The sequence below is a fragment of the Symphodus melops genome (genome assembly GCF_947650265.1).
Source record: "Symphodus melops genome assembly, chromosome: 7".
In the NCBI taxonomy this organism is placed as follows: Eukaryota; Metazoa; Chordata; class Actinopteri; order Labriformes; family Labridae; genus Symphodus; species Symphodus melops.
The window spans coordinates 7,239,829-7,311,917 of record NC_136697.1 but is presented as its reverse complement, the minus strand read 5'-3'; the positions used below and the strand labels follow the sequence as shown (position 1 = coordinate 7,311,917).

At 41.9% G+C, this 72,089-nt stretch overlaps 4 protein-coding genes across 4 annotated transcripts in view; 1 reads left to right on the top strand and 3 right to left on the bottom strand.

The window, feature by feature from the left end:
- Positions 1 to 2,005, bottom strand: part of tmem70 (transmembrane protein 70) — a 2,820-nt gene extending 815 nt beyond the window's left edge. The window contains exons 1-3 of the mRNA XM_079347827.1: positions 1,716 to 2,005; positions 1,463 to 1,562; positions 1 to 1,034 (exon numbers count right to left, since the gene is read on the bottom strand). The exon at positions 1 to 1,034 is cut by the window's left edge and continues 815 nt beyond it. Of these exons, the coding sequence (XP_079203953.1) occupies positions 589 to 1,034; positions 1,463 to 1,562; positions 1,716 to 1,889 (720 nt within the window). The 5' untranslated portion in view covers positions 1,890 to 2,005 and the 3' untranslated portion in view covers positions 1 to 588. The remainder of the gene's footprint in view (positions 1,035 to 1,462; positions 1,563 to 1,715) is intronic.
- An 11,913-nt stretch (positions 2,006 to 13,918) lies between these two features.
- Positions 13,919 to 19,811, bottom strand: cyp7a1 (cytochrome P450, family 7, subfamily A, polypeptide 1). The gene is made up of 8 exons (XM_079347817.1): positions 19,592 to 19,811; positions 18,284 to 18,524; positions 17,961 to 18,170; positions 17,600 to 17,794; positions 17,305 to 17,504; positions 15,707 to 15,837; positions 15,392 to 15,570; positions 13,919 to 15,141 (listed from the first exon to the last, which is right to left on the bottom strand). Exons 1-8 carry the CDS (start codon positions 19,672 to 19,674, stop codon positions 14,839 to 14,841), a joined length of 1,542 nt encoding a protein of 513 aa, XP_079203943.1. The 5' UTR covers positions 19,675 to 19,811; the 3' UTR covers positions 13,919 to 14,838.
- Positions 19,812 to 43,517: 23,706 nt separating this feature from the next.
- On the top strand, positions 43,518 to 57,868 carry cnpy1 (canopy FGF signaling regulator 1). Its single transcript, XM_079348667.1, has 6 exons — positions 43,518 to 43,678; positions 45,141 to 45,243; positions 46,119 to 46,234; positions 55,103 to 55,318; positions 56,947 to 57,043; positions 57,720 to 57,868. Exons 2-6 carry the CDS (start codon positions 45,150 to 45,152, stop codon positions 57,758 to 57,760), a joined length of 564 nt encoding a protein of 187 aa, XP_079204793.1. The 5' UTR covers positions 43,518 to 43,678; positions 45,141 to 45,149; the 3' UTR covers positions 57,761 to 57,868.
- Positions 57,869 to 64,493: 6,625 nt separating this feature from the next.
- LOC306826466 (homeobox protein engrailed-2a-like) lies at positions 64,494 to 69,696 on the bottom strand. Its single transcript, XM_079347826.1, has 2 exons — positions 68,993 to 69,696; positions 64,494 to 65,864 (listed from the first exon to the last, which is right to left on the bottom strand). Exons 1-2 carry the CDS (start codon positions 69,417 to 69,419, stop codon positions 65,545 to 65,547), a joined length of 747 nt encoding a protein of 248 aa, XP_079203952.1. The 5' UTR covers positions 69,420 to 69,696; the 3' UTR covers positions 64,494 to 65,544.
- Between the last annotated feature and the right edge of the window lie 2,393 nt (positions 69,697 to 72,089).

The following is a 72,089-nucleotide window of genomic DNA, read 5'->3' as shown; positions in this document are numbered from 1 at the left end:
AGACAGAGAGAGAGAGAGAGACAGAGAGAGAGAGACAGAGAGAGAGAGAGAGAGAGAGAGAGACAGAGAGAGAGAGAGAGACAGAGAGAGAGAGAGAGAGAGACAGAGAGAGAGAGACAGAGAGAATTGTTGTCCAATGAAAGGAAGTTACTTCGATGTCTCTCATACACAGCAGGAGATCAGAGGAGGCAACACTGACTTCATGACACAATAAACACTCTGTCACAGTGACGTGCTGTCGATGAAGGCAGCGTGTAGGAGGCTGCTCGTAATTTTTTCGGGAAGGAAAAAGAACTCAGAAATGACCCAGGACTGTTTTTGTGGGGTAGTTTAACGATTTAACAAGGAAATGGAAGAAAATGTTTGTTGATGGCAAAACTTCAGGTGGACACATGAAGGATGATGTCACAGCTTGTTTCACTCGTCTACTGGAGAGTTTTGGTACCGATCAGTCATTTCGACCCCGACGTGTTTTTAAAAATCGAGCCCAGGGTTAAGAAGTCGTCAGTCCGGTCTGGATGTCTCCCTTCAGCACACACAGTCCTGTAGATTTTACACACACACACACACACACAGACACAGAGTCTCTCAGCTGTCCTCAGGCCTGCTCATGTCCTCTGCCTTGAAGCTGAAGGGTTTGTCGTAGCCCATCAGGTGGTTGTAGTCCTGAGGGAGGCTGAACATGTCGGGGTTCACCAGCAGACCCATGTTTCCTGCGTAGAAGGTGGTGAACATCCCGCTGACGTCGGGGATCCGCACCTGCTTCTGCTGAAACACGCTCCTCTTCTCCGTCAGGAAGACGCTGTACGTGACAGCGGTGTAGCTGTCCGTGTCCGGGTGGTGGTACAGGCGGACCACATAGCCCTTGGTGACGACGTGGAGGATGATGGGGGTTAGGAAGGTGAAGAACCCGATGATTCCGCAGAACGCGGCCTGCAGGGCAAAGCTCTGGACCCCGAGGCCGGTCTTCATGAGGATCTGAGGCATGAGGAAGAGGCTGGCCCCGCTGGTGCTGTACGAGAACAACTTGACCCCTGAGAGAACGGACACAGAGCGCAGGTTACCACTGTATAGTGACCTCGCTTTCTTTACTCTCATGAAAGTAACATTATAAAGACGGGACTCAGGTGAGTCCAGGTGAACTGGTCCACATGGATGAGTTCCTCGGCCTCGTCACTCTCACAGTCTGATCGCAAAGTTTCAATCTGACTTTACGTACAGCTTCGGTTTTGTAAAGTCTTTGTCATGGTCTTTCTACATTATCATCCGCTCTCTATTCTCCCTCAGCAAACAGACTGACGTTAAACTAACTTGACGTCTCTCTGTGAATTTATATTATAATTCCTTCAGCTCCACAGTAAGTCTTCCCAACGAGGTCATCTGTCGAGGAATAACTACAGGACTGGACGAGGACTTCACTTCTCTGACTCACCCATCTAAATGACACAGGAGACAGACTCACCTCTGACAGCTGTACCCAGGTTACCCACGTAAATCAGCTGCCCGTCTGAGGAGGGCGTTTCCATGGAGACGCATCTGATGGAGGAGCAGAGGGAAGGAGCCTACACACACGCGCGCGCACACACACACGTTAAAACTTTATGTCAGAGTTATCTGATCTGAAACATTCATGTTGTCATCAATCGTGCAGAATAAACGCCTTCATACGTCATCTTGACGTCCTGTGTGCGACCTGTTTAAAGAGTTTAACTCACCTGGTTGTTGAGGAGGATCGACCTTCTAACCGCGTGCAGCTGCTTCACTCCTCGAACACAGCACGCGCTGAACGAGCGCGCTCCAAGCCGCGCGGGCCTGACGATGGCGTTTACATTCACCGACTGATAAAGTCCACAGGGTCTTAAAGCACGGAGGACATTTACAGACAACATGTTGGATCTACCAGCGGGCCGTCCTGGGTCACTGAATTCTGCAGAGCTGCAGATACTTCCGCTTTTTTCTTCTTCTTTCTCCCAATGATGGCTGTAAATGTGTGTGACGGTGAAATACCGCCACCTACTGTTTTAAAGCGTGACAGGTCGAGCCACATTTATGTGTTGGCACATTAAAAATAAGTGCTGATCAAAGAGCTATACAAAGAATCCATCTACAGGAGTTTACAAAAGTAGAGAAATAACAGTAAAGAAAGCAAATCAAAGATTACCTCATAGAAACGATTCAAAGGACCTAAAGAGCCTCAAAGTGTTGAGGTGGGACAGAGGGGGCCGAACTGATGGAAGAGGGATTCCACTGTTTATTCTGACTGTAAAGGCACTGTGACCTTTGACCTTGAGGCGTGCGCGGGACAGCCAGGAGGCCCATGTCAATTCCTCCGTTTGCAAGATGAATAAAGGATTATCTTGTCTTATGTTAGACCATGAGGGGCCAAAATGAATAATGATAATAATAATCATAGTAGATTTCAAAATCAAGTTACAAAGTGCTTTTCAAGGACAACAATAATAAAATAAATGTAAACACAGGTAGGAAAAAGAGGTCAGTAAACGCAAAGATTAAGAAATAAAAAAAAACATTTTAAGACATTAAATTCATAAATTAAAAGAACCACAAAAGAAAAAAAATATTTTAAAGACGTTCAAGTAAAAAGTCAAATTAAAGTAAAAGGTGGAAAGGCTCATCTGTAAAAGTTTGTCTTAAGAAGGGATTTAAAAGAGATTACTGACTTGGCTGAGCTGATTTCCTCGGGCAGGTCGTTCCACATGAACGAGGAGGACAAACTTAAACCTTATTAACCAAAGAGAAACTAGAATTTAACTCACAATTACATCTATTTTATAAAAGTGTTTGTTTTGACTTCTAATAATAATGATGAAAATAATTGAGTCATCTTTCACTGACCTTTACTTTTACTGCATCACCTAGGGTTAGGGTTAGGAAAGGGTTAAAAGAATGTTTAGAATATTGTCCAAATGGACATGTATTTTGCACAGACACGCACAACTCATTTTGATTTTCTTGTTTTAGGTTTTAAGCAGAGGCAGAAAGAAGCTGATAAAAGGCGAGGACTGATAAAAAAAAAAAGGTTTGTCATCTCCACCTTCATGATAAAAGGATCCAGTCGAGTTAAGTAACCTTATTTTTCTTTTAGGTCGCCGTCAGAGGCAGAAGAAGGTAAGTTTATTGTTTTTTGTTATTTTTCCTTTTTTCCAGGTTGGACAAGAGGGCCCGGAAGGTAAGTAGAAAGTATATAAATTGTTCTTCCTTATTTCCAGGTGGATGCCAGAACATGGAGGTAAGTATAGATAAAGCTTTTAATGATAGATTTCATTTAGACCGTTGGGAGTGATTGTTTTTAGGTGCTTTATCCAATATTGTTCTGCTCTGTTCCTTTGAGCCATTGTCCAACTCAGTCTGCTCTCCAATCCCGCTATGAGCAGGTTTTCTTTCCCGTGGTGAGTGAAGTGTGTGTATAATGAAGTGTTTTTGTTTCCGTGATCAATGTGGTACAGGTGTTGTTTAAGTCTTTGGGCCGTATCCAATGATCCATTTGATCCTGTTGGATTACTTCTGAACAACTAGGACATGATGACCAAGTGTTTCTCTCCAGAATCTGTGTGAATCATGTGTGAATCATAAATCATTAAACTAAGGGGTTTTATAGCTCAGGTTCAGTCAGCAGCACCCTGCAGAGAGACACGCCCACTGTTTAACTCAAGACTGTCCTGTACAATGTCATCCTGCCAGCAGGGGGCGTCGTTCAGCCACTTCAGAACATACACATGACACCTTCCACTCATCCAATGAGGTGTATCTGCCTGAAGGGACGGCTGTTTGAAAAGTGTTCATTAAAGTGTGAATTAAAGGGGGCGTGGCATCCAGATCATTTTATTTAATGTTTTTTTATTCATCTTGTCGCCGGTTTGCAGACGTCTTGTGAGCTTCGTGGAGGCCAACAGACAGGTACAGGTGTTCTGAGGACTCTTCAATAGACTTTTTAACACATGTTCCTGACAAACCTGACGCCAGCCATCAAGTCATGAAGCTCACCAGGAACAGATTCTGCTGCGTCCACGATAATCCAGAATGATCATGAGTCAGGGTAGAAAGTCAAGGATAAATCATACATAGTGAGAGCTTATATATAGGCAGTTTTTATTTGCAGATGAACTGGTGAGCAGGGAGCAGACGGGTGTGTAGGTCAAGCACCAAGAAACACAGGAAGGTGTGTATCAACACCACAAATATTCTATTGATCGATTTTAAAATAGAAAACAAGAAGTGCATCTTTGTGTTTAAGCGCATTAAAAGCACAGAAAAAGAAGAATAACTTTGGACAAAGACAGCCAGAGTTTACACAGAAAAGGAATAATTGTTAATGACAGTTAATGGATCTTTCTTCTTCTCAGGATCAGAAACTCTTCCAGCTCAAATCAAAAACAAATCCCTGTCCAACAGGTTTATGTTGGAGGAGTTGCAGAGAAGAATCTGCAAATAATAATCCCATAATTTAGAGCTAATCTCTCTTGGAAAACTTTCAGAGGGAGATTTTTGACTCACTAGATAAAATATTTCTCCTTTACTGGTCCAGAAGAGGAACGAAGGGAGGATGGGTCAAAGGTCTGAGACAAACAGGGTGGAGTGGGATAGCTCTGTATAAGTAGGCCTGTCAGGTGCTTGAAGGTGTGGTTTGGGCGAAGTCCTGCTCCCAAACTTCATTTAACTTCATTTAGTACATACATGTATGTATGTGTTGCATTAACAGCGAACCGCCTTCAAATAGATCCCAGAGCCAACGACACAATGAAATGAGATGTTCAAGGAAATCCCATCATTAATGAACATTAAATAAAAGCTGCATCAAAAGGTATCGAGCCAAGATGTGTCGTTGGATGTGCCAATTTAAATACAGGAATTAAACAAAAGAATATGAAAGGCAACATGACAAGTTAGCTTGTTGTTTATCGGCTGACATTTTTCATAAAAGCAGCACATGTTGTAATAGCCTGTTAATGAATCCAAGCCCATTCTGTTTTTTTTATATATATATATACACATACATACATATATATATATATATATATATATATATATATATATATGTATTCATTCTGTTATGTTATTTTAAAGTTGCTGAATTCTCTATTTGAAATAAAAGCAGTGATCTTGTGTGTATCCAAAACGCTAACCCAACGACTCTCGACCTGGGAAACTCTGGACAATGACAGTCATGTTGTTCCAGCATCAAGGACGTCCTCTGCACTGTAACCAGCCTCCTTACCTGCTTCCACAGACAGCCTCAAGCAGGCACTCGACGAGCTGCTGGAGGGTGACATTAAAACAGCGTCAGCTCGTTCACCTCATTATAACTTCGCCCCACCATTCCACCTCGAGGCGTAACAGGGGCCTAAGCATCTCATCTTCAAATAGCACACAGGAAATATTCAGGCGAATTCACAGGAGGGGTTGATGATGTGTGTTTCAAGCAGCCGATGAACAATCAGTTCCCAGTGGCAATTCAAGAGTCTGATGGGGCCCCTGGGCAAAAATCCATCAAGGGCCCTCCAAAGTTCATCACCATCATGTCTCCCCGTGTCTTGACGATTACTCCTCTTCTTCTTGATTTCCTGTTTATTGTTTTCTCTCCAATAGAATTTCTCCTCTTTTTTGTTGACTTTACATGACAAACTTTGGTCTTCACAGTGAAAATGTGTGAGTGCTGTCAGGCGGTGGCCCCTTAGGGAAGCACATTTTGGGTCACTGCTTTGGCTAAAGTTTTTGAGACGTCAGAGGCCCCCCATACTGGTCTAGGACCCCAGGCAGTTCCCTGCCTTGCCTGTAGACAAGCGGCGCCTCTGCCTCTCCCCACCGACAGCGGATGCCGTCCCATGTGAGGTGTTTATGTGAACAGGGCGATTTCAGGGAACTGTGTGGTAATTTCCCAACATGTTCAAGAGTGCATGTGCGCAAACAGACAGAGTCACAGGTACCGTTAAATTCCTCCACAGTGTTCAATGTCTGGCTACTAAAGGACGAGTAAGACCAGTGTAAACCATGGGGGGAATCAGTTTTTAAAGAGAGGTTATATAATTTAATATGAAGGGGTAAATGTAGTTTAACGTCAATGGCGAATGTTGTTTGATGTCAGGGGTAAATATTGAGTCTTTGGGTTCACGTTCTGCCTCTGACCAGTAGGAACCGGTCTTCTCCCGTTCATCTGTGTCACATTTGCTCTCCCGCTGTTTATAGAGCTGTGTGTGTGTGTTTGTGTGTGTGTGTGTGTGTGTGTGTGTGTGTGTGTGTGTGTTGGGGTGATTTACAGCTGTGTGTCCACTTGTTGTTCATACGTATCCACACACGCTGCCGCACATTCAAAGGTTACATTAAACGTGTCACTGTGTTGATATGCAGTACTGACTTGGTGACTGTCACATGACGAGTGCACCTTTACGACACAATAACGTGTTTTCATGCAGCCGCTTGTGTGTGAGGATGAACCTCCTGCACATGCTCTGTATGACCACTCTGTCATAAAATGTAGTCTCTATATTGAGCACTATGCATTTCAGTGTGTCGTGTTGTTGTATACAGTGTGTTTTTTTTTAATCAGCCTGGTCTGAATGAATGGTAAAGTTTATGATCTGAGTTTTATCAGCCTCTCATCAAATGTTTCATCGGCCACAGACTGATAATAACTCTGATCTGTCTGAATGGATAGTCATCGTCTCTCTGTCTTATATTACATTGGGATGTTTCACCTGCAGTAACCTGTGGTAGAGTCACTTCAGGTCAGGGCTGCATGTTATCAGTGTGCTCATGTTTGAAGGTGAACAGGCCTTTGTTTTCTGTCAGCAGCACAAAGTCTGGGCTGCATTAGAGCCATATCATGTTCATAACAGGTAACTCAAAGTATCTGATTATCACAAGGAAACACTGAACAAGGTCTTTATTCTTCTCTTTGTCTTGTCTTCGGTTATACTGCAGAAGGTAAACACACACACATGCACGAACACACACACACACACACACACACACACACACACACACACACACACACACACACACACACACACACACACACAGACAGACACACACACACACACACACACACAGACACACACACACACACACATGCACGAACACACACACACACACACACACACACACACACACACACACACACAGACACACACACACAGACAGACACACACACACACACACACACACACACACACACACACACACACACACACACACACAGACAGACACACACACACACACACAGACACACACACACACACACACACACATACACACACACACACACACACACACACACACATACCTCAGCAGTCATGTTACACCTGGTATCTTCCAGTCCTGTTATTTACACATCACTGATTTATCCCTGAGGTAGAATCGACTTGCCAAAAGAGATTTCTTGCACCTGTTAAACTTCCCGGCAAGAACAGTTATATCATAAAGAATCCCGGACTTTAACTTGTAAATTAAATTTGATAATACTGTATATTATGTATAGTCTTTTCCCCCCTGACACAGAAAATGCTGCAGTAACATCTGTCTGCATTCTGAGTTGTGACATACTGAAGAGAGAGAAGGGTCAGCGATTACGTATGTAGACAATAATAACACAAGATACAAATAATGCAAACAATCTATTAATGCAAACAATGCTATTAATTGAACAAACGTTACGATACAGGGTGTTTGTCAACAAGTGGTGTGCATGAGTGAGAAACACAAGGTACTACTGAATGTGGGTTGGTTTGGTTGGAGAATGAAGAGACAGATGAAGGAATCTAATCAGATATTTGAGCCTCAATCCGAATTGGTGAAGTTGATTGAAAATGTTAACCTCTGCCTTAAGTAGCTTGTGAGGGGTCAAACTAGAGGTTCTTTAGGATCCCTAATTTTTTGTTAGCATGTGTTTGAATAAAATCCACTCCTTGATGGAAACACTGCCACGCCCACTTTTTCATGTACATTTTAAATTAGCTTTTAAATTAGAGCTAAGATCAGATCCATAAAGCCTCCAGCCCAACCTGGCCTGAGCCATTGCAGGTTTATCTATGAGCCTGAACCGGCCCGCTCATCTAACTGTATTTATGGGCCTGAGCCAGACGGGTACCTAGTCCCAGAATTGTCTTCATTAAAAAAACAGATAGTAAGCCATCAAGAAATACACCACAGGCTGTAAACACGTTGATTTCTGGATGGTGTTACCTGAACTGCTGTGAGGGTTGTCAGGAATAATGTTGTCCAGCGTCATCAACGGTAACATGTGTTACATACAAACGTTGTTGTGTGTTTGGCCACTGTCCACTTGTTCTACATTTCCAAACTACTATTATACTACTACTACTACTGTCCTCGTCCAAGCACCAGGGGAGAATCTATTTATTGACGGAAGTGTTTCGAACCCTCAACAGAATGTGGGTGATGTGTCTCCTTTCAATGTAATAAACTGTTTGTATATTAAATGTTAAAAACAACACTGGGAGCTGATTCGATGCACATCTTCATTCATCATTCATTTATATTATTATAATGTCAACACGTCTTCTGCTCTGCTCTATATATCTATGTAGTTTGACTTTCTCAGCTTGTGTGCCACCTTAAATATTATGTGGTGTGAACTCGGTCTTAAATTAGAAATGATGTTCAAACTGAGCTATATGTTTGAACTTGAACAGAGCTGGTCCAAACCAGTGCAGCTCATTTATAGAAGAAGAAACCACTCTGCTGAATCAAAGCTTATACAGAGATACAGAGCGAGAGGCCTGAGGTGATAACTCGATGAAATACGGCTCATCAACCATCATCAGGTTCTAAATCAGCAGCTGAAGCTAAACTCTCAAGTAGAGCGAGCTCGCCCAACCTTCAGCGAGTTCTTCTGGCACAACTACCACCGGACGTCGCTGATGCCCAGCCGCCAATATCCGACCGTGTCGTGCCCACAACCACCGTCGTCCTTTTTCACACATGGCCTGCTCGACCTCCACCCCAGTACCAAGGAAGTGTTGTAACAGGAAGGCAAATACAAAGGAGAAATCCTTCCTGCACATTATCCCATATACTCCTTTAAAGTATATCAAGTAAAGTGGATATAATAATGATGGATGGATTGATTGACCCTGCATTGTGTAGATTCCCTCACATACTGTAGCTCAGTGCTGGCCTTCATCCACCTCAGCGCTAACGTGAGCTGCAGCTCAGTGCTCTCGAAGCATTATGTTGTTTAGCTCGATGTTTCAGAAGTTTTTCTTCCTGCACACGAACAGCAAATCATCTCTTTATTCTTGTTGTACAACTCGAGGGGTTCGGGGGAAAACACAGGAAAGTAATGTTGATATTTCAGAGACAGACAGATGACAGCTCAGTGAGCACAACGTTGATTGTCCCAGGATGCTACTGTGTAACCTCACCTGCTTGTTGTTGGCTGTTTCACATGAAGTGCTTTTAAAAGTCACTGACTGTAACAGCATTATTGAACCTGGGAAGTAGTGAAAATAGTAGTGGTGTTACAGTAACGCCAGGGGCCTCTCAATCAGAAAAACAACATGACATTGAGGCTGGAGGTCAGGAGGGACCAGGAGGCCGATGAGGCTCAGGAGGGACCAGGAGACCGATGAGGCTCCGGAGGGACCAGGAGACCAATGAGGCTCAGGAGGGACCAGGGGACCGATGAGGCTCAGGAGGGACCAGGAGACCGATGAGGCTCAGGAGGGACCAGGGGACCGATGAGGCTCAGGAGGGACCAGGAGACCGATGAGGCTCAGGAGGGACCAGGAGACCGATGAGGCTCCGGAGGGACCAGGAGACCAATGAGGCTCAGGAGGGACCAGGAGACCGATGAGGCTCCGGAGGGACCAGGAGACCAATGAGGCTCAGGAGGGACCAGGAGACCGATGAGGCTCCGGAGGGACCAGGAGACCAATGAGGCTCAGGAGGGACCAGGAGACCGATGAGGCTCCGGAGGGACCAGGAGACCAATGAGGCTCAGGAGGGACCGGGGGGAGGGATTCCAGAAGCCAGATTCAAAACAAAGACCAGTGACCAGCGAACCAGTGGTACTCTGATGTGTCATTTAACACGTTTCTCTTGAATTATCTGTATGTGTTATAAGGACACATTACAATTTTCTATTTGTCTATCAAAGTTTTAAATTAATATCAGCTGCTTTTTTTATGTACATTTAAAACTTCATTCTTGCACAGCTCTTTTTAGTATTTACTTTTATGTTAGTCTTTTCTTTGTTTTAATGCTGCATTGGATTTCACACTCCAGCAATCTATATTTCCCATCCCAATAAACCAGTATGAACAGACAGACAGACAGACAGACAGACAGACAGACAGACAGACAGACAGACAGACAGACCGTTGCATCAGGACACAAGAGACACATACTTCGCACTCGTCACCAACACACAGAAACAAATCAACTCAATGGACAATCATCACAAAGATGAGCCTCGAGCAACTCCAAATCCCCATAAACAAAACATCACTGCAACATCATCTGCACTAATTTCATTTAAACACACATATCACAGAGCTGTACACACTTTCTCTTTAAATCTTTATATTTCTGTAAGTTCTCTGTAGTCCTCTGTAGATATTTTAAAAACTAAATTATCATTTTATTCTTGTCTATTAGTTTAATTTTTAGTATTTGTTATTCTTAAAATGTTTTATTTTGACTCTAGCTTTAGCAATGTAAACATGTATGTTTTACGTGCTAATAAAGCTTTTTTATTTGAATTGACACAGAGAGAGAGAGACAGATACCTCCCCTCTCCCTCTCTTCATGTTTAAACATAGCGAGAGGGAGAGGGGAGAAACACACGAAATGTGCAGAGTTTCTAGGAAGAGTTATTTTTTCTCTGTTGGTTTTGTTGAATATGTAGAAATCAGAACAGGACACTCAGAATGGTGTGCAAATGTATTGATTGATCAACTGTTTGTACAGCATGTGTACATCAACCCATAAAGTACACACACACACACACACACACACACACACACACACACACACACACACACGTGGGTCCCACGTTCAGTGGAAAACGTTCAGATAGTTTGGATGAAAAGATAAACAGTTGTCTATTTACAGTGTGGTGTACACACTATATAAGTGTGCAAGCAAAGGTGAGCTAATGTTTGGACTAGTGAGCAGCTGCACAAAGAAGAAGGATTTTTAAAGATTTGAATAAAAGACCAGACGACGCGCTGCAACAAATGCAATCAACGAGAGTTTATTGATCTAAAATGCCGATCGTGTAGGAGGAAAAAAAACAACAACCTGGGTGGCCCGTCCAGGTGGGGAACACTGCACATGTTTCCCAGACGCACACGCATGCTCGCCCCGCACTTTCAGAAATGACTGGTCAATAGTGAAACGCTACTTGAACAATGAGTGTAGCCTGTTTGAAGCCTGGTTCTCCTGATGTCTTTAACAATAACGTTAATTCATCTAATCCTCACAATGTAAGATGGGTTCAAGGAAACAAAAAACAGATAGTGAATAAACAGTTTGATAAAGGAGAGGAGATTAATGGAAGAGATAAATGAAGTAAAAGGCTGGATGTAATGTAGCAACCCTCCAAGTAAACCACATGTTACTTAAAACAGAAACAACTGGTACTGGAGAATTTATACTCTGAGCATGTACATGGTATAATCAATTGAGCTTTTGCCACTTGAGTTGAAAAAGGGGAGATGAGCGCAACTCATTTTTTTCAGATTAAATTGAGGCAACATTGCAAAGAAAACATAAATCTATGTGTTACAAATGGAGTTACACTTAAATCTCCACAGAAAATACAGCGTTGTCTGAAGAGGTGAATTAATTAGAAGCTTTATTTTCTTTAGAAAGGCCAGAGGCTCTTGTTGTCTCAGACATTGAAACCTTGTCTTTAGTAGGATCAGACCATTATACAGAACAGTGGTAACAAAGTTGTGAAGGTGACATTCTTTGTCACCTGGAAATTCACCTGGGATCGATGGCATTCCTGGTGAGGTATATCAAAACCTATGTTGGCATCTTTTAACAACTCCTAAGCAACATTATCAGAGACACAGAAAGAGGGCATCATCACATTACTCTTAAGATCCACAGGGGCATTACAAAGATCTCATGAGAAGCATTGGAGACCCCTCACATTACTCTGTTGTGACACCCGTATACTGTCCAAATGTATCGCAATAAGAATGAAAAGATAAAAGATGATGAAATAGGTTTCATAAAAGGGCGATTTATTACATCCACCTCGAACTGCAAACAAAAAAAATGCAAAGATATACAACATAATTTATAATTAGATTTTACACAACAAAGGCCCTATGCTTCATCGCATACAGTCTGTGACTCTGAGAAAGATGAAGTTAATAATGTAATACTTTAGAAGCGATTCTTTACTAGAACATATAAAACAACAATTGACTCGTACTGTAGAAAAGTTGGCTAAGGCTGCATCACGTCGGCTTAAAACTTGAACCCATAAACATCCTGTTTGGGGTTTTGGATTAAAATGGTCCTCAGATAATAAATACTATTATTCTGTTTGGCAATATCTTCATATTTAAAGTTCAATCAATGAACAGTTTGAGTTTATGTTTCTTTAGATATACAGTGTTAAAACAACATTGATTGAAGAAAAAAAACAAACTTAAATCAGTATAAAGTAGAGCATGATAATGTGAATTGAGACATTTTCTGCACTTATGAATGATGGCTGGTGGGAGAGTTGGGCATACTTGGATCCTGGCCGGTATCCTGGGACGGAGTCAGGTATTCCTGCGCGGGTCCTTCAGCTCGCTAAAGAGGGAGAGAGGGGGGTCCTGTGACTGAGGGCGTGGCGGTGGATTGACTATGGGGGCTGACGTGTCTTGTGTGGGCGGAGTTAGCTCAGCGGGTCATGTAGATATGTAAAGTGTACTGAGATTGAAAATGTCAGATTGTCAGATTGTTTTTCTTTGTTCTTTGTTGTTGTTGTTTGTCAAAAAAAACAAAAAACATTTCAGGCATGACCTGTGTGTGTGCACCTGCAGTCAGGACACCTTCAGACAGAACATGCAGCACACTGAGGGCCTGATTTACTAAAGGTTTGTGTGTATTAAAATGTGTGCAAACTTGATACCACCAGCAAAAAATGTGCTATCTGAGTTACTAACAGCGTGCAGTGAGGATTGCGTCTTTCACATGAGCAAAACAACACGTATTGTCCAAATAGTATGTTTGCCTTAATGAATATGCAAAACGAGGCGTTTCTGCCTCAGCGTGCAAAATACTGGGAGGAGAAAATGTAAAGAAGTTAAGTTAGTACACGCAGTGTGATTTATCAAGCCAGGCAAAAATTGCGGTGGTTGTGACGGTGTCTGAATTTAACACCTTTGAAAAGAACATGCTAATCCAAGAGCCCCAGTGTTACGCACTGCAGGCTGCAGTTAGGAGGAGACATAGGCACAATGAAAGACGTGTTAACATGTTTAAATGACAGAAAAATAAATGGTATGCATTTATTTTGTATCAGGCCCGAAGTGTGCAGAGCAGGATCTGTTCACTGCACGACACCTGAATACCAACATCTACACATCTGTATTTACTGTCCTGTGTCTGCACAGACAATACATGTTCTCTGTGCTCACTATGAACCCCATGTTATTACATCATGAAGCTCCTATAATGATGCTGAGAGGGCAGATATAAGGTCAGCACGAGCATTCACATCTGTTGACTGTGGGAGGTGTTAAACTCTGATTGATGCTCTTTTTTCTTCTGCCAGCTAAAGTCCAGAAAAGATGCTGCTGTCAGTCGAGCATCATAAATAATACTAATACTAATAATAATACTAATAATAATAATAATAATACTAATAATAATAATACCAAAAAAAGCTCACACGATGAACAAGCTGATATGAAAAAGAGCGATGCATGAGTTCATGTGTTTGCACAGATTCTTCTGTACTTGGGCACATTTATTTCAAACATGCATGTAATCAACACAGCAGAAAAACACTGAACATGTGAAGAAATGTTTTTGTATGTTCAGCCCATCGTGCTCACAAAGCATCACTGACAACGGTTTAGAAAGAGTGTTGTCAACATTTGTAACACTTTCTGAAACCTTAAGCTTTAAAACAATACCGTCTCATTTATTTTAATGATGAGTACACAGGATATAAAAAACAAAGATCTTCAGTCATATTTTTAACTAAAAGCTGCGATGAGCAAAGAGAGAGAGAGAGAGAGAGAGAGTGTATATTGTCAATGTTTCTGTTTGTGTGATCTTTTATAATAACTTCAAAATTCTGGTATGGCAACGGCCCTTTTTTAGAGTGAAGCTCTCGACTTGCATGATGGCACATACTGTGGGTCTTTATGATGAGGCTCGAGCTTCCAAAGTCTAAATGTATCTTTAAAAAGTACAACATCATTATACGTGTGAACAAATGCAAACATTCTCTTGATGTAAATCAATCCCGAAAAAACTAAAAAAGCACGTTTCAGTGTAAAATAAATATTTATAGAAATCTAATTCTGCAAGATAGAGATGTTTTACGTTCCATGCAGGGTTTCAATGTGGGGATTCGGATTGTCCCGATCTTGCAGGTTTACTGGAGGAGTCTGTACGCACGTTATAATACATTTAGATAGTTTGCATGACTGTAAATTTACAGAATGTGAAGTAAATGGGCTAAACATGCAAAAACACACTTCACAAAAAATGTACACATTTAGAAAACATGTTCTTCTGCAATAACAAATTATTACAACAAATATACATTATTTAGTCTATTTACATTATTTTCATTAAATATACACTTTGTACAGTATGTCCTTCAGTCTCTGACACAGTCTAGTGGTTGGCTTTCAGTTTGTACTTGAAGTCAACATCATACGTGGGCTGCAGGATCCCCAGACCGGCTCGGCTCTGGTCCAGAGGAGGGACTTTGATGGCTGGGTCCAACAGCTCCATGTCGAAATAACTTAGCACCAGAGTCAGGAACTGTTTGATCTCGTACACCGCGAAGAACCTGCCCGGACATTTGGTGACTCCTGAGCCGAACGGCATGTAGAAGTACCGCAGACGGCGCCCGTTGCGATAGAAGGTGGTCTTCTCCTGACCCTTCTCATCCAGGAAACGGTCAAACTTGTACTCCTGCATGAAGAGGAGGGAGGTGATTTTAAAGGAGGGCAGCTCACTAATAGAGTAAAGTTGTCCAAAGATTCTGTTCTTTTGGATACCACGTGTTCAAAAATGAGACAATCTGTGTTGTTGATATGGATCTATAGGATCTAAATGTGCTAAAGTTTTAAAACGTAAGAAAACAAACAAGGAGTTTAAACTTTGCTATGATGACGAGGCTACTATAAAGGATTTTAATCAATGATGTATTTAAGGCTCTTACATATGGATCCTCGTAGATCTCTGGGTCGAAGTGCAGCATGGGAGGATACAGGGCTATCACATCATCTTTCCTTATACGGTAAGCTTCCTGGTTGTCAAGGTGAAGCAGGAAGTCTTCCTTGGCAATGCGTACGTTCATGGAGGCGCTGGAGAGACGCATGGCCTCTTTAATGATGCTGTCTGTGGACGTGAAGAAGTAAAACATAAAATAACGCCTCAGACACAGTTCACAGTGTCGACTTTTAATCTCCACTCCGGACAATAATCGCTCCATGTACAGCTCCTTGTATTTCCTGGTGATTGCTGGAGATCTTACCCAGAACAGGCAAGTTGTCCAGCTGCTCTCTGCTCAGGTTCAGTTTGGGGTTATTGGGGTCGACCTTCTGACCTGAAGCCTCCAGAACTTTCTGCACTTCTTCACGAGCTGCTTTCATAGCATCGGGACTCCTGAGGACATAAATAAGAGACTGTTAATATTAGTTGTAGACACAGCAGTGACATCTTCCATTTGTTTCTAAAGAGGATTTTTTTGAAGCCCAACATTGGCTTTCATAATATTCATTAAGTAATGGTTTCACTTTATTCAACAAGTCACGAAATGTGACTTACAGGGCTACAAACCCAACATAAAGCAGAATAACCTTAAAATGCTGTTTTTATTTAAAGGATCTTTGGATGACTATTTTGAATATAGCATCAGGACATCAGGAGAATCTTAATGCTGAAAGACTTTTATGAATGGACCTGATTTTTGTCTGAATCTCTGTCAGAAATCTTCAACTGAAGTGTCTTGATGCCAGCCTTGAACCCATAAACACTATCCGTGTCAATTATCTCATCGATCTGAACTGTGTAGGTCTGTGTGCTATCAGCTCTTTGAAGCTGATAAACGTGCAGTAATATGATGTAACACTTCCAGCTCCACAGGACAGAGGGTAGTCTGAGAGCAGAAGACACAACGAGAGACTTCACAAAGTGTCCTGTGTAATTCAGTGGAACTTGTTCTAATGTCAGTCTGACAGGTTTGATAGCTAATGTTTTAGCTAGTTACATGTGCTATAAGTCCACAATTAAACTGTACGTCACACTTGTAGGCGTATTACCAATCTACACCAGCCAGTTAGACTGGTCACATAAATATATCATGTTGTGAAATACAGACTCATTTATGTCACTATCACTTTAACTAACCAGGCTCAGGCTATCATCTCTAATAATTATTGTCAATTATACAATGAAAGAGACTGTGGTATTATCAGCAGTTCTTGACCTGGGAGTTCAAACCCGCACTTTCTTATGTCTGATATGTCGGGGGGATAAAAGTACTGTTGAAAAAAAATTGCAGTTTTCAACTATTTTAACTGAGAGGGCTGTGATGAAGCACAGCTGAAACTGAGGGACTTTATCTCTTAGGATGCTGAGAGCGGAAAAGTGGAGAAACTCAGTGTGAAGCGTCTTGTCCAAGGACACGTCGGACATGTGGCTGCAGGGACTGGGGCTCGAACCACCGACCTTCTGAGACACTGCCACCCCGAGAAATCAAGGAACTACTTTAAAGACTATCTTCCTTTCTTTCCTTTTTTTTCCCGCCCCTGAACGATTATGAAGTCGTGTTTTTTCCACATTCACCTAAATGCTGCGTAATCTCTCTCTGAGTGAGTGGTGAAATATGCTGAGTAGAGGGAGATGTTACTCTGGCAGTAAGGTGACATTCAAAATCAAATTTGTGGCTATTCAAACGTGCCAGTGCCCCATAAAACTTAGTGACCTCTTATAACGCCTTGAGTTTTAATGTTTTATGCAAATCTCTACATTTCTGTTAAGACAGACCAGACCTCTCTGCCGCCTGCTGAGTTTTTATGTCAGCCTTCTGTGTCAGTGAGAGACCGTACAGTGTTTAGTAAGAAGACTCACCTGATCATGTAGAAGAGGCTCCAGAAGGTGGCAGGCAGGGTGTTGGCCTGTGAAGCCCACAGCAGAGCTACGTGTGTCCTGGCTTTGCTCACGTCATTGAAGGTGGATAAAGAATCATTGAGAATCATCCTCATCGAAATCAGGTCAGACACATTCTCCCTCTTTGACAATTTCTCAGCATGCATGGTCTTCGCCAGGTTCTTGAGATTCAAAAAAGGGGACATTCATGTTAGTTTATTTCATCATATAGACCTCACAGTTTTGTCTGTATCATGTGCATTGAACCCTTCCTGACCTCTCGGGCGCTGTAGGCGCTCTTGAAGACGTGGATGGGCAGACCGGCCACCAGCGCTGGGAAGATCTTATCAAACTCTTTGAAGTTCTCCAAAGCGTTGAGAACCAGAGCTTTCTGAGCCGCCTGCCGAGCCTGACACTTATCCTCACCAAACTCTTTTCCGAACAGGGTAATATATCCAGATTCGAACATCACCTGCACGACACAAGGACACCTGTCAGGACTGTTGAAACATGGCGCAAAAGGCGGAGAAGCTGCTGGAATCAGAACAAGATGTCAGCGCTAGAGTTCCTCTTTGTTTCTGTGTGTCATGCCTCTTCCTTATTCCTTGTACATTGCTGTTCTAAAGTGGTTTCCTGACCTTGTAGCAGAAGGCAAAGATGCCGTCCACCTCCCAGGTGTCCTTGCTGGGGCTGAGTGTGTCTGACTTCAGCATGACGTCCTGCAAGTGGCCCATCATAGTCTCTATGAGGGAGGGCAGAGCCTCCCCCTGCAGGGTCTTCAGAAAGGTCTGGTGAAGGTTCTCCGTGGTGTGACCGTGTCGTGGGTCGAAGCTGTCATGGCCGAACGCCTGCAGAGAGGAGAAAGAGAAAGCTTAGGATCATCACAGGACTCACCTGCAGCATGAAGTGTGAGCAGACACCCGCGCCAAAAAAAACCAACAAAAGATGAACTAAAACAGACCTTGACAGAGGTGGCAAAGTGGAACTTCCTCCAGTCCAGATGTCGGCCCTGTCTGATGACCGAGTGGTAGGAGAACGGGTCACACAGGAAGTGGATGTACTGGCCGGCAATCTTGCAGGTAAAGATGTGTCCATATTTGTTCTGACGGCTGCGGAGGAACTGGAGAGGGTTGGCCCCAAACTGCAGAGCACAGCCCAGGTACGGAATGAAACCGCTCTCTATGGCAGGCTCACCTGGCTGCCTGAGGGTGTAGACAATGAAGAGAAAGAAACGTGTTTAGAATGAAGTGGAAACTATCTCTACTGGATGTCAGAATGGGGCAATTAAACATCCACATGTTCTCAGTCAAACCCTCCATTGGTTTTTGAAGAGGTGTTAAAGTTCAACTATGGCGGTCACCACATTGGAAATGTTGACTCTGCCTCACTTCACTGAATGTGGTTCATTAACTGATATTGACTCTAAAACCAGACAGTAGATATGTACATGTGACTGCAAATGTTCTACCTGGACAGCTATGTAAAACTAAAAAGTGACATTCAGAGAGATGAGGGAAGAGAGGAGAGAAATGGGGGATGATCTGAAAGAAGGGACTCAACCTCAAAAAGCAGGGACGACAAAGTCCATGGTCATATATACTTCTTTCAGAGATAAATAGGGTGTTTTGCTTGCTGCACCTCTTTTCTTCTGTGGATGATTCATTCAAACATATTCAGAGCTCCCCTTTGACTGTCACAGTTTCCTAAATGTTGTTCGTCGTCTCTCTCTCTCCCAACACCCAACAGCCTTAAGTGAACAACACAAACCAGTTTCCAGTGTTGTTGTTGTTGTTGTTGTCTGTACCAGCCTGAATGTCATCATGAGGCTTTTCAACACGAGAATCATCTTTTAAATAATGTATGTCTTACAACAAAATGTGTCCAAGAATCCAAAGCTGATGAAGTGTCGTGAAAGAAATCCAGATATCATCTCCCTCACTGATTTACTTCTGAACATGACAGGAAAGTAAACTGAAGCTTCACACATGTCAGCACAGTGATGTGACTCAACAACATACCCAACTAGTTCCATCATCTTTACAAAGGCCTTTGTTTGACAAGCACACACTGCACACATACTTCTGTCACTCACAGTGACGGTTACATCAGAGGCCCCATATATCTCTGTTGAGGCTCGCCCGGAAAAACACAGGGACCAGAGTAAAACTGTGTGCAACCAACTGAAGGTGTACATCAGGAGATGTCTGCTCATGCACTCTTCACACTCTGTAAAGGGTGAAACTTTTGCACCGCACAGGTGAGGTCTTACCTTTTCCTTGTTCCCACAGCCAGCCACAGCAGGCAGCAGAAGCCCACCAGGACGGCCCAGATCAGAGCGATGCTGATAATCATGCTGATGATGATGATGAGAGGAAGATCCAACCAAGGAGAAAGCTCCACACAGATCACACACACTCTCAGACAGACACTAAATCCTGCAGAGAACAGTGTATGTAAATAGGCTGTAGATTATGTGTGTCACTGGTGTGTGTGTGTGTGTGTGTGTGTGTGTGTGTGTGTGTATGATCAACACAGGCAGTGTGTGGCAGGGCTTTATACCTGTTTTGAACTGTAGGCAGGGCTAGAGGGCGGATATACAGCACAGGTGTGATGTCATCACTGGGAACAGCAAAAGGTCAGTTTTTTTCTTTATTTGTTGTGTAAGATCTAATCTGTGATCAATCTGCATGTGTTTTAGGAACACAGGAGCTGAAGTTCACTTTATTCAAGGTTGTCCTGCTGATCAATATTTTTCAAGATACTGCATGTCATAAATCAGTTTTTATAATATTATTAAATACAATCAAATATATACAATATTTCTAAGTAGCTCTGATTATCCCACATCAACAAATCATTTTTAAATAGGAGTTACAGAAGAATGAATATTTCTCTCAGATCACACTCAATGCGCTGGATTTCAGCAGACATAGACTAAACGGATATCTAGCGGGTTACAGTTTGATTACTTCTGATGAGTTTTCTCATTAATGCCCCCTCCTCCCTCCCCCTGCCCCAGAGAGGAGAGAGATTCAATGTGTGAGTGCACCTCAGATTAAAAGTCAATGTCCCGATATATCTTTCTAAAGCAAACGTTAGATTCTTTCTGGAGACATTTTGAACACATGTCGCTCCCTTCCAGGCATGAGCTCAGACTGCACATGTAGCACAAGATAAGAGATATACAAACTCTCACCTTTTGTCGTAGCCACTGTGTACACTGTCACACTAGCCCTGCATGCAGCAGCCGTCTGATGTCTCCTCCAATACCCCCAATTATATTTTTGATCGAAAGCTCTGATAATTAGAGACGAGGAGAGTCTGTACTCAGTGCAGAGCTTTTAAACCATTATGTTCATCCTTTTAAGGACACTCAAACCAACTATGACATGAGACCATGTGCACTACATAAAGAGCCTGATCTGAACAATACTGCATATTAAGATCTGTGTGTGTGTGTGTGTGTGTGTGTGTGTGTGTGTGTGTGTGTGTGTGTGTGTGTGTGTGTGTGTGTGTGTGAGTAGGAATATCAGAACAGGATCTTATGACTCGACAGAATCTTAGGGCCGGACAAAAACTGGTTCATTGCTGCCAAAACTGAGTGTGTCTATTAAGTTTTCAAACTCCAGCGTTATCTCTGTGGGAATCCATGTGTCCTATGCGTTAGTATGTGTGTACTTGTGCGGGTGTGTGTATGTGATGGCCTTGACTGGAGTCCATGGACAGTGTTACCTGAAGGACTCCGCAGTGATAGTGCATCTAAAATGGTAAATATACTCAAGGCCACTGCTGGACTCCTGTTGAGTGTATGTGTGTGTGTGTGTGTGTGTGTGTGTGTGTGTGCGTGTGTGTCTGTGTGTGTGCGCGCGTGTGTATGTGTGTGTAGGTATGTGTGTGTGTTTTTTCTTTGCACGTGTGTGTATGTGTGTGTGTGTGTGTGTGTGTGTGTGTGTGTGTGTGTGTGTGTGTGTGTGGAACATTGATTCTTATTTGGAAATATGTGTGAGCTGTTGAGACGATGTCAGTTGATCTTGCAGAATCTTGCTGGTCGAGACAGACGACATTAAAGATAAACAAGCTGACATGAAGAACCTCAGGGGGAAATAAATCATAACATAACTGTCACTTACATACCATGAGCAGCTACTTCCTAATCCTAGCATAAAATATAAGCATAACAATAGCCTCTTTCACACATGCACAAAGGTCCCAGGAGTTAATGCACGAAGCAGAATTATTTTACTTCAACTTTACTCTTAAAGTTTCCTGCGAGGCACCGAAGTTCTTTTCAAGAAGTCAGGGTGCGCCAATGTGGGAATGCAGCAGGACTAATTCAGGAAAATTCATATTAATTAAATGGACCTGGTGCATGTAATTAAAAAAACAATACACATTGAGTTAGTAAATGTTTAATACTAATGTTTAAAACTGTCAGAAATACCACATAACATTAACAGCAAAAATGATGCGTGGTGCGTTGCTAACGGACTTAATCCCTAGCTTAGAGTCCTGGTTCATGTGTTTGGAGAATGTCGGAGACAATGGTTATACTCAAACTCTCACAATTATTATGGCATATCTAAAAAAAGGTTACCCTGAGTAACATTAGTCTACATCCATTGCGGTCGACCCTCTAGGTCTATATTCACAGGCTGCCCCTAAAGACTTGGACGTGCCTTTAAAGAGTCAAGTGATGTTTATTTGTATAGCACAATAAAAAAAGCCTCAGCTGATCAAAGTGCCTTAAAGGACGAGGCGTGAAAACAACAACAAAAAAGAAAGACTTTTTTCATACTGGATGTTTTAAATTCAAAGAGCAGGGAAAAGAGGGCTGTAAGTTTTGCTTTGAATGGATTTAAGAGATTTCATTAAAGAGTTGGTGCCTCTGAAGAGGGGAGGCAGTCTGCTCCTGTGTACCGGTTTAAAAATCTGCCAATCTTTTCTCCCATTAGGCTGTTTCCCTCGCAGGCATACGAATAAGACAGGATTCATGAGTGAAAGAGCATGTATTCATTTTCCAACATGTGGCCTGAATCAGGGGCCAACCAGTCACACTCACACCTGACTCTGCACTGTCATTATTTCCTCACCAACCTCAGGCTATGTACTCTATATATTTCCATGCTAAGAGACTCTCCTGTTCCTCAGACTGATTTAGTGATTTTTCAGGAAAGTGTGGGCACACCTGTGCTTAACAACTCAGTGACATGTTCACAAACATCTTTCAGGTATGTGCTCAGTGTGGCACCATCTGGAACACATTCACAATCATTCCTGTTTCTGAGGCAGCTAAACTGAAAGATTTAAATGACTTGATCCACTTCAGTTTTCCTGTCGAGCTCCAAGTGTTATGTTGGATGCGTACATTATCTTACTTTGCACACAGAAACTAAATTATTTCACAAAAAAAACAAAAACTACCAGGGTCAAAAGTATAAGTCCCCTGAAGAACTGACCGTTTTATTGAGCCATAGCACAAAGCAGTGTTGTGCAATGATGTGCTGTTTGTGACTGTTTGAAAAACCTGCGTTAAAAAGTCTTTGCTCTGTTTAATAGCACTTAGGACAGTGGTGTCCAAACTTTTTTTCTTGCGGGCCAAAATTGTCGTGTTAGAATCGCTCACGGGCCACAGGGTTTTTTTTTGTTTTTTTTTTAATATTGGAAGGAACTTTTTGTATTTTGACCTCTTCAAAAAATAATGTAAATACACAATAACTAATTGCAGTGGGAAACTGTTGTGTTCTAATTTTTTGGAAAGAATAGTCAGGCTTTTATAGGTCTCCCTCACTAACATGAAAAAGAAAAAAGAACGAAATATGCCATCTGATGAGGCCTGGGGCCAAAATCTTCTGATTCTTCGATTTGAAGTCAAGGGCCACAAAAAATCCACTCAAGGGCCACAAATGGCCCCCGGGCCGCACTTTGGACACCCCTGACTTAGGAAATACTTTTTAAAAAAACAAAATTTTCACAGGGGGGCTAATCGACCTCATGTGTAGGATTTTCAATAACTCGAATGGCTCTAATGGCTTTGCAGATTGTTAGCATCAACCTTTAATACAATTCTAGACGTTTATTTTGTCAGTAATTATTTCTGTGCCAGCTTTAAACTGTCAGTAACACAGGTTGTATGTATTCAGCAGGTTGATATTCAGACTGTCACATTAAAATGTGCAGATTAATCAGAGTCACATCACTTTAGGTCAGCAGTGGATTATCATTACAGCAGATTATCAATGAGGAACGGAGCTGCTGCGTTATAAATGCTGATAGAGGGTGATGATAATGATAGTTATCAGGGATAAATGCAGCTGTGTGAATATTTCAAGGTCAAGGTAAGCTGTGATTTCATTTTTCACTTTCTTATCTGATACAGGAGTCCACCTTTGAACCTGTATCACTAAAGAGCCTTGAAACATGCAGGCGTCATTTAATATTTTCTTCATCGTCATAGCTTTTACTTTTTACAACCTCCTTTTCCCACAAAGATGGGACACTGAGGAATGTAAATATAAACAGAATTGAATGATTTGCAGAACAATGATCAATAAATGATAATCAATAAATATGTTTAATTGAAAATAACACATTCAATTTTGGAAGTTATGTAAGCTAACATCCGAGATGGTGTTGGGGTGCAATACAACATGTGGCGTGGATCATCGTTACACAGCGCTGGGCATTTACATCACTAAAAACAGCAGCCTCAGTAGTTGAAGTACATTTTTTAGAAGCCTCATGTCACTGTTGTCTATATCTAATATCTTCTCAGTATAGCTCACTGTTTCATTTAGTAGTTTGGTAGCGTCCAGTAAGGATGAGAAGAAGAAGCCAGACGTATTGGCAGACATGTATTTATAGCTGACTGGATGGTGGTGACATAATTTTCCAATCCTTGATGCCCTCGTCCCTGCTGCTGGGCATAGTGCAGACGGGCGACCATGATTTCACCTACTGGTGACACTCATGCAGGTGGTTTCTGAACAAGCTTATATAACCAACCTCAAATGCTTAACCATCGCCTGAGCAGTCTGCCAACACCAGCTTGTAACCATGTGAGAACATGCAGGACGTGAGAGCAACACGAGAAAACAGAGATGTTGGATCTCAGATTGTTAGTCGGAAAGTCGGACAGACCAAATCATGACAATAAGTGTCCTGTATCAATGTCTTACCTTACATGTTGACAAGAGACTTCCCTCTTCACTAATACTTCCAAAGGTTGACATTGTCATGTGAATCTGATCTTGTTTGTTGTTATTTAAAACCCTTTTTCACTTTCACATCAAACTGCAACACTAAGAGTTTGTGAAACAGTATATTTGTATTTATTGACTTACTACTACTTACACATTTGGATCCACTGATGTTATTATTTCCTTTCATACTGCTGGACATATTAGCCATCATTTGGTTATAATGTTTTTCATCCACTCCGATGTTTTATTTTAGATGGTTTGTTTTTGTTGTTGTTGTTAACATTTTGTCTTTGTTTTGTTTGTTTGTTTGTGACTTTTTTCTTTTGTAATTGTCACTTTTTGTAATTTTGTGAACTTCTGTTGGGACCCCGTTGAAACCGAGATGTTACATCGCAAGGGGCGTATACTAACAAATACAATATCTATATATCTAATGTACCACTTACTATCGCTGCTGTGATCAACAGTGGTTTTAGTGCAGACATTGGTAAATATATATTACAGTGTCATCAGCACAGTTGAGTGTAATCACGTTGCTCCTTTAGGTGCTTGTTCTATTTAGTTTCAGGTGCTTGTAGTAATTAAAAGGCTGACTTCCTGAAGCCAGCTATCAGTGATTTTACTTAATTAATAAACGACCTTTCAAAATAGTTTTTCAACTGAATTATTGCCTCTGAGTCCAAAAATGTCCATCACAATTAGAGTCCTCCTGAGTGACCTCTGTCCACTTTATATCAGTTCACTACAGTAACCCGCAGCTGCTGAAACGCCTCAGGTCACTACTGGCTAAATGAAATCTATGACACACACACACACACACACACACACACACACACACACACAAACTCAGAGACACTCTGATCTGTCGAAACAAGTTTTTCTACGATGAAATAGCTGCGTGCTATCTGACACGTTTTATTCAGAACATGATGATGATGATGAAATGAGAAATGAACATAACTACACACTGAGGGCCTAAAGCCTCACTCTTTAACTTGGTGTTTAATTCTTTCAGTTCTTCTGTAAAACCCCTGATGAAGTCAGGAACCTGTGGCTCCTCCCTTTGGAAACCAACACCTTTTTATTCAAATTCAGACATGTTTGTTTCCGGTTTGTTAAATGATAATACTTTGTAAAAAGATATTTACGTCTTGTATGGATGCTTCAGTTTAAGTGATGTTTTTTTCTTCTTATCCAACACCTAGCTTATGTCAAATGTCCTGACTGTCTCGTACGGTTGAAACCGTACACTGAATAAAACATGGACATAGTGTGAGTGACATCTTTAATTTGTTTCTTAATAGATGTTTTTATATCAAATGATGGGGGTCTCCATACTGAACATTTCCACCTAACTTTCAACAAACAGACAGACCAAAGTAGAGGAGTTGAGGAGGGCCTTGAGCAACCTGGCAAATAGCTACAAGGCACCCACGCACAATGATCCTTTGCAAAGTGATGAATAACTCTTGAGGCCTGATTCATGGAGAATTGATTTCAGGTGCTGATAGCTCCAAAAAAAAAAAAAAAAAAAAAAAAAGGGCTCATCATTGTTAAGCTCTGTCTACTCCGCCTCAAGGTCTAATTCACACAGCAAATACCTCTGATGATGTTCAGGCACAAACATGCCCATTGAGTTGTCCTGCTGCTTGAAGTTTGCTCTTGTTTTGTGTCTAAATGAATGGAGTGAAATGATCCGCACCTTTACTCTGTGTGGAGCTGCACTCTCGTAATGACAGCGATGAAAAGCAACATAGCTCATAAAGCATCTTGTCTACACAGATGTGGAACACCTGCTGACAGTCCCTGACTGACTCGTCCCCTGGTTGTATTAAGAATAGTCATGACAAAGTAATGTTTACAAGCTATATTTGCATTTTTTTAAGTGATACAGAGGTGGAATTTTTGTCATGATCACTGGAAAGTTTGCGTGTGAAATGTTATGAATGATGTGGCACAGCGAACACCAACCCTCAGCAGAGTATTTTTTTTTAATGTATTTGATCGTTGGTGTTGCCTTTTGGGATTAGACTGGACTAATGGAGTGTCTGGAGTTTCTATCAGACAGGTCCAGACGATCACCATATTGATCAACAGCTGCACTTTATTTAACCCGGTTATAAAAGCTGATATGAAGTCTGGCCTGATGACAAGTGAGATGGCTGGCGCTGTGCGGGCATGTAACCTGGCTTGCAGCGTCGAGGTGTGGATGAAGGGCGGGCACACGCAGACAGACAGGGGAGATAACAAGGTCAGAGTGAATGATAATCACTAAGCTAAACCATACAAACATTTCTCTGTAATCGACTCGCTCGGCCTTGAAACTGCTGATAAACTGAAGTGACTCCTGAAGAGGATCAGAGCGCAGCAGGAAACATGATAACTCATCATTTTAACTTTCATCCCAAAAAAAGTTGATATCTCTTGACACTGGACTTTATCCACATCAGACAGTGAACAAATATCAAAGGAGTATTGATAAAGTGTGTTACATCATAGGATACTTAAACTATAAAGACTTTATCTTCACATTCAGAGGGCTCATTTAATTATTGTAAGGCAGATATATTCACAGATTGAAACACATAAAAGAACTAATGTTTATAAACGTTCATGTTCCTGACATAGATTTGATTCAGGAGATCGATCCCTTCATAGAATACCTCTTTGAGTTGACCTCTTTGTCTGAACATCTCCTTAAGGGCTAAATGTTTGACACATAAGTACAGCAGGAGTAGGTCCTCTGTGAATGTCTCTCAGAGTCATGACTGTCTAAACTGAGTGAGAAGCTCGAGCCCTTCAGACTATACTGTCGTCTGAGTCGTGTTTACATCATGTCTAAAGCTGTTTATTCAAGGACAAGAAGAGAAACAAGAAGAAAACCACATCCAAGTGTCTTTACAGACCAATCTGTGCAATATGACTGTACAAACTGTGTCTCAGTGTTTTGACATTTTTTATTTGATTTACTTTATTAATCTCCGAAAGGGGAGTTCACACTGTGTGTGTGAGAAACATGTCCCTACAATAACAGTGTGAACTCCCTGACTCTGTACGGTCTGCTGAACCCAATACGCACTCTCCTCAGATAGGTTAGAAAACATCTCTGTCACTCTTAAAGGTTTACTGGTAAGTAAGGTTTGTCGTCACACCCCTCTCTTTCCTGGACCGAAACCTGGTAAAAAAGAAGCTTGGATGGTCCGTGACCTCCGTCCAATCAATCGTGTGGTACGACCCCTAATCCTTACACCATGCTCTCATCTGTGTCCCCACACATGCATTGACTGAGCTAATGCTTTTTTCTGTTTTTCCTTCTGAAACATTGATCCCCTCTGACACTCCCACATGGTGTGGTTCTCCTCCTTTCACAAAAAGGCTACAAATTGTGTCGTTCTAAATTGCAATGTTGCCGTTCCTCTGTTGTTTTCCTCGGACGCCAGGTTGGAAACACGGGCCTGTCCATGACTGTTTCTCACACACATGCACAAGCAGGACCTGTGGACATGCATTCATGGAGAGTTGTCAGAGTGCGGCTGCTGCCCCCACTGGAAGCATCCCCTGAGCTGTTGGGGGTTTGGTGCCTTGCTCACAGGTACCTTTGCAGTGCTCGAGAAGTGGTCTGGCACCTCAAATAAAGACCAACTTCCAGGTTTTATTCCGCATCAGGACTTAAACTGGCGACCCTCCGGTCCTCAACCCAGGTCTGTACGGACTGAGCTACTGCCGCCCCCAAAGTTGTTCACAGTTTGATTTGAAGCAGTGAGAGAGTCGTCATCATATGACATACACTTTACTTTACATAAATATTTATAAAAATAAATATTAAATATACATTCATTTAAAAACAATGTAATATATTATTTATACAACTGAGGTTTCCCTTTTACATTTTTACATTTTAGGTGACCACGTTTTACCATGTTGACTGTTCTGTGCATATTAAAATAATAATAAGATAATAATAATCTTATTCCTACGTTTCCTGTCAGTGTGAGGCAGACATGTCCAGCAAGGAGAGGACACGCCAGTACAGAGAACGACTGAATAAGGATCCTGCAAGGAGAGAGGAAATGAGGAAAAAGTAAATAGATCAAACAAGTTCACACAAGTCAGATCCTAAAGGTTAACTTTACTATAGGAAAGGTTGATGGTCTAAGTCGCATTCTGCATAGTGAAACTTAAACACAGGAGAGGGTATTATCTAGGTGGTGAAACTGAAATGAAAAAATTTAAAATTTTAGTCTTTATATAATTTTTTTAACAGGTATGAAGAGAAGAAACAAAAGGACAAATGAAATCCTTCGCTTCCTCCATCTAAACAAGGCAAATTGAGAATGGAGAAATGCACCAAAAAAAAAAAAAAAACACAGAAAAAGAAAACAGGAAGTTGATGCTATTATGAACCTGACCCCTCCATCTCTTGAAGCTTCACTAAATGAATGTGATACCAACACACTGCAGCACACCACCACAGCCTTCTGTCCCTTCACAGCCTTCCACCAATTCTCCACCTGTGAGACGCTCTGAAAATATGGAGCTGTCCCTGCAAAACAAGTGTGCAAGGTTCAGAATGACAATCTAAGGAAAGAACTGAAGAAAATGAAAAAGCAGAATCTGGAACTTATGAATAAACTGAAAGACGAACATTTGAAATCAGAGAAACGCAAAATACAGCGGACAACACAGTGAAAGCCTGGTGGCTTTTCAGCCCAGAGCTCCCAAAAAAAAAAAAAAAGGCCACTGAGAGGGACAAAAAGGGTCGAATCTTTCCTGGTTTTAGACGAGAACAGCATTTTGCTTCCAGGTAAAAAGGACACAATTGGGTGAGGAGAGAAGAAACAGAAGGATCCTCACAAGTACACTTCAAGACCTTCACGAAGCCTACAATGAAAACAGTGATGAAATGCACAGAATGTCTAACAGGCAATTCACCAGATACAAACCGTTTTACATCACTGAACCTGTGCATGCCATCAACATGAAAACACAAGGCTCTCAAAAAGAGGACTAATCACAACAACAAGTCTTTCCACACTGTTGTCATCAAGAGGTTGTAGCACAAATAATGACTTGTGCATGAAGCGACAGTGCAGCGAATGCTGTTTTGAACTGGCCAAAGTCAGAGCACATGATCCTGCTGACTGGCAGAAAGAGGATGTTACAGTAGGAGAAAAAAACCCTACAAGAACTGGGTAAAAAGAACAAACAGGGGAACAGTTGGCAATCTTCTGGAAGTGTTCCAGAAATATGAGGCTGCTCATCATTAAAACTGGATTCACCAGGTTAGGCAGTTTCAACATCTCAAATAACTTGCACAGCAACAAGATGGTCCTTCACTTTGATCTCAGTGAAAACTATGCTTGCAAGCTTAATCCTGAAATTCAAGCCTTTCCCTTTGGAGGAAACCGGCATGCAAGCAACTCTGCATACTGGGATGGCCTATGGTACTGGTGGGTCCCTGCGCTATGCAACAGTATCACAGTCTCTGAGACATGATGAAAGGGATGTGTGGGCTCTCATCAAGCCAGTCCTCGAGGATTTCAAGGCCAAAAGTGACCATGATATTGACACGCTCCATATCTGAAGTGATGATCCAGCAACGCAGTACTGAAATCATACCATCTGTTTTCCACTCAGCACGGTTTCATGTACTTTGACTTTTACAAAGATAACCTGGAACTTTTCAGAGAGGTCCCCTGGGAAGGGGGCTCCCGACAGAGTTGGTGGAGGCCTGAAGCGCTGTGCTGACACATATGTTCATGGAGGTGGAGATCGACAGACACCCAACGATCTCTTTCATCACCTTCAAGATAACGCAGAAAACGTGAACGTCAGATGGGTGGAAGATGACGAGATCGTCGGAATAGATGGCTTGCTTCCTCCGACAGTGTGCCCTGTGGTTTGGAATCAGCAACACACATCAAGTGCTGTCCTTTTCCACCTGGGGAAATATTCTACAGACGCCCTGAGCTGCTTTTGCCAGTACCCAGAGATGTGCCCCTGCTTTCAGCCCCAGAAACTGCAGCTCACTGCTTCAGATGTGGAAAGTACCTCTCAAGATTTCACCTTGCAGCCAAATGAAACAACCCACCCAGAGTCTAACTCTGATTCTGATGATGACACCAGCTACACTGAGGGGAAGTTTGTCATTGAGACCTATGATGCCAGGCCATATGTGGGCCAAATCACGAGTATATGTGATAATGAGGCTGAAATGAATTGCATGAAACAGGTTGGTTGCAAAAACAGCTTCATCTGGCCTGTCACACCAGAACCTCTTAACAGGTCTGCCAAACTCTCTGACATGACTCTGACGAGTGTGCTGACCAGCTGGCTCGGGTTCTCGTAGGCATCTTCGACACCTCGCTGACCCCGGCTGTGGTACCTTCAGACAGCTACAATCACGCCACTGCCTAAAAAGTCCACATTCTCCTCACTCAGTGGTTACACATCGAACACATCGTCTCCACACTTCCCCCCCACATTCGACCTGTACCAGTTTTCTTACCGCCCTAACCGTCCCCCAGAGGACGCCATCTCCTCTGTCCTCCACCTGAGCGTACAACATCTGGAAGGGAAGGACACACATGTCCAGATGTTGTTTCTGGACTTCAGCTCGACGTTCAACACAATCATCCCGCAGCATCTCGCGAGCAAACTGGCCCCCCATCGGACTCAGCACCTCCAGTGTCATCTCCCTGAGCACCGGCTCCCCTCAGGGCTGCGTCCTGAGTCCGCTGCTGTTCACCACGATGACCCACGACTGCTGATAATACTGCTAATTTCAAACATTTCATTGAGTTTGTCTAAATTCACTAAAAAAAACCCAGTCTGAATTATGAATGAAAAACACTTCGGCCCCTCAGCATTTTTCATAAAATCCCTTCATTTAGTTTAACTAAACATCAACTACAATCTAAATCTAAATATCAGGCACGATAAAAAACATCGTCAACTAGAAAGTTTACCTGAATGTTTATGGATAGAGAGCTTTATGGACGAGTGAGAGTAAGTAAGAGGGCAAGAAACTAAGGAGTGTAGTCACAGACTGATGCAGTTCTAACAGCTCCAACGTACATTCAGAGCCCTTATATGTTTGCACATCCACTCATCACCCTCATGAGGATTCTGGCTAACAAGCAGGGCCGGGTCCAGACAGGGTCCATACCTCTGGACTTGTCCCTGTAACAAGAACCCTAAAACAAGCTGTACCATTTCAGAGGACAACCACGTAATAAACGAACTACAATAACCAGTGTGTCTGGTGATTCATTCATCTTTCTTTGATTAAAAAAACTTTTGCTCATCCTCACCAAACATCAGGATGATCAGTCCAGCCCTGTTGATGGTTCAGAAGTGAGGACTGATCAGGTCTGTCTGTGTCTGTGCCTTTACTGCCCTCTGATGGCCATTCATTGTAGCCCAAACAACTTTAAATATAAGGAAACTGAAGAAGGGTTTCACTGTGACAATGACAAACCTGAGAGCTGAAATGATGTGACTGTGGAACAAACAAGACCAAAGGACCTAAAAAAAAATGCAGCACACACTGGGAGAACACAGAGTCAGCAGCAGAGAGGCGGCCAAATATGTCCAATCCTGTCCCAGCCTGAGGACGACCATCACAACACCTGACAGGTGTACAGTCACCTAACAGCACACACTGCTTAATGTTTGACTCTTTGGTTTATCTGTACATATTAAGTTCATAACTGTTGCTCTATCTATCATTTTCTTTTCTGAACACACACACACTGTTTTTTCTGTTTATTTGTTGTTGTATATGTAATTATCATCTGCAAAGCATGCTGGGAGAAAAGACAGAATACAGTGTTTTAGACGGAGCAGTGAAAGGAACCAACCGTGAGGTTTCTTTGTGTGCGCGACACTGAAATAAATACAACCAATCAATTTACAATCACAAAAACTTTATTCATTCTTTTTACTTTTTACATCCTGCATCGCACCTTCCTCCTCCACCTTTAATGTCACATCTCCTCTCATGCTGAAAAACCTCTAACCAACCCTACATGATCGATTTCTCAATCCCTCCCTCCGGTTTGAACACTGAACTCTCTTATAAAGTCAAGTCAGTCTCCATCACGCTGTCAATGTCCAGTCCTCCTCCTAAAATGTCTCAATATGTCTCCACTTCTGTGAAAACCTGGAAGAAGACCCGCACCGCTCTCTAGTTTATCTGAGAGTTCATGAAAATCAGTTTCAACATGATTTTAAAAAGCTGACCATGGTCTCCTCAAAGTCCTCCTCTCTCAGTCTGTAAGTCCTCCAACAGGATGAGAGAAGGAGAAGCAGAGAGTTGAAGCTGCAGACACTCGTCCAACACCTCATCCAGCAGAATAAGACAGAGCAGGAGGAGAACAACACGTTCAACACCTCCTCCTGCAGCTGAGAGAGACTCCGTCCTCGGCTCTTATTTGCATGATGCAAAATCAAGCAATAAATAAAAACAAACAGTTTGAGTATTTATGTTTTTATTGTTGCTCCACATGTTTAACTGAAGCGACTCTGGATGCTTTAAGTGTCTAAACTTCATTGATTATTTCTACATATTTATTTCTCACATGAAGACAGAAACAGGTTCTCTTATTCTGCTCGGGGAAAACAAAGAAGAGTATATTTGTGGTATTGTTTAATGGTGTCATCTTCTCAGCAGTTCACATGGTAAATCTGCTCCTCAGGTCACTCGATGGTTGGGGGTTTGATTCCTGAGCGTAGTATTAAATCTCTTTTGTGATGAAAACACTCCTCTATCTTTTTTACATACTTTTCACATTTTGAGAAGAAATGTGTTTTAAGTTTAAAGTTATTGATCAGGTAATGTGATGGTTGTGGGTTCGGATCCTGAGAGGAGCTGCAACAGCTTAGCTCTTATTGTAGCTGAAGCCAGCTCTGCCAGCTCTCGCACACTGCAAGTACTTCAGACATTATGTCTCGTGTCAACATGTTCTTCAATAAAGCCTCCTTGAAGTCTAAAGAACTGGACTGTACCCTCTGATGGTCTCCGTCTGTCTCTCTGAGGACTCCATGGAGGACGTTCAAGGAGGACATCCTGGCCTGCTGACAGGTCTTCCTCCATCAGCAGGTTTGTCACCACAGGAGGCCGCAGCTGATGGAGGAAGACCTTCAACTGACACACGGACAGATCCGGATCTCCTCGCCCCTTCCATGGAGATTTCGGGACAGAGAGAGAGAGAGAGCTGTGTCAGGGAGATCAGAGCAGGGCCCTCTGTGTGTGTTCCTCTGAGCTTCAGCAGCACGTCATTATATTCACTTTGAGTTCAAACCAAGCTGCGAACCATTTGGTGTTTAAAGATGAATCCAAAGATTGGGTGCAAAAAAAAAAAACAACTGAGCATGATCGTTATTTAAATTCTTTATTAAACCCTTGGAGGCATCGATGTTTGTCTAAAAGCAGTTTGTGGTTTCTTCCGTGTGACACTGATCTGAACAGACACGTCAGCAGAGAACAACAAAGTGAGACGATAAACGTCCAATCTTTTGGTCTCCTATTATATCTGAATTTCTGTTGACAAATGTTCAACACTAGAGGGCAGCACCGCTCTGACACACTGATCGTTGTGTCTCAGAAGTCAAACTGTTGGAGTCAACACAGTCACTGTATCTGTCATCTGTACAAACTTTGAGATATCTTTCAGGTTTGAAAACATCGACATTCAATGACATCATCGTCTTTATACGAATGACGACATGTGAAATAACCTCTCCTAGCAGTTCAACATGTCAAACACACAGGTAATACTACACACCACACCTCTGACTTTAAATAAGCTCGCCTTCACAAAACATCCATTACATGAAGGACAACACAACAGTTGAACCTGACCCAGAACATTGAGATAATAAAGGACTACACAAGAAAACAAAAAGACAAAACTATGTGCAGCAGACATGTGTTTGGACCCTTCATGCCTCGGTAACACACAACAGGGACGCTGTTGATGTTAGATTTCAAACGGCTGCTTTTATACAGCGCCGGCATGTAAATACAGAATCTGTAGGCAAAGTGTTTCCCTTGTTAGAACATGTCAGCATGCAGGCTTTGGAGAGCTGAGAGACAGGATGCATCTGACCCCAGCAGAAACCTCCCGTGGTGACAAATGAAGCCAAAACACAAAGTGGAAAAACTGCAGCTCCTCCAGTGTCGACTTGAGGCGAAGGAATGTCTCTCATGTCTCTTATGAAAATGTCTTTTTGACAGCAGAAATAAACATGTTCAAGGCCTGGTTTAAAACCTTGTATTCTTCTGAATCTATCATGGTTAATATCTGTACTGGGGATGATTTTTTTCATAGCCGATGTTTTGATTTGCATAATTAGAGGCGGGCAGATTTGACTGACAGGTGGGCGTGTTATAGCTGTTAGCCAGGAGGCTCAAAGCCCCCCCTGCAGAGCGTCATAGCTCCGTCAACAGAGCGTCTTCAGTGAAGAGCAGAAGAACATATGAAGTGATCACAGAGACATAATCAACACCCGACTCTGTTTTATTCATACACCATGTATTGATTCATAAACAGTAAAACAGTCCTCCATAGAGCTGGACGTGGGACATGGTGTGTGTGTGTGTGTGTGTGTGTGTGTGTGTGTGTGTGTGTGTGTGTGTGTGTGTGTGTCTTTGTCTGCTGGTTGGCAGTCTCATTGAAGTGTCCTTCACATCTCGCCCCTCTAAGCAAACACACATGTACACAACAAACACACTGTGATGCACACACACACACACACACACACACACACACAATCAGAGACCTGCTGTGGTCCTCAGAGACACCCAGAGAGGAGCAGCTGCTGTCCACAAACACACACTCTCTCTCTCTCTCTCTCTCTCACACACACACACACACACACACACACACACACACACACACACACACACACACACACACACACTGAACCATGTGTAAACACTTACACACATGGTTCAGTGTGATATGAGCCTCGGGATTTAATTAAACAGTTTTATTTCAAACAGAGCGGGTGTTTAATTTTTGGACGTTTGTGTCGTGATGATGATGATGATGATGATGATGATGATGATGATAATGAGGTTGTTCACGGACATTTCACCTGCAGCTGTTGGTGAAAAAGTGTGGAGTATTTTTTTTTTTACTTATAAGCTAAGGGCCTGTTTCAAGAATGGATTCAGGCCACTAAGAGCTAATACACAGAGCATGCAGCTCTAATGTGCAGAGGTGCACTCTCAGTTCTGTCAGCATGATGAACACAGGGAAACTGTTTGAAGAACTATTTTGATGCCAGACTTGAAAAATGTCAAACAAGTTTCAGTGTTTAAAATGAAGTTTGTTCTATGAATGAAACAAGAAAGAGAAATGTGAAAAAAAAAAAAGAAAAAAAAAAAGGTATCCTCGAGCGTAACAGCTCCAAACCGCTCTGCATGAAGCATGAAGTAAACGTTTATCATCAATTATTTTAAAGTCATACTGAGGCACAACTGTTTTCCTGATCACTGGAAAGTTTGCACATGACATCTCTCACAAATACAACGCCACAGTTACCATCAACTCCAGCCAGAATGTGCTTTGCATCATGCACTTTGTTTTAGTTGTGTCATTCATCAGTCTCTGTCAACATTTTCACACTGTTGTTAATGTGACAGATCACCTCGTGTTGTCTACACTAATGCTTACAATCAAGATGTATTCTTCACCTCCAAATCTTCTCTCAGTTTCCACATGTATGTTTGCATCTTTTATTTTAATGACTGATGTCAAACGGGGTCAAAAGCAGAAAGTGCCTGCTGCTGGTTTAAACTATCAACATATGTTTTTGTCTCATCGACTTGAATTGTCTATTCAAGTCTATTTCTATTTCTATTTTTAGCTGTATTACATGGTGCTGTTACATCTTTTTATCATTCTTTATTCTGGTATCTGTCTCTCCTTCACACACACACACACACACACACACACACACACACACACACACACACACACACAGTTGTACAGTATAGTAGAGCAGTTATCATGGGAGGATTAGTAGCAGCGTTGAGCACCTGCAGGTCTGAAAGCAAACTGATGAGCGTGACAGGATACTGTCCTAAGGCCATAAACACACTCACACACGCACGCACGCACACAAACACACACACACACACACACACACACACACACACACACACACACACACACACACACACACACACACACACACACACACAGTCTCAGTGGAAGGTTCCGGTGTGGAGATGAAATGGTGTGTCGGATCAGTCAGACAGGCAGTGAATGAAGATGTTGGGCTGCTCAGCTATGGTACAGCTTCCCCTGCTGACAGCACATACACTCACTGCAGACTACAGGATGGTGTGTGTGTGTGTGTGTGTGTGTGCAGAATGTAGAGAATGTGTGATATGTTTTAATCATTACACAGCGGCAGAGTTCATCTGATTACAGAGTAACACTGGTGGAGATGACCATGACACTGGTCCCTGACAGGAAGTGATGTCACTGATTAATATTTATTTAGAGAGTGGCAATATTTATTTAATTTATTTAGGGGGGGGAGGGGGGGGGGGGTAAACTTGCTCTGTAAACATGTTTCTAGCACTTTTTGCTAAATGTCCACTTACAGCATGAAGTGATTATTCTAGCGGACTACATGTGGTCCTGATGTTGATGTAGCCTTCTGAACAAGCAAATGTGGCACTTCAAAGACTAACAAATATTCCCAAAACTTTTAGACTCAGTGCAAACTGCTTTGTACCTGTGCAAAAGGCAGTACACCTTTACTGTATTCTATTCTCATCTAATCACCATCAGTGATTGTTCACATAATAAAACATCCAAGACATTAACCCTACTTTACAGACATGGTGATGATTGTAAAACAAAAGTGAAGGACCAAACACTGAACCCTGAGGAACATCACGATTGACTGAATGTTTTACAGTCTTGGCTTACATCTTTATCTCTGGTAATTATTTACTTTGAGCTGAACGGAAGTGGAACTTACAGCAGATTTAATGTGCAAAAATCCATTCATAAAATGTATTCACCAAAATGAACGATTTTAAATCACTGTACAGGAACAAAATCAATTCCAGTGATATGAAGATGAATGTTCCCAATGACTAATCAAAGACTGTCACATCCTGAACCTGCTTTTTACTCACAACCTTTACATCTGTTCTCGACTCGAGAGTTCATGTATGCACCGCCCCCCAAAGTAAAGCAGGGAAACAGATGGGATTTACTTTCTGTTATTGTGCAGAGTGTTTGCATTATGTAAACAGCAGTTAAACATTAAATCTAACGTAGCATGCAAACACTCACATTCAAAGCAGTTTGTGCTCTAATCTGTCAGATTATGCTCCAGTCGGTAAAGTCACGTCCATCAACTCATCTCCGAGACTTTAAAGATGTCTAATGTGGAACTGAGTGAAATCCCTCTATGTGTAATCTAAAGTACCAACAGAGAGGAGGAGGAGAGCTAACAGAGCAGACGGGAAGAGGAGGAGGAGGTTAATTGGTATTCTGTTGAAAACAAACATCAGCCCATCACGAATGACAAACAATGAAGCAAATAACAATAGAGCAGCATCCCGGAGATAAAAGCAGGGGGAGAGAGACCATCCTGGAGGATTTGATTAACAACAGTCTAACTGGTTAGTGGACTTAACCAGAAGAAATGAATGCGTTTTTAAATCTCAGGTAATCAGGTGAGATCAGGTATTCCAGTTCTGGCGTTGGATAAAACCTGTGTTGTTTAAAGTGAGATTCTGATAACTTTGATCTCAACATCAGAATTATCCTGATCCCAGCGGAGCGCTGGATTCAGTCTGTATAAAACATGGACGCAGTCTAAGTGAGGTCACCGAGTGGGACTCGACATGTGATGGGGCCCATGAAGGTGGTCGCCATATTTAAAATGCCGTCTCAAACTAACTTTCAGAAACACACAAATGGCCGTATGTTCAGACTGTGTCGTTCCTACAACCACCAGCGCCCTCGTTCAAGCACGGCCTGCTCCGACCGCCACCTCAGCTGCAAAGAAGTATGGACAACAAGAACGTGAGGAAAACCAAGGAGAAGTCCTTCCTGCATCTTATCCCATGTGGTCTTTGTAAAGCGTCTCCAGAGAACGCTTGTTATGAATTGGAGCTATAAAAATAATGATTGATTGATATATGTTGCAACTTAGATTCTTCAAAATTTACATCAACATTCATATCATTCATATTTTTCATAGATATTCAAAGATTTAAAAAATGAAAATGAATGGGCTGAATGTTCAAAATTCACAGGGTCACATTTCCACAAAATGTCAACCTCATTCAAACCCTTAAAACTCATTCACACATTCTCACAGAAACTTCATTCAGCCTTTAAAATATCCAAGACCCGTCAAGGTTTTTAAGAAAGATTCAGCTTCTTCATATCGTTCAAACCTTTTTCACACTGACCTTTCAAAAGTCCATGAAGTTATTCAGCCCTTTAAACACTTAACATTAGTGTGTATTACAGACTCTTTCAGCACAAAGTGATTTGTGTTGTGTGTGCTCTATTGTGTGTGATTTAAGCAGCGCACCATCTGGGCCCAGACAAAGCGTGCAAAGAGGTTGGATCAGCTTGATTATTAAGGTGTCTTTTGGACGTACTCACACCAAAACGAGTACCTGCTCCCTTAAAAATTATGTTTTAAAATCCTTCTGCTCCTTAAAAAGCTCTTAATCGTCAGACATCATCTTATCTTAAAGATCTTAAAGTGCTGTATGACCCTGAGAGGACATTACTCTCCCAGAGTCTCTAAATGTACTATGAGAGGTCCTTCAGATATCACCCCCCCCCCCCCAGTCAGGGTCCAGGACCCCCCCTACAACTGTTACAAATATTAATATGAGGCTTACTGTACATCGTTTATTATAAATGTTCATTTAATTCTTCCAGCTGCTCAACAATCTCTGTAATTACCATAATCATTCCTCCCCATGTCATCATCATTGTAGCTTTATGTATTAGACTGAACAGTCTATAAACTAAACGTTTAAATCTAGCTCAGTCATTGTTGTTGCTCTGTTTGTCTTTCCTTTTTTCCTTTATCTCCCTCTATCCCACTCTCACTGTTCATCATGAGCTCGAGGTTTCTGCCTCTTAAAGGACGTTTTTATTCACCACTGTAACTTTGCTAAATGTTGCTTCATGCACTTTTAGGGTTTTTCATTGTTTTTTTTTATTTGTTACACGACAAAAGGTTGATTGACTGACTGATTGATTGATTGATTGATTGATTGATTGGGTGCATGAGTGAACGTTGCTTCTCTGTCTCTCATTCAGCTTCAATAAAAGGTTTGCAAAAGAGGTGAGCACAGCTAAATAAGAAAGACCCTGTAATCAAATGTGATAACAGTATATAAAGAAGCTGTTTTAATGGATGTACAGCGCACCTGAAACAACACCTGGATCTTTAATGTCAGACAGAAACCCTGCAACGTGCTCGGCAGGGAGCTGCACGGGATCAAACCTGACAGGCAATCTTCTTTAACGCTGTGAATCCTAAATTACAGGCCTTCTCCTGAGCGTCAGGGTTAATTCTCTGAGCCGCTGTAATGAAATGATTCCACATGACACCTCACAGCGGAGCATTTGGAGCCCTGCCCACCGGAGAAACCTTCTGTCACAAAGGATTCAGACACACCAGCAGGGAAATCAGAGTGGCAAGGAGACGTTCAGCAGAAAAATTACTTTTGTGTTCAGAAATCCCTGCAGCTCTGTGCGCTTTTTAATTATAAAGAAGCGCTGGAGGAGAGAACAAGGAGACGCAGAGCTCTATCATATATAATACTTATATCTAAATACGAATAAACACAAGGAGGGTGAACAGAGCTGGAATAGAGCCAGCTGTCAGGTTTATGAGGCACAAAGCTGCTCTCCATACTCCGCCAGTTCAAACATCCACCCTTACCCCAGACCATCCCCCAAAAACCACCCGACCCGCCTCCCTCCTCCTGACAGTCCCCCTTCTTTCACCCTTGTGTTTATGTATGAACTCATGAAATTTCAGTATTTCAGGAGGACGGCATTAAAATCCTCCCAATTTAGTTGTTCACACATGCACCTCACAGCTGGAGACTCTCCCCGTTACAGGAAGTGGGTGCAGGGGATCTGCTGAGGGAAGACATGACTTCAGAAGAAAGACACAGAAGTGGCAGACGAAGCAACAGAGTCCACTATACGACAGTTTAATGAGAATATTCGCCGTTATGTCAATGCTACGTCAAGCTTCGACAGAATCCAAACAATAACAAACGAAAGGAGGGCATAATGGACAACAGGAAACATAATGCAACACTTTTATCACATGCACAGAGATCGCATCAGTCTCAGGAGAAATAGTCTACGGTTATGCACCGATCTATTGCAAGGAATAAATCTCTCCACGACTCAATCAAGGTTTAATTCTTTTGATCATATCCTGCTGCGTTCCCCCATCAGCTCGCTCAGTTTTTTCATGGGATAAAATGAGGCTGGCAGGAGAAACTCTGAAAAATGTGTCTGTCTGCGTTCACACATGCAGCTCACCCTGCAAACTTCAGGAGATTTGTGTGAACAAGTCCTGTGAGCGATCATATGGATACAAATCTAACTATATTGATGCTTAATAGATTAGACAATGACATAAATAGGATTAAAGTTGTTAACCTGAAGCTCTGTTTGAAAAAAGTGAAATTACTGAAATCTCCCCTCAGGTACTCTACAGGATTTCTTCTTCTCTTCTTACGAAGCAAAAACATGTCAAAGATAAAATGAAATCATTTTTTGATTTCCTTTTCTTATTTGTGTCATTACACATGCTCACTAAACTTCATTGGTCTATTCAAACACTATTAGGACCCACATTTTCACTTCAGAAATTTCACAGGTTGAGTTTGTGAATCTCTACACTTTTCTTATCCTCTCCAATTGATTCTTTTTGCAGGAATAATAATCCACCTATTGGCTCCACAGAGTCCTCATCACACTGACTCAACTGTGATGTAGTTTGATTATATAATGTTCACATCCAAATTCATTTTCTTAACATTATATGAGCTCAGTATTGTACTTTTAAAAGAAAATAATAAATGTGTTTAATGATGTGAAACCCTCTGACCTAAATTCAGGTTCAGACTTTGATCTGTAGAATTCATAGACAGAGTCTCTGTGAAGGCACCGGTTGGTTATTGAAGAGACGTTTGAAGCCAAACGATGTCGCCCGCCATCTAAACATTGTTTCAAACTGTGAATAACTGAACCTGAAGAATCATCAGTCAGATACAGACCATAAAGGTGGTAATGACCCCCCCCCCCCCCCCCCCCCATCCATCCTTTGTGTGTGTGTGTGTGTGTGTGTGTGTGTGTGTGTGTGTGTGTGTGTGTGTGTGTGTGTGTGTGTGTGTGCGTGTGTGTGCGTGTGTAAGTGTGTTTGAGTGTGTCTGTAGCGGGGTCACTATCATTATCTAATTCACTCTTACAATCGAAAAGAACTCTTTATATTCATTGACTTTCATTGATTTATGTGTCACATACCTTTGTGTGTGTGTGTGTGTGTGTGTGTGTGTAAGAGGAGATGTCCTACCTATTTAATAGTAGTTTGACAATAACAACATTTAACCTATTGTGTGTCTCTGTTTAAATCTTTTTTGTTTGTTTGTTTGTTTTTACATTTTTCTTTAAAAAGTCAATGTGGAAGTTTCAGGTTTATTCCAGGAAAAGAGGTAAATTAATTAAATGAAGAAGAAGGTCTTATACTTTTCACAGTTCCAAAAAGCATGTAGAACATTATCATCCTTACTCTTACTCATGCCCTGAACCTGTCAGTCACCTGCAGAGAAAACCTGCACAAACAGGTGACCTTCGGTTAGTATTCGATAAACCAGGTCAGATCCTCCTGTGAACACACCAGCTGCTCACACACACACACACACACACACACACACACACACACACACACACACACACACACATGCACACACACAAATACACAACCAATATCTGGCTCCAAGAGCCCTTGAAGTCACATACACACCACAAGCAAAAAAAGCTGTTTTTACAACATAAATTAAATGTTTACAGCCTGTTACAAACACACAATAGGTCAGATTTGCTCGTTTTCAGAACCACACACACTGTCGGGGTGATTTGTGCTGCATTTTGATTTTATGAACAATTAGTGTTATCCATAGTAAGGGGCGCAGTTGACTGACAGGTGGGGCACAATGTAAAGTTTTGTCAGGAGGCTTAAAACCTGCCTCAGATCCAGCTCCAGATGAGCAGAGCATATTTTGGTGACCCAACCCAAGTCCCTCCTGACTGAGCTACTGCCACCAGAAATATGTTTAGTTTGATAAATCTCTAGAATTATAATTTCCTTATATTTTAGTTGTTCTATTTTTGTTAATAATTCATGAATATTATACACACTGCTCTGTCCTCATGAATCTACATTTGTGGAGGAATTGTTTGGCCTTAATAATCAGAATACTGTTCATCATTTCAGTTTTTATTTATTATTAAAAGGTGACTTTTCTATACATTTTGAAAGAAACTTTCAAAAAGAGCACTTCTTGTCACTAAAGTCACGTGGTTGAACCCCGGCGCAGCCTGATATGTCACATGTTTTTGTTTTTGTTTGAGCTTGGATGTGATTGGATGGCCAAGCAGTTGCCTGACTGAACGTGGCTTCACCTCAGGCGTGCACGTGAAGGTAGACGGCTACCTGCATAATCTGTCATTACGTCACAAAGCCGGAAGCACAAGCAGTAGTGGTTTGTACTTCAAAGTAAGAGCAGACTTGTTCCTGAGGGAGGATTATGAAGAGCTACTGAATGACGAATACTTCTCAACGAACTGTTATATCTGGTGTGTTATAAATGTACAAATCTTATCTGCCATGTATAAACCCATCAAACTTTGTCAACTGTGCTTGACTAAAAGTTTTACTCTGAAGGTCCGGACCGGAACCACAGCAGCTCACTGTGAGTGAGTTTTGATGACAAAGTAGGAAGTTTGGGGAAACAGCATGTTGCATACTGTCCGGTGTTTGATGACAGCTCTTCTCTGAGGTCTCTGTAGTCTCACACAGTCCAGACACGGCTCAGTCCTCCTCCTCAGACTGTTCCTCTGCCGGTAAGAACATCTGTCTGCGAGCCGGGTCAGACTCACCGCCAAACCCCGCCACGACATGTTCTCATTGTAATTACTGTGGCTCGTTTGGAACAGTGTTATCGCGATAACATCGTCATAATCCATAATACACTGTTTGTTTTAAATCAGAGTACAGTTCGGCCCAGCGCTGTTTGTTGTCAGCTGTTTCCTCATCTGTCAATCAAACTGTCATCAGAACACGTCTGCACCTTCAGCACCTGTGCGCGTGCCAGAGGGCTCTCTGTAACCTGTCCTATTGGTATTGTGTTAAAAAAAACATTGGGGATCACTAACAGCTGGATGTTACACAGTTATTTTGCAGTCTTACTTTATAGTAGTCCTACAGCTGAGCACCACAGTGTGCTCAAAACACACACACACACACACACACACACACACAGAGACAAGTGTGTAGTTGTGTTTAATTGAAGCTTCATCAGGACTGGTGAAGGTCTCTCACGTGATGTTTGCACCTCAGTGTGTGAATGCTGAAATCTGATTTTGCTCACAGTTTATTAACAGATTCACATGTGACATAAAACTGCAGAATCTGACGTGTTTTTCAGCTCTGTGGGCTTCAGCTTCCTCCTGCTTTGTGATTGTGAAATGCAACTTGGGAGATTGAGTAGTTTCCTCATCCTTTTATGCACAGGCTGCGGACCATATTATACATAAGATAGTGTTTATAGTCGAGTGTGAACAGAAAGTCAGTGTGGATTTTGTCAAGTCTTTTAATCATGATTCAGTCAGCAGCGTGTGAGGCAAAGAAGCATTAATCAGTTAAAGCTTATTATTTAGATATTTAGGAGGGTTTTCTTTTCAAACTATAACCCACTTTATATACACATTACTCCTGTTTTGTTCACTTATACTTGTTGTTTATCCTTTTCTGTTCTGCAAGGTTTAAGCAACCTGGCCCCAAATTCTCCTGCAGGATTAATAAAGTTCTCTCTTCTCTTAAAGGTCACACATAATTAAGTTTTACCAACATGTGTCTCTAACAATGAGACTTCAGTAAGTTTGTTTCAGGTGTTAACAAACTATCAAATGTGAACGGATGAAAGTGTCTTTCCTTCAGTGAGCACTTGAGGCAGCCTACAAAACCCCTGAAAGTCCCATAAACAATTTATACCCAAGAAATATTTCATAGTTATAATGTTATAAAAAAAAAAAAAACAGAATTTGGTCTGAAAAGCCCATTTCTTCACCATTTTTTATCATGTTTTAATTTTATGAAGGGCACAAGTTATGCTTCATTAGAGGTGTGACTAAGTGGAGTGTTTATAACAACAGCGTAAGGCTCACTTTAGCTTCCTCTCTATGTCTCATTCTAGGTTCAAGGAAAGTTGGGTAGAGACAGCATGGCGGCCATTGTTTAGCTTGATAAGGCTTTTTCAGAAACCAAAGTGTGATGTGTCAGTAAACTGTGTTTCTCCTCTTTCAGGTTCACAGCATGGCGTGCTGGGAGATTCAGGTGATGTTGATGATGCTGTCTGTCTTCATCAGCAGCGGTCAGGGGAAGAGGGACCAGGTGGTCTACTGCTCAGGTGAGTCTTAAGGTGGAGTCACACCAGGAAAGTCCTGAAGTTCGGACCAAATACAATGGTCCGAACTTAAACCACGTGTGCAAAGATCGTGCAATCATTGGATAAAAAGATCAGGGGCGGTAATGACAAAATGAAAGTAAATAATCATGGAGATCTTCCGTGCTGGACTCACTACTCTGGTATTGAACATTTAGAGCAACAATCTGTTTAGTACAGGTACGAAAATATTCTAATGTGTAAAAAAATGTATCTCTGAGCAATCAACCGATAATGATGGCCGAGGTTATCAATGAAGTGTGTGACACAGAGGAAAGGAGGATCAGACTGCAGCGGGGAAAAATAACAAGAAGTGAAAAATCACTGCAGCTGTTCATAGTCTGTGTGATTTAAATGTATTGGACAATAAAAGAACAGAGCGATGAAACACCAGTGAAAGTGTCTGAAAGATAGACTAAAGATTACCTCCGCGTCTTATATCAAAGAAGAACACTGTGCTGCTAACTAAATTATTTCCCTTAATGCGCGAGGCTACGGGAGCCTGTTGTGTCCAAAAAGGTGTATGATTTTTAGAACTGGGTCGGACTGGTCGCTTTCACACCTCAAACAAACCGTACCAGGGTTCATTTGGAAGTGAACCGAGACCACCTCTTTGGTCTCTTGGTCCGGCTGTGTGGTGCGCACTAAACAAGGTAGGTGTGAATACACCTTAAAGTCGACTTATTATGCTGAGGACGATGGCACTACTTTCATGTGATTCATTTCACCAACACTTCACTGCTGTTCATCATGAGCTCTTTAAAAGATCAGTTCTGTACCTGCTGACGTTACCTGAACTCCTACATCTGGTCTTAAAGTGTTTCCTCTTTTTCTCCCAGCATGCAAAGCGATAGTGGATGAACTGAACTACTCCATCAGTCAGGTGGACCCGAAGAAGAACATAAACGTGGGCGGCTTTAGGATCAACCCTGATGGGACCATGAAGGACAAGAAGGTAACAACACACTGACCTTTATCTGCTGCAGACTCGCTGTTGTTATTGGCTCATCGAGCTCTAAGGCTGTGTCACACAATCACAGCACGCTGCTGTTTACTGTCACACCATCCTCAGTCCCTCCAGAAGGTCGCCATGTCGCGATCGCAACAATTCACGCAAATTCAACCAATCCCCACGATTTCTGGGCGACCTTGCTATTTTTCTGAAAATTTGAACAATCAAAATAATTTTCCCCGCAACTTTCACCTATCAGAGTAGTCCCCAGCTAAAACAGCGAGCTATATGTCACCAAAGTTTAGTGACCACGGGCCAAACTCACTTCCTGTTTATCTGCACTCAGGAGAGTGAGCATGAAGCGTTTGAGCGCTGATAAGAAAAGTGCTGCTGGTCCGTCCTGTCTCCATGACAACAGTTTGTTGACAAAGTGCTGCTTCGTAGCTGAAACTGCTCCGTCACTTTGTACTGCATGTTTAATATTTGAGATGGTTTTTTAACCCAGCAGACACGGAGCAAAGACGATCAGGGTACAAGATACGATCTGAAGGAAGATATAAAATACAGAGAATATCTGTTGATATATGTTGAAAAGAGGAAACGTGAAGTGTGACCTCAGTGAGTGAGGCAGATGAATATGCTTCACAAAGTAAAACGCTCTGCTCAGGTTAAAATATCGCTCAATCAAATAATTGACATGAAACTATTTTGCAATTTTTGCTTCCTGCTGCAATTTAATTGCAAAATTGCAAAAAGAAACGCTAAAAACATCGTAACATGCGTTGCAATTTTTTGGAAAAGCTGCCGCGAATTCAGGCATTTTTGGCCACGACAATCCCCTAAATGTCTGTCCTGCAGGGACTGCAGGTGAAACCTGCTGATTCTTTGTCTGGCTCATGAATGATTTAGCTTTCACTGTATGAACCATGGACGTAGTCTCAGAGACTGTGTGACTAATTGGTTTCTGAAGAGGCGTTATGAAGCCCAACAATGGCGGCCGCCATATTGGAAATGCGTTTTAACATACTTACTTCAGGTTAATCAAGAAGTATGCAAAGAGCTGAGGCTGGCTGAATAAAACATTTGCTCTCAACACGCCTATCTGTGTCGAGAGCAAACATATTTCAACAATAAAGACTCTCTGAGACGCTCTTTTTATACCCAATCATGTAGCTCACCTGTTGACAGTCAAACTTATTAACTGTCAGATCATCAGGTGTCTTTCTTTAAGCTCTTCACAACTCTTCCAGTCTTTAGTTGATTTAAGGTTTCTTGATGTCTTTGTACATTCATACTGATTCAGCAACAGCGTAATCTTGGTGTCCCATTGTCTCTGAGTTTGTATTTCACTGTTGCAGAAGTGTAGAGAAACAGCAGGAGCTCCACACACACACACACACACACACACACACACACACACACACACACACACACACACACACACACACACACACACACTCTAATAGGGCTTTAATGCTTGATGAAAACTCCTAAAAAACTCCTGTGCTGTATGTGTGAAGACACATTTTTCCCTCTGACTTCACCCGGAGGTTTTCCTTCCAGACCTCTGGTATTTCTTCTGCAGTCTGGCCAAATGAGCTGATGTTAGTGCACAGCAGGACAATTCACCTCCAGCCAAAGGGAGAGGACTCTTAACCCCAAGTTGCTCCTTCTGCTCTGTTGGCGGTGTATGAATGGGAGTTACTTCTGATGATCACTTTTCATAGCAGCCTCTGTCATCAGTGTGTGAATGTGGAGGTGTGACCTGCTGTGAAAGCGCTTTGATGAGTCCAAATCTATTTACTATTTACTGTGTTACTTCATCTGCTTTTTTACGTCTTAGCTTGCACCCCCTCCTGTCTGACAGAGGTAGGTGAAAACTGCTTCTGACATGCACGCACACACACACACACACACACACACACACACACACACACACACACACACACACACACACACACACACACACACAGTGCTGCTCTGCACACCCTGTGTCCCCACTCTGAACGTGTTACAAAGGTGGGAACACTGTCCCCCCAATCACGCCCTGATGACTTTCATAATGAAGGACAAACGCACACTTGAACTGGTATCTTGAACAATGCGAAAGATGGTTTCCTTCTCCTCTGTCCTGAGCTCACCAAAACCAGAATTATAAACTTTAGTGCAATTCTAGTAATAATCAAACGATAGTGAAATCAGTTTTGGCAACAAAAATGGAAGTCTTAGGCACGCAATGTTGTGCGTCCAAAATTAACTTAAATCATTTTTTTTCACATTAAGTTTCACAAAAAAATCTTTGAAATGCTTATTGCCAACCTTTTAGTGCAATTTAGACGATGTCCCCTCTTCTTCTGTCCATCTGTCTGAAAGAGACGCTAATGTAACTTTAGCGTCTTTAGCTAAAAGGACCTAAAGGCAGAAGGCCGAATTTATCCCTGTTCTCTGGTTGCAGCTTATAGTTAAACATATTAAACATATTAAACATAAATAATATATATGAGACTATTTTTTTATTATCAATCATGAAAATTGTAAAAAAAAAAAAAAATGCTTTAGAAAGGTGCTAAAGTATTAAAATTGTTGACACCCTTAACCTCTTAAACATCTCACATCCTCATAAGCTGTAATGTGCTTTTATAAAAACACAGGAATGAGTGAGTAACACAGGAAAACATCAGAGGATAATTCATTATCAGTCTGTCACTCCCTCGGACCCTCCTGAGCTCACATGAACTTTAAAAAATATCTGTTTGATTAATCCAACACTATATGTTTTTAACACTGGGATCACTTTTTTTTGGGGGGGGGGGGGGTTAGTTTCTCCTGATACCCTCCTCCTCTTCCTTGCCCTGAGCTGACACCCTCCTCCACCTGTTGCTTTGTTTCTCCATCAAATGTTCCTGAGCTGCAGAAGAAGAAACCTTGATCCCTGCCCTCCCGCTCCGTCCTTTCAGCAGCGTTTGACCCGCTCTGAATCGCAGAGGGAGGGCTGTCACAGCTTAAGAGCCATCAGGGAGGAGGATTTGCAGGTTTTAAGTCTCTGCTCTTTGGCCCCCTCACAGTAGGACTTCCTGGGATCATGGAAACAAAAGTTAAACCTGCTTGCAGAAACAATGACACATCTCAGGCCTCCAAAGACATTGAACTTAGATGGAGCGCGGAGCTGGTCTCATAGTGACGGAGGGAAGTCATGCATTGAGAATGAGAAGATGCACAAAGGCGGGCTGACACACTGACACATGATATCACGGAGCAGGATGAGACGCTCACATCAGGTTTCATACAGAGAGAAGAAAAGTCTGACACTCTTCTCTCTGACAGGGAGATAACACAGGATGTGGTTAGCCTAGCTTAGCATCAGATTTTAGATTGGATCTTTAACCGACAGAGAGAGTGGAGGAAAGATCGCACACAACAGGAAAATACTTCAAACGTCTGAGCTGTCCACCCTCCAGCCTCTCCCAGTTTGTTTAATAATCGTCGATCAGTTGGAAGTCAATGAGGGCGCATGTCCTTGTTACCGTGGTGACAGTGTGAAGCTCTGTACATCCTGCAGAGTTCAAACATCCAGCAGCACTCTAAGCTCACAGGTCATGTTGGTTTAGTCTTTCTGCTCTAAGGGGCAGGCACACACTGGGACTATTTCCTGACAAACTGCAGTGTATTCATCCGCCCGGTGCTCTTCAGTCCCTGCGGTTTACTGTTGGTTCATAGAGGTGGGGAGTGCAGAGGTGTGAGGTCACAAAATGAGCCCTGTTGTAGAAACAGTGTCATTCACAAACGACAAACTTACAGCCACACACACACACACACACACACACACACACACACACAGTCAACATGTGACGGCTCAGAGTCACTGGTAACTGTGCAACACAAGTGATGTCATGCACGAACGCTCAAGTGATCAGGGCAACAATTCCACCTCTGCAATCTCTTGAAGGTCTCGTTTTCAGCTTGTTCTGGTTTTAAATGCTCTATAGTGTGGTTTCCAGGTGTCTTGTGCGTTTAAGCACATCTATGTGCAAAATGTTAAAGTCCGCAGAAACATGGCTTCTCCTACGTCCTCCTTTTAGCAGTAGCTGCATGTGGTCCCAAGCCCCCCTTGTTAAAAATTGAAGAGTGATATCACACTGCGATGATGTCACTGATCCAAGCGCGTTGGCTCGTTGTAGAAAGCACAAGCTCATGCTGCTTCACTCAGAACAACAGTCTGCATTCCCAATATGGTAAAAAGGACGTAACATTTCCGACAACCGTGCAGAACGACTGACTGATTATGAGAGAACGCTTCGGCCAACCAATCAGAGCAGACTTGGCACATGTGGGGACCCTGAGCGTGGGGGATTCTGAAGCGTTAGAAATACAAGCAGATGAGACGGGCTGCATGAAGCAGCAGTACATGAAAACAGACACCTTTTACGAACATTAGCGATTGTGAACACATTTCATTTATTTAACCTTCATTTATCCAGGAAAAGTCCCATTGAGGTTATTAAAAAGGGAATCTTGCAGAAGTCACAAAATACAGACAGCACTTCAAATGAAACGGTGCCATGTAGTGCATTGGTCAACATATAAATTATAAAACCCTAAAAGAGCATAATATGGTACCTTTAAAATAGATCATCTGTAAATGAAGACATTCTGTGACTTTTCTGAAGACAATTAGAGTGATTTCTTTTCTTTCTTATTTTTAACCTGGATTAATACAAAGAGGAAACTTCTTTATAAATGGTGAAATTAGGTAATGTGTATAAAGACTGCACAATAAACTGGAAGTAGGTATTGTTGATGCGTTGCTATGGAGATATCGGATGTTGTACAGTGCTGTGTCATGTATTGCTTTCTGCTTTTTAATGGATTAATATTGTATTGTGGAGGAACTGGATGCTGCTGTATTGTATTTTCATTTCTAAAGGGTAGTGCCTTTAGTTTAGTAATATTTTTACATCATATTGTGAATTTTACTGTTGAGGTATTTAATGCTTGTTATGTAAGGGTGGTTATGTAATGATGTGTAGCTGCATCAAGTGTATGTTTTCATTTCTTTGCAGAGTCCTTGACTGTGTTGTAAGACAGAGTAACAGGGACACGTTAAAGGAAGAACATTTCTAAAACGTCAAGATTAAAGTTGTAAATTTAACAGAATAAAGCTGTAAATGTGCAAAAAATGCACTAGCTGTTTGGAGATTGTACCTTCATGACATCACAAAGGGCAGTAACCCCTCCCCCAGGTGGGTGACACTCCCAGTTCTGCCCTCTGAGTCTGCCTTCTTACCGTAAACAACAGGGCACAACCGAGAAAGCCCGAGCCCTTGAAGAGGGGTGTGGTCAGACACAGCTCATTTACATATTTAAAGCTACAGACACAGAAACAGCCTGTTCTGAGCAGGGCTGAAATAGAGGGGTTTATAGACATCATCAAATACAGGATCAGAGTGGATTTACAACAAGACACTTTCAAACTAGAGCTGCACAAATACTACTTTTTTGAAAACTGAGTACAAGTATTACATTTGAGTACTCATTGATACTGAGTGAAGTTAAGAGTGCTTATTAATGCCACTAAAATGAAGGCAAAACTTAGTTTTTAAGATGATAAAAGACAAACAGACAGACACTGACAAGCAGGCACACAGAAATAAACATAGGTACTTTGGGTTGAGTACAGTTGCAAACGTGGTGTCTGTGACCTCAGCCGATACCAATACTGGTAGCTCACGAACTTAAACTAAAGTACTGGCCCAAATGTGCACATTTTGCAATGACAGTAGGAAACCTCCCTCACGAGTCCCCATCTGACAGCACCCATCGCATGCATTATTGCAGTGAAAGTCAAGAAAGAAATATGAAGAGGAACTACACGACCACAGGAAAAAACAGACCCGAGGATCACCACGAACAGGAAACCAGTGGAGCCAGGATATCAGAGCGACCTGTCTGATGAGGCCCTGTTGGTGAATATGTGTGAAAAGAAGCACAAAAACAATAGATGAAGTCAAAAATCACCAAGATATAATAATATGTACAAACAAACCTTTCTTTATATTCCACACTCCTAAATTAAACATTTTACAAATGATGCATATTGAGACTCAATTCAGCACTTTTAATATTACAGTAATAGTGTTAATATAGTATACTTTTTTTATTATCTCTGAAAAAAAACCATGCACACTAAGTGCTAAGCATTACAAACTGATGAACAAATCACAACGTTTCAGTCCCTTTGTCAAGTCTTTTTAAAGGTCACTAAATGAATTGAAGAAATAATAAAATGTCTTGCAATCAATACATTATGAAACAACTAGTATGCAGTATTGATGTAGTGAACTTCCACTTCTCTGAAATCTGGGATGAAGTGATGGTCGTAAAGCAGGACTGTGTCCAAAAAACCACGCAGCTTCTCTCGTTGAATGATTTAACCAGCAGCTAAATGAGTCAGTCTACAGTTCAGACATCAGGGTTATCTTCTCAACGAGTCCGGCCTTGTAACAATAGAGCTGTTTCCTCGTCTCTAATGATGTCATAATCATCATTATTATCATTATTATGAATATTTATACCAGGCTGATCATTGGCCCGCAGCAGCAGGACAATAGACTGAGGTCTCTGTCCACAGCAGTTTAATAATGGTCGCCTGTCCAATGGGAGCTGAAAAGAGGAGCGCATCCTGAGAAGCCTTTTCTCTGCCCCCCCCCCCTTCCCCACTCACACACACACACACACACACACCCCTCACTCCATTCTTCAAACAGCGCTGTGACTGACAGCTCCTTTCACAGCGCTGAGACTGGCAGGGCTTTAGCACCATTCTGTATCCTGGCATGATAATGACTCAGACCAGAGCTGAGCCGGACCAAACCAAAAGAGGGGGGGGGGGGGCTTTTTAATGTGGTTTAGATTAGACTGAAGTCTCAGTTTAAGTTTAAATGTCAGCAGAGATCAGTCTCGTAAAAATCTGAATTTAATGCAATAAATTTGAAGCATTGATGATGTCAGGCTGTTACCCTGCTATACTTATATTTTAGCTTTTAGTTGGAGACCTGAGCATGATGACCCTGATCTTTGTTTTGATGCATGAAGCTGACGTTATCTCTCAGGTGCACTCAGATGAATTTGGGAATATTGAACAAGAAAAAAAAGAAAACCCACAGACTCTACATGTTGGACTCAGAGAGGACGTGATGCAAACACAGGTGTAATGTAACTCATTCTTTGGCTGTGTAGGACTCCTAAGTTCTGTTTATTTGGGTCATGGTGTCAACATAGATCGTTGCGTGGTGTCATCCCTCATGGAGACAGGAAACAGCCTCACAGACGTGCAGTGAAGAGCGTCTGCTGGTGTCAAAGTCATCAGGACAGAGTTTGATTGACAGGTGAAGCTCATCGTCATTGGCCTGTTTGACCTATGGCCGACAGAGACCGCCCTCCGACCGTTGACCCTGTGCTGTAACACTTCCTGTCCACAGGTCGACCGACTTCCTTCCTCTCTGCCCCCCTCCCCCTCACATTTTGAGCAGAGAAGAAGAGCAGATTTCACCTTTGAGAAGGGGGGGGGGGCTGAATGAGGGTTGCACTTGGCTTCCCTCTACTCAGGAAACCACTCCCCCCTTCTTTGACTCCCACTCAGAGGTGTAGGAACCCTCCCTGCCCTACTCCTTTGTGCCCTCTTCACCCCCTCCTCACCCCCACACCTCCGGGTGTCACCCCTGTCACTGATCTCTTCCGGGGCTGGGGGGTGCTGCACTCTGCACCTGTGCTGACCCGTCTAGACGAGAGGACGGCTGTTTGTTCTCTAAAGGAGAAGAGGAGGAGGAGGAAGAGAGGGAGGAGGAGGAGGAGAGAGAAATAGGAGCAAAAGAGGAAGATACAAGGGAAAGGGAGGAGGAAGATGGACAGAGAAAGTTGTGACAGAAGAGGGAGAGAAAAAAGAAAAGAGAGTGGGCAATACAGGTAGAGGGAGCTGGTAGGGAAGGAGAGAAGAGAAGTAAACAAGGGAGAGAAAGAGGAGGTGGAGGAGGACAATGGAAATGGTTGAAGAGAGGGTGTTAAAGATTAAAAAAATGAGAGAAGGAAAGAGGAGAGGGAAGGGAAGAAGTAACAAGGGAAAGTGAGAGGACAAAGGAAAGATGCACGGAGGAGTAAGAATAGGGGAGAAGTGAGAGGTGGAGGAAGTGTAGTGGGACAGTCAGAGTGAGAGAGGAGGAAGAGTAAGTAGACAAGGAGGTGAAGGAGAAGAAAGGAAGAGGAAAGAAACAAGTGAAAGAGAGGAGGAGGGGGAGGAAGAAAGAAGAGAGTCCGGAAAATAAATGGGTGAAGGAGAGGGATAAACAAGAAAGAACAAAAGGGAGAGAAGGTAAAAAAAAAAAAACTAAAACTGGAAAGAAAAGACAGAAAAAGAGGCTGGAGAGAGGAGTAATGAAAATAAAATGGGAGAGGAAAGCAGGGACTGTGAGGAGAGACAGCAAGGATGAAGGAGAAATAAACAAGGGAGAGAGAAGTGTAGGAGAGGATGCAGGGTGCAGGAGAAGGAAGAGGAGCAGGATGATGGGAGAAGAAAAGAAGGAGCAGGGGGAGGAGGAGCGCAGAGGTTGGGTGGGGGGGATCCTGCTGCAGGTTAAAAGTCAGAGTGTGTTTGTGAAGAAGGAGAAAACAGCGGAAGCAGGAGGTCACCCTGCTGACCCCCACTCACACCAACACATCCCCTCTTTCAGGGGTGCTGCTGTTTGGTTTCCATAACAACAACAGAGTCACACACGTTCAACATGTTTAATATGATTCTTTTTTTTTTTTTTTTTTTTTAAGCCTCTCTCACTTTTCTCGCTCTGTCTCTGCCTCCCTGTCTCTCCGCGGTGCGTTCAGGTGCCTCTGGCTCGCTCACAGACTCACCTGGCCGAGCTCCTGGAAGGTGTGTGTGACAGTATGAGTGACTACGCCCTGCACGTGGACCCGGACACACAGATCAAGGACTACAGGAGGTTTGCACCACGCAGTGGGGGAGGGGCCGGCGCAGACTTCCCGGACTTTAAAAACTTTCAGTTCGACGGCCCCGAGGCGTCTGGAGCGCTGAAGTTTGCAGTGAGTGAAACATTTAGAATATAAAGTTCAGAGGGTTTTTTTTGACTCGTATAAGGAGTTTGATTCTGTGTTTTGGTGCAAAAATAAAGAAGCAGAAGGTAGAAGTTAAACATTTAAAAAAAGAGCACCACTCCTACTGTCACAAACACAATAAATAATAAACACAATTAAAAACAAATAGTCAAAATGTGCAAGGCACGAGCTGTTTGTGCAGGTTTGATTTTCTGATTTATTTAAAGGAACATTACGTCTTTAAATCTGATCATTTAATCATAAAATCAGCAAAGACATATCTCACGTTCCTGTCCAATCAGAGGCTTTCATTTGGGTTTAAAGAAAAGGCTTCATGGTGGATAAATGTTCCAGTCGGACAAAATGTATGAAACTGTTGAATAAAACATGAACATGAATGAATTGAATTATTAGAAAGATTAAGTTTAAAGGTTTGTATTTGTACACACACACACACACACACACACACACACACACACACACACACACACACACACACACACACACACATCCTCTGCACACTGAAGTCAAAGTATGTTTCTGTTTGTTTCTGGTACTTTTGAATAATAGAGTTAAATGTTCGTATCATACACACGATGTACACAGATATATTCAGGAGAAATGATCATGTGCTGCATTCCTGCAGTTCAAACAAAGATAGAGGTGGTCGTGGTTAGTGTGTGTGCCCCATGTGCAGAGGCTGTAGTCCTCCAAGTGAGCGACCCGGGTTCAAATCCAACCTGTGGCTCCCCTCTCTCTCTCTCTCTCTCTCTCTTTCAAAAAAACAAACCTTATAAAACAGATGTAAGCTCAGCGTACAGCTCCTGTCTGTGATTTAAATCAACATGTTCTTTGTACTGTGCTGTTTTTTTGGGGTTTTTTCTATGTAAATGTTGTCGTTCTCTCTCCGATGAGCAGTTCAGGACTCTTTGTGAATGTTTGACTCTCAGTCAGAGAGTTTAAACTTCACATTTCTACTTTGATATTTATAATGTTCACACTGTGTCATAGTCATGGACACTTAAAATCAACGTCACTAACATGATCTCATGTTTTCATGCAGATGTGTCAAAGATGAAGAAACTTTGTGTTAAGACAAAACCACAAATATCTTCCAGGTGTCCTGAGATCAGAAGAAGAAAAAAAAATGTCTGTAAGGTTAAACACAACTTCTGTTATTTAATTTAAAAAGTCCCGAAGCTTAAAACCCCCCAAAGATTGTTGGTCATATTTTAGGTGAACAGATATATATGACGAGTCCTTTCAGCGTTTCATCACGATGCAAACATGTTGATTACTTCTCTCTCACACAGACAGCAGAGGAGTTTATGTTTGTTGCATCTATTTATATTGTATGAATGTGACTGGTATCATATTTAAATCTAAAATTCACAGTTTTTATTGATGTGATGAGGTCAGGATCAAATGTTCTTGTAGTGAAATTCTTGTTTTATTATTATTTACAAATCTGAGAAGTGTGAGAGGAAGGTCTTAACACCTCAGATTTCATCTTTTTTTTGTTGTTCCATAAAATATCTCAATCAAATTTGATGCCATGCTGATTAGTTCTCACGTTAGTGTGTGTGTGTGTGTGTGTGTGTATGTGTGTGTTACAGTGTGAGAGCATCGTGGAGGATCTGGAGGACGACATCATGTCTCTGTTCAGTGAGGAGAGTCAGGACGTGAGAGACGAGTTGTGTAGCAGAGTGTCAGGTAGAATCGCGCACACACACACACACACACACACACACACACTGTCACAGCCACACACACACACACACACACACACACAGAGTGCACAGTGACGTGTGTGCAGCACACACACTCTTCAGACCGTTGACTGTATGACTGTACTCCTGCTGTACAAAAGTGAAGCCAAAACACTTATTGCACATTCACAGTCCGTGCAGTTTTTACATCTTCCCCCTCCTCTCAGAAAAACACTTCAACACATTTAACTTACTGATCATCATCAAACAGAAACAAGAAGCAGACTCTCCAGGGTTTGACTTCTGTTATCGCATCCTCTCACTGTTCCTCCTCTACAACAGAGCCGTCAGACATGATGCTACTCATCCTTTATAGTAAAACATCAAACCATTACAACATGTCGTCTCTCTAACAGCGTTACAGAATAAACTCCAGAAACTGAAAATCATGTTTTATATCAAACAAACATTTAAAAGTCTTCATGTTTATTGTTTGTTTGACTGCAGACGAGTTAACATCTTCACACTGTGTGTGTGTGTGTGTGTGTGTGTGTGTGTGTGTGTGTGTGTGTGTGTGTGTGTGTGTGTGTGTGTGTGTGTGTGTGTGTGTGTGTGTGTGTGTGTGTGTGTGTGTGTGTGTGTGTGTGTGTGTGTGTGTGTGTGTGTGTGTGTGTTTTCAGATTACTGCAGTCGCAGCACACACACTAACGAGGAGTTATAGTTCACATGTGATGAAGAAGAAGAAGCTGTGTTACACTGGGAGGCCTTTAACTGAATCTTATCTGCTTAACCACTGATGTCTTTTTAATAAAGAAAAAATTAAATCATATTACACTGTGCTGTGTTGTGTGTGTGTGTGTGTGTGTGTGTGTGTCTGTGTTGTGTACATGCTGCTGCAGGTTGTGTTGTGGTTATTTCTGATGAACACACTCGCATGAATAAATCACTGATTGAACAGTGTCTGGTGAGTAAATGTTTCACTCTGAGCTGCAGGAATAAAATAAAACCATAGAAAAGATCTGCAGTGTGTCCCCAACTCAGACAGGTGATGAGGCATTCTCTCTTCTGATTGGAGCAGACAGAGCAGCAGTCGGCTGCTGATTGGTCAAATCTCTGATCACGTATGTGCTACAGTCTGCAGAGAGAAAAACCTGCTTAGATCAAGTCTGATGAGTGAAGACAAAGTGGAAGTGCAAACAAACTGCAGTTCCCTGAGCGTCCACTTGAGGCTGTCTGCCAAAGCCAAGAAATCCCCTTTAGGTCCCATATTAAAGAACACATGTCCACACCTTTCCCTGCTGAGCACCTGACCCCCTGCCTGTCCCTGTTAGTGCTGAACCTATGGGTGGCTGCTCCATCTCTCTCCTTCATCTGGAGTCAGGTAAAACTCCAGGGGGAAAAGTCTGACCCCCAGCTCTCCCCAGGTCTGAGTCCTGTTCTGGACGAGGTGACAGAGACCCCCCCCTGACCCGCCTTGGGAGACCCCACCCAGGGCAAATGACTCCATCAGCCCAGCTCCCAGGTTCACAGGGACACAGCAACAGCTCCACCATGATGAGCAGCGATTCTTTGCTAACGTCCATTATTTCTTCATTGTATTCTTGTTGAAGTCTAAACAGACTTCAAACATGGTTCTGTGGCTTGAACACATTGTCATGTTTCTCTCAACTCCTTCCCTCTAGTTTTCAGGAGTGCATGCTTAAAGGCGGCTTCAGTGAGTGATTTAGTGACTGGGATGTATTTGTGTCTGACAGTCACCTGCAGATTGTCTGGTGTAAATGTTGAAGATGGATGAGAGCGTGTTGAGCGTCACAGCAGGTTGTGTTCAGGACATGTGGTCAGTGTCTGCAGAGGATAAAAGAGGCGGGACTTCCTGCTCTCTGTTGTTTCTGTGAGTGTGTTTGTTGAACAGAAACAAAGTTTAGTATCTTCCAGCAGAAAGTTGCCTCTCTGAGCGGCAGCATTAACTTGTATTCTAACAAGATTAAAATATATTTGTCCTGCAGATTAGCATAGTTAAGTGTTTCAGTCTCTGGCAGGCTTTGATCAGCAGAGCGCGGCGAGGCCTCGGCTTGGCCCGGCCGTCCGAGGCCGGGTGTGAAATCGCTCTGATGTCATCCCCCATTCTCCACCTCCTTCAGCTTTCACAGGCCGTAATTATATTTCCGCCACAAAGCCCCCGTCCCCTTCATCCATATTCCAAGTTTGACTGGGAAGCATTTAGAGCCTGTGGACAGATCTCTCAGTAGGGGGAAGGGGGCCAGAGGGGTGCCGGTCTTTGTCTGCAGGAGACACGGGGGGACATCAGGACTCACTGATATGTACTTTTCTTTTCTCCACTCATCTGCCCTTTGCTCCGCCTGCAGGAGAGGTTACCTTAAAGACACCAGGACACAGGGACTCTGGGTAAATAACACCAATTTAAGGTTTCCCTCCTCCACGCTGCAGAACAATCTAGAAAACGAGATGAGCTGTGGGCGAAAAAGTTGCAGAGACTTTTACAATAAGAAACAGCGAATTCTTCTTGTTCCTTTTTCTGTGTTCCGAGCTCACAATCATCAAATGTGCGTCTTTCTTCTGATTGGTTTGTGTTTCTTGTCTCTGAGTAGACGCTTTCACACAGGCACTCCAGAAGATGTCGTGTCCGGAGGCACGAAAAATGTACACGAAGGATGAAGTTACATTGTTTAAAAATATTTACAATATGAAATAAACACTCGTTACATTTACGTCTAGTTAGTGTCAGTGGTGATATGCTGCCTCGTAGTTACTTTAGGTTGTCTACACACTACAGTAACCATTGAGTGACATCACAGACAGTTCCTGTACGTTCCTGTTGTCGAGGTGTGTGTGGACAGTTTGCAGATGTTTTCTAAATATTTGTGTTTTCACTGTTTGCAGCACGTCTAACGTGAATGTCGTTGTTTCAGCTTTTTTTGCAGCACTTTTCGTTCATTTACAGCACATCTCAATTGTTGCATTTGTTTTGGACTTTTGCGTTTGAACTAATATCGTTTCTGAATTTACTGCATGTTTGGCCCAGTGTAAGTCACTTTGGCCGTGGCAGATTAGCTTCCCGTCTGTCACCATAAAATCCGACCCAAAAAGAAAGTTTGGGTTTAGAGTACCCTATATTTAGATTTAGATATTAAGCTTTACTTTGCCATCAGAAAGCCTCATTATTTTCGTACTGTTTCCCTAATGCCACACATACAGTACGTCTCGCTTCTCTTGCAGTAAGGAGACAACAAACACATGTGACTCTAAACAGTTTTTCATTAAGGAGGCTATGACCAACATCTCCTGTGGATAATATTATTTGTAATTACCTTATATGACCTCTCTTTGAAAATACAGAACTATCCCTTTTAACGGATAACAGCGGGATTCAGTTAAACAGGACTGTTTTAAAAATGTTGCAATTGAAAACACTAAAAGTGTTACAAATTCACACGAGATTTAAATGTTGTTAAAGAGTCCTGTCAATAACTCTGACAGTCGAAACGTCTCAGCTGGAAACTCCTCAAAATGTACCTGCTGCACTGTCCTCACCTGCTGCTCTCGACTCACACAGATCATTTGACCTTCATCCAGGTCCCCCCCCTCATTATCACCACCCCCACCTCCCCTTTCTTTGACTGACAGCCTCACACTGAGCAGAGGGCCCAAACACAGCTTCTGCTCACGTCCGACCACGTCTAACATCCTCAGATCATCAGGTCAGGAGAGATCTGAGCTGCTGCTGCTGCAACAACAAGAGGAGTGCAATCTGTGCTGCATTCACTGACACCAGTCTGTGCTGCATTCACTGACACCAGTCTGTGGTGGAAATCATTAAAAACAGGCATTATTCTGGAGTGGAAATCACTGCGTGGGCTTAAGGAACACTTTCAAAAGCTATTGTCGGTGAACACAATTCACCACTGCATTCACAAGTGAAGCTGAAACTCGACCATGCAAAGAGGAAACCGTATTCAAACCACATCCAGAAACACTGCCACTTTGAGGGGGGGATTCAGGTCACTGAGGATGAACTGAGGCGAGGTGGAAAACCTTCTTGTGGTCAGAAGAGACTAAATTGACTTTCTGTTTGGAAGTAATGCACGCCATGTTCTCCAGGCAGCTTGTATCAGTATGTATAATATCAGTATGGGTGTGCATTAGTGCACATGGCATGGGTAACATGCACATAATGTGAAGGCTCCATTAATGTTAAACCACATTCTGTGTGCATTAACAACAGAAGGGCTCCATAAGAGTCCAGGTGATGGACTGGTCTTCCTGCAGTCCTGACTCGTCACCCATTGAAGACATTTGGAGCCCTACGAAAAATTAAATAAGATAAATGAGAGCCTGCACTGAAGACCTGGAACCCTGCATTAAGTAAGACAAACATTTACAAAGAGGTGTTAAAAGAAAAGTCCATGCAACAGAGCAGTAAGCATGACCATGACCCCCCCCAAATAATGTAACCTTTCACTGGCATCATTCACAATGTTCCTCCATGTTTTCTTTAATGTCTCTGCGTAATATCACATTATTTAAATAAAACTTCCAGAAGACTCGATAAATCGACATGATAATAATAAACACTCTCCTGTTTACATTGTTGTTTTTTAATCATCATCAACACCTTAATATAAATTATGTACACAGACCGTTAGCTGCACATGCTCAGTATATTAAACATTATAAACGATATAAAATCAGCTGCTCAGGGACACTTTGTGTGTGTGTGTGTGTGTGTGTGTGTGTGTGTGTGTGTGTGTGTGTGTGTGTGTGTGTGTGTGTGTGTGTTAAGGCATATCTGATAAAGACACAAACATAAAATCTTTCAGAACTGCACAGGCCGTCACGTGCTGCGTTCAAACACATCAGAAACTGCAGATAAAAATAATTTATATTCTTAACAGTCCACATGTTTCATAAATACGAAATAAAATGTTTGTCTTATAACTAGCATAGAAAAAAAATAAAGACCAGCGGAACTGTTTCTGCTACAGTCACGACAACATGACTGCCGAGCCGTGCGGGGCCGAGCCGTGCGGGGCCGAGCCGTGCGGGGCTCAGTCCGCAGACACTCTGATCATAATGAAAGGACGGTGTGTGTGTGTGTGTGTGTGTGTGTCTTTGTTTGTTTGTGTGTTTCTGAACGTGTTTTAGGCACAAAGTTTTTAAGTTAAGAGTCCGTTTTTTGTCCTTTATTTTAACAGACTCGTTTGAATCGGAGCTCTGTCCTCCGACTCAGTGAAAAAAAAACAGGAAAAACAAATAGAACATACTTTAAAGTTATCTCCATCTTTTATCTTTCAGCATAAACAATCCGAACCATTCAAATCAAAAACTGAATCCTGGATCTTTTTTTTTTTTCTTTTTTTTTTGAGAAAAAAAAAAAACTGCTAAAGAAACAATGAATTCCTAAACTCACACACAAACACGCACAAACAGCAGACTTTATTCCACATGAGCGTGTCTGTACCTCACACACCTGCAAACCTGCATGCAGAGGCGTCTCCAGGATTTCTGTTCCCCATGAAATGAGCTCACATTGGCCCCCTCCACCACAACCTGTCAGCCTTGGGAAATGACTATACCTATGTTTCCCTTTAATGACCCATTAAACGATTTAAATGAAGCATGTCAAAATGGTGCTGCTTCAGTTCTTTTTGAAATCGCACATTTTGGATAATATGGGACCTCTTTTATTATTTTAATCATTGACTGTTAAAAACTAGCAACTTTTTTCTTTAAAGGTGTGTAAGAGAAGAAATTGCACAGATTGCACTGTCAACGAAATTGTGCAATTTAGACAATGCAGGAAATTGTTGAAATGTTTATTAATTAAAGACAAAAAATGACCTAATATCGTTGTCTTCTTTTATTTCTAGGTATTGATATCTTTTGATTTTTACAATCTTAGTCGAAAAATTATTCTATTGTATACTTTGTGTTACACCCCAAAAAAATTATTTTGCAGATTGAATTAAACAAAAAAAACATCTTGAACTGTAATATATGAATCTTTAAGCATGTGAATTGTTTTTCAGCCTTTAAAGGGTATTTAAAAATAACAAAACTCACTTTTTACACCATTTCAACCTTTAGACTGTTAGGACTTAAAGAGGAGTCAGTACAACCGTTGTCTTTTTACGCCCTCCCCTGCAGGTGCCCACACACACACACACACACACACACACACACACACTCACACACACTGGAGGCTGTGTATTCACAATGCAGCAGGTAAATCTTTGGATTTCAGCTTTTCATCATCGATAAAGTTGATCAGACACTTCAGGGCTGCAAAGTGGGAGACAGTGTGTCAGTCGTGCCTCTCTAAAAAAAACAACCTCACAGATAAATGTGAAGAGTTATTCGTCTATCTGAACTCCTCCTCCAGCAGATCCTCTCGCTCACTTCAAAAGTGAACACTTTGATTCTGTGTTTTGCTTCAAGCGACAGCTCTCGGTAAATGCTTACATAATGTTCAGGTCTGTTGACGTGGTTCTGACCCCACACTGGACCTGATCTTACTGCACCTCAGACCGTTCACAGGGTCGCAAGCCTGCTGTTTCTACACTTTGATTTTAAAGGCCATGGTTTGTTTTCCACTCGTAATCATTTGACTTCTCATTGTCAAAATACAATTTCTGTCTAATCTACATTTTTTTAAACAGAAAACTCCCTTGATTTTTTTTTTTACAACATTAATCTGTACGGAAGCCCGAAGAGGACATGCATAAATACACTTCTTTTTTAAACTCAATTTACCCGTAATAACAAGTGATACTGTAGTGATAATTTTAGATGTAGCCAAGGGGAGACCAGCATTGTTATTCCCACATAACAAGACTCATTTTTGAGATATTAAGAAAACAATTGAAATGTACTTGTTATCACGTAAATAATGAGAGAAATAAGATCCAGGATGTATGTTCTGTTGGGGCTTCTGTAGCTGAGAAGAAGGTATTGCTCTTTAATTTAAGGCTGAGTTTTACATTGAACATTTTGATGACAAATAATTAAAGTTTTTAGCAGCTGACTCTCAGTGAGTGAATGAGGCCTTTAAATAGAAGCTAACAGATGCTAACATCAGGCTACACGCTAACAGTGACGTGAATAGGTGTGATGACTTAAACCTGAGAGAGCTCAGTGAACAACAGGTGAACTCTGTGACCATCTGTGAATGACGTCATCAACATATCTACAGCCCTGAGGACACACACATACACACAAACAAACACACAGTCTTAAATAGGGATGCTGGTTTCTGAGGAGGTTTTTGTTGCTGCACCAGGTTGGGTTGCTTGGGTTGGTTTTTTTTGTTCGTGTGGGAAGCCGTTATGACCTTTAAATCCCATCCTATCATTAATTATATATATATATATATATATATATATATATATATATATATGTATGTATGTATGTAACAACACTCTTTGTCAAAACCGTAATCTCACTGGTAAGAATTGTAATAAAACAGATTCACAATAACAGTCCCACTATCCACAATTGTAAACATCAACATCATTCGTCCTCGGACTGATTACGTAACCTACCCCCATGTTTATTGTATTGATCTCAATGTCAGATGTGCAAAGTAAAGAAATCGTTCCAGATATCCATAATGCCATTCTGAATATCATAAATTAAAAATGTGACACTTGGGTTGATGATATCTTTCCTTGGAAGAAGTCAGATATTTTGATTGTTTGTTCGGGATAGTACGGAAGCCCGCTGCGGACAGCATCCAAACATTTGATTTTACTTTTTACAGCGTGATGATGACTTATTTTAGTTTGTTTTCTCGGGACCTCAACTTATTCATCTTGTTATCTCAGGATAAAGACGTTTTAAAAAGTTGAGGTCTACAGAAAATGTAGAATACGCTTTATGAAGGTAAAACAAAATAAATACATGAATGTGTGTTCTCTATGGGCTTCCGTAGGATTTGAAGAATAATGTATGAAACTGCTGCATGAATAGTAAAATTGATGTCATCAGTCCACAATTGTGTATAATTAGAATTTATAAATACTGTAAATGTAATTTTAATTCAGGATAATTAAAATTACATTATGGATAGGCATCTGGAATAACATCTGGACATCTGACTTTAAAATTATAACAAAAAGCAATTGGTTTATAGGGAAGTGAAATGAGAGTTTTTCTCTATGAAGAACTCTGTTATCTTAATTTCTGAAATTGAAAGGTAAAAATAACAAATGAATTGTAAAAGTGACGTCATTCACCCTATAGGGAGACTGTGATCGTGGATATTTGAAATGTTCATCTGATGAGGAACAACTGACACAGAGATGTCTCCAATGAAGAATCTAGCAATTAAATGTTAAATCTGCTTGTCACACACACACACACGCACACACACACACACACACACACACACACACACACACACACACACACACACACACACACACACAGTCTTAAATATGATGCTGGTTCTGAGGAGGTTGATCGGGGTCTTAGTCTTATTTGTTATGTCTAGTCGCTGTCGGCCTCGCCGTCTGGCGCGCAGGTGGAGTGGTTGTAGAGTCCCTGCTCCATTAGGTGCTGCGCCAGAGAGTTCTTGTTCCCACAGGTCTTCTTGATCTTGGCACGCTTGTTCTGGAACCAAATCTTGATCTGGGACTCGTTCAGACCGAGATCCTGGGACAGACTCTGCCTCCGCTGCTCCGTCAGGTACCGGTTCTTCTGGAACTCCGCCTTTAACCGGAGCAGCTGCTCCGCCGTGAAGGCCGTGCGGGGCCGCTTGTCGTCCTTGCTTGGAGCAGGGGCCCGCTTTGGTTTCCGGGATCTGGGTCCTGAGGGGGGACATGATATCAGAAACATGTGAGCTGGTGTTTTAGCGTTAAGTGGTGCTCTTTAGCCTTATGTGTCTGGGTGTCATACAGTGTTGAGCTACAGGCCTAAAACTGATTTTGAAGACAGAAAGTGTCCACACACTGCATCTATGTTTATTTTTCAAAAGATCTGTGTCATAATAGACAAATCGATTAGCCTATTAGGCTACAGTAGCCTATAACATCAGAAATATAACATGAGTTCATTTTGTATATTATAAAAAAGATAATATCTGATTGTTTTTATTATAAGGGACTAAACAAAGAGGCATTCGTTAGGATACTTCCCGCCTTACTAATCTGTTGTAACAATGACGACCATTCGACTGTATGTCATCAGTGAGCACGGTCACTCTAGAAGTGACTTTAAATCTCTGAGAGGAATTATCAAAACAAGAGGACGCAATCAGACTCCATTTAGCCTGATAAAATACAGGCTATTTAAACTTTATAAAAACAGACAGCAGTGGTCAGAGGAGCACGAGCCTGTTATTCCACATCATATTTGGAGCTAATTATACTGATGATGTGGGCTATAGGCTCAGGCATGGCATGTAGAAGTACAAAGATTGGGTCTGAACCTGTGGTCTGAGCGCGCTGCTGGTGCCGTCATAAAGACGCGTCAGTCTTACTATGGGCACCATGCGTGATGATGGACGCAGGCTTCAGGGGCATCTTCAGACAATAACTCTTATATTTTTAGTTATAAATAAAACTTTTATGGCAACAATAGGGATGGGCTTCATTGAGATTACAAAACTGTTTACACTGATACTTCATTCCCATAATCCAAAACAAGTCTACCTTTAAACATTATAGTAAACGTTGTATTTCACACATCACAGTCGTTTGTTTGTACACTATAAATCGTGACTTTAAATAAAAAGCCACCACTGTTTTTGTCACACTACATCTAACCCCTGTGTTATTACCTCTTATGTCGCATCACGACTAAAGAAACGACATTTCATTTTTCTGTGCACTGTCTCTGTGTAGGCCGTCATGTTTGAAAAGACAATAAAGCAACACTTGACTTGATGTTTTATGGAGAGGTATTTTTAATATTTGGCCATAACATTTAGTCAAACACCTTTCAGAACACGAAGCTCGGCCTAAAGGGCCTGTAATACTGCGCCTGATAAACGGGAAGACGCAGGCCTAATGATGTATTTATTTAACAACACTGCTGGATACAAATGACAGTTAGTTTAATCAGAGTGATAAATGAAAGATTCCGTCCAGTAGAAAACTTAATATCGGCCTTAAAACCCTAAATGATAAAAGTGACGAGAATCACGTGAATGACTTTTTTTTATAAAACAAACTTTAGTCGTATGTTTTTATCTTTATCTAACATTATCATTTATAGAATACTCAGTTGTTATTTGATATTATAGCTAAGATAAGTTTTGTCTCTTTAAAAGAGAAAACACAATATCCTGAGATGACACAAAAAGTCCAGATTTGAAGGCCAGACGTGCGTCTCTGCGCGTGAGCGCGCGTGTGTGCACGGTGTCTTTATGAGGAGAAGGAGGAGGAGGAGGAAGAGGAGGAGAAGGTTTTTGGGGTGGGGGTGGGGTTATGATGGAGGATGGGGGAGTTAGGCGCCTCTTTCCCTCCCTGTTACCATAGAAACTCAAATTTTCCCTAAAGAAGAAGTTTCCCTATATCCGAAACAATAAAGTTTCTAACACTCAGATCATTTTTTTTTAAATCAAGATGAAGATGAAAACAGTGAACGGATCAAAAGAGTGAGCGCTCCAGTGATGAAGAAGTTAAACACAACAGAACTCAAACAGAGGAGATGTGAACATCGACATATTTTATAACACACGCACACATAGGCTCCATCTTTATAATCATGTTTACACTTTAGCCTACGTAAATGCTATAATGATCTTTAATAATGATCTGTATTTAATCACAGAGCAATAGAATAAAGATCAATACTGTGTGAGTCTTTGTTTGCGGCCTGCAGCTCCTCAAACTTTATCAACAACAATGAAAACTACATTTAGCCCGGATTAAACTACAGTCTGTACCAAGATTAAAGTGCAGGTTATTAGCCAGCTCCTCATCCCGCGTGATCATGTCTCTTTGAGGACATTTAACTAACATATGAATAAGGTTATGTTTTAACAGAGAGCGCGTGAACTCATCCTGACAAAGAAAAAGTCCAAGTGCAGCACGAGCTCACTCCGAAAACAACTCCAAACACAGCTAAAACATTTTCATCATACAGACAACTACTATTAAGATGATGATTTGCACGAGTAGGCTATTTAAACCAGAACGAGGCCGCAGCATAAAAACATGTTTCACTTCATATCTATCTTTTTCTCTGAATCAAACTCATCACGAGATCAATCTTTTCATAAATGACACTTTTGTTGTGATTTCTGCAACAATAAAAAAAAAACTTAAAACAACTTTAATTCGTTACTTTACATCGAATATATTTTTTGGTACCCTCTGGTTCACTTTTTGGACCCCCCCATTGTCAAAAAAATATGCTAATGAAACATCAACAAAGAAATCTGACGAACAATGGCGTTAAACTTGGTTTTACTTCAAATCTGAATATTTCCACTCTTTCTTTCGTTCATTCTTCAGACTAACTTTATGTTTGTTTGTGTGTTGTTGTTGTTGTTTTTACTTAAATCATCCACTCTGGTCAGTATTAAAATGTGATTGACGGTTAGAAAGCTGCAGTTTCAAACGACTTCAACTCGTTTGATTTTTGAAGAAAATGTTTCAGAAGCTTTCGTCGATTAAAAAACGTGTGCAGAGTTCAAAATGTGAAGATGTTCGATAATGCATGATCAGTTACTTGAGTTTTGATGTTGCAATAATCTCTTTGTCAGTAAGTTGATGGGTCTATTTGGGGATGGGGGGGGGTCGTTCATCGAAAAAATAATCAGTTTGTTTCTGCAGAATTATAACATGAAACAGATTTAAAGATTCGGGAAAAAATACATACATACACACACAAAAAAATGTTTCTTTTTTGTGTGGCCTAAATGTGTGATTGGTTCATTGATTTAATTTTAATTGAACTAAAATCATCAGAGTGATAAAGGTTTCCTGACCTGAGGACGGTCGGTCGGAGTACCGGGTACAATAGACCCAGGCCGGCCACAGCATCTGTTTGTCCCCCCGGGTCCTCTCAGCATCCTCCCCGGCCCTCAGCTCCGGCCTGCGGGCTTCACAGTCCGCCTGCTGCTCCTCTGATGACCCCGTGTCCCGGTCCTGGTCCCGGTCCTGGTCCCGGTCGTCTCTCCGCTGCGTGTTTTTGGAGGACTTTGTCTCTTGTCTCCGTATGAACCGTCCAAGACCTCCCCCATCCCGGGCCACATTCCCATCCTTCTTCTGCCGGCCAAAGTCGGGCCTCAGGATGTTGTCTATGTAGAAGTTGGTGACCCGGTGGGTCTGCGGAGGTCCGGGAGGCTGCAGCGGGGACGGTCCGGCCCGGTTCGACTCCTCCTGACCTGGGTCAACCCGAGCGTTCACCTCCATCCTGCTGATCCGGATCAGCTGTTTCCTCTCTGTATCCTCTTTAAAGGATGATAATCCCACCGTGATAATTTACAAAAATGTTTCTTTTAATTCATAAAAATAAAAATGGCGCTGAGCAGAATATTCCTGAGCTGTATCTATTTATTCTCTGAAGATGAGATATCTCCTGTCAAAGTTTGTCCGCGTGCATCCTCTCTAATTATTATTATAACATATTAGAGAAAAAATAAAAAAACTGTTTAATTAAAATAAATCTGTGAGAGCTCAGTCAGTGATGCTGCTCTTATCTTAACTGACTCACAAACACACGCGCTCATACTTTCACTACACATTTTGTTCTCTTTTCTTATTGGCTGACACACCCTGTGATGACGCAGTACTACGGCTTTTTTAGACACGTGCCTTGGACCAATAGGACTGCAGAGCTAAGGTCACATGAGGCTCCAGGAATTCCCTGGAGGCGAAAATTAACCCAATCATCAGTCACCATGTGATGCGTTCAGGGACCCCGGACATGATACAATGACAGAGGTGTTTAAAGTCCACGACAACTTCGCTGCTGCTTGTAAATAAAGTCTGCTCAACATGTTGTAAGCAGATTGCACAGATGGAGCAACGTGATCTGGGGAAAATGAATAAAACTAGCAGACATTAAACACATCATGATGTCCTTCAAAGATAGACTCTCGTGTTTCCACAAACTTAACGGTTATTATATCACATTTGACATGCTATTTTTCCCCCACAGAGTTTGGAGGAAGTTGTTTTTATTTATTTTTTAAAAGTCATATAGGCCTACAGAGGGGAAAGTGTCATGAACAGGAGATGTTGCAGATCACCCCCTCTCAGTATATAAACATTTGTTTCACTCTTTCAGTGCGTGTTTGAGAAGCAGACTCACAGAGACGCTGCAGAGAGGGAGCATTGACTCTTTGTGTGTGTTTTCTGAATTAAACGGTGTCTTGTTGTTTCGTTTGGCCAAGTGTGGCAGGCCGTGCAGTCCCTTTGTCGGCTGTCTGTGCTGATCTCAGGTCAGCGAGGAATGATCCCAAGCTGACCATGTGAGGTTTGACGCAGCTGCACTAGAGGGCGATCTTCATTTTTTGTCCCAAAATAAAAAGACCTGAACGACCTTTAGCTCTGTGACATATTCAACAAACAGCTGAAAGGTTAAAAAGCCAATAGAAGCATGTACTTCTTTAAATCCCCATTTAGATTCTTATCATTTTATCATTAGGCTATGTTGTTATTATTATTAATAATCACTTCTACCGCATTGTGAAGACTGTGCAGAAATGAATATCCAAATAAATTTTCATAAGCTGACTTTAGCACAGAAAAGAAAGAGTTTATAGCCTGTTATAAAATTATGGGCTTTTTTTTTTTTTTTTTTTACCAGTTCAGAGCTAAATTAATGAATCTGTAAACAAGATAAGAACTTAGTCCACCTGCAGCAAATTGGCTAACTGAATAGGTTTTGTTAAAAAGAAATAACAAATAAAGGTCATGATAATAAGGCTTCAGTTTAAAGAGAAGAGAATTAGAAAAAAATGAAATGCAAATAAATGAAGAAAAAAAAGATCAACGGAGAGTCTAAAGGAAGAAAGAAATCATTTCAAATCAGTCAATCCTGCAGTATTGTAGAATACCATTTTATAAACGTTTGCTGCATTGTATTTAAGAGCTCAATCTTTTAAAACTTCTTGTCCTGGACATACATATCACACATGTATTATGTTTTTTAGATGTAACCCTTTAAATGCTAGTATATGTACAAAAACCCACTGTTTTTATGGCAAAAGAAAACAAGACCTCTGAATAATTTTTCAAAAATACATTTCTACCAGAATTTGATTGAATTTAGGCCCTGGGATGGGTTAAAGATTGGCAGTAACATTGATTTTGATGCATTTCTATTTTCTTTGCAGTGTCACATTTCATAAAGAACTGACCCACTTGTACCTAAAGGCAGAACAACTGTCACCTTCCTAAAACTGCTGTAAAAACCAAGAAAAAAAAAAAGTGTTTTTCCCCACTAAATTCATATTTCCTTGTTGTGTACTAAAAATACATTCAAAATACAAGATTATTTTCAACAAGAAAAACATTTATTTTAGAACATGAACATTGAAAAAATAACACTGAAAGAAATACATAGAACATTTACAAATGCAGTGGGGATAGAGAGAGAGGCTGAGATAGAGAGAAAGAGAGAGGAGGAGCGAGAGAGAGACCATCTTAGGTACAACAGAGGCTGCAAATGCACAGGCTGTGTTCTCTGCAGCAGAATTTGCCACATTTGCAGCAAGGGCTGCAAATTTTCCTTATTGACCCTTCGCAAAATTCGCACTGCTTCCTGCTCTTACTCGGCACGACGTGCGATGGGCCAGCGGCAGCATCCTGAAGACTCCGGACCATCTCTGCAGCTGCTGATCAGCGGGGAAGGCGTGTTCGGTTCGATTTTCCTTTCCAGCAGCTCCTCCGCCAGTGGGAACGATGTAAAAAAGTTGTCACATGTCACGACATGGCCCTGGAGCCCCTCGGTCATGTCCAGGACCACCCTCATCCCCTGGTTCACCTCTGCAGGTCTGCCAACTTCTTTGCCCGTGTAAACCTGTAGTCTCCAGGTGTAGGAGGTCTTGACATCACAACAGGCCCAAATCTTCAGCC

Coding starts and splice junctions, on each gene's coding strand:
- cyp7a1 (XM_079347817.1), bottom strand. CDS start 19,674: ATGATTATCAGCATCGCTCTGATCTGGGCCGTCCTGGTGGGCTTCTGC. Junction 18,171..18,283: donor ACTTTGCCACCTCTGTCAAG/GTCTGTTTTAGT, acceptor TCCTCTCTGCAG/GCGTTCGGCCATGACAGCTT. Junction 15,838..17,304: donor AGCCTCTTCTACATGATCAG/GTGAGTCTTCTT, acceptor TTATGTCCTCAG/GAGTCCCGATGCTATGAAAG.
- cnpy1 (XM_079348667.1), top strand. CDS start 45,150: ATGGCGTGCTGGGAGATTCAGGTGATGTTGATGATGCTGTCTGTCTTC. Junction 46,235..55,102: donor GGACCATGAAGGACAAGAAG/GTAACAACACAC, acceptor CGGTGCGTTCAG/GTGCCTCTGGCTCGCTCACA. Junction 57,044..57,719: donor GTTGTGTAGCAGAGTGTCAG/GTAGAATCGCGC, acceptor GTGTGTTTTCAG/ATTACTGCAGTCGCAGCACA.
- LOC306826466 (XM_079347826.1), bottom strand. CDS start 69,419: ATGGAGGTGAACGCTCGGGTTGACCCAGGTCAGGAGGAGTCGAACCGG. Junction 65,865..68,992: donor CTCCGACCGACCGTCCTCAG/GTCAGGAAACCT, acceptor GTCCCCCCTCAG/GACCCAGATCCCGGAAACCA.